Raw genomic sequence first — 72,089 nt, 5'->3', positions numbered from 1 at the left:
TTGTTATTACAACCCATACGTCATAAGCAAAATGTCCCGGCATTAAGCAAATTGAATAGGGTTTACCACAGTCCATCAACGTTCCAATTTTTGCCATGTATCTAGCATCAGCAAATGCCACGAAAGCTAAAGCGAATACAGTCAAATGTTTCATCTTTGATTCTTTCCAATTCCTGAAAGCTAGACTGAGGATTGACAAGCTTCAATCCTTTTTAAACTATCAGAATTCAAAACAAATTTCTTATCAAAGAAACCTTGAACTTCTGGAAATTTGCAAGTAAATTTCAATATCATGGTCAAGGATATACACTTTGGAACATTGGGACATCAATTATTGAAAAGATAAAGATTCTTTTTCTTTGTTAAACATACGATAAATCACTTGACAACAAGGTAATTTTTCATATTGGATAATTATTTCGATAAGTTCGAGGCAATGAAGTCCAGTAAAGAGCGAACCGAGTCAAAAGTAGCCGAGACTCTAACGAACGTTTGGTAATATTATATATATATAAAAAAATCAGTTTTTGCTGATTCCAAATATGTGAAATCTTTCGAGTTTAATGCTACCCATTCAAAGATTCTACTATATATAAATTAGCATAATTTCTGAAAAAAAAGGAGAAATATTCTACGAAGTTGATCCAGGAATAAAGAAATTGCACCAGGTTTTGATTCCTAACGACACTTTAGCATGATTTTTATGCTCCTAAGCACAAAAATACAAACTTTTATAGGTGTTTTAATTGTTTTGATTTTTTAAGAACGGTTTTATTCCAACCCAAATTGAAAGTTCTGACGCACTTTTCAATGCCAAAATGATTGAAGGACAAATAAGCTAAATATGTAGGACTAGTATGACTATTGTGACCAAAAATGGTGTCAAACCAAAACATCAATATATTCATTTTCGTATCAAATTAAATTTTTCAAAAGCAAGTTTTTTCAACTGAAAGTAAGGAGCAACATTAAAATTAAAAGAAGCAGGAATTATTACGTGTATGAGGGGAAGTTGCCCCCTCCTCAACACTTTGCTCTTTATGCCAAAGTTTTTTAGTACTTTTGAAAAAGCTTCTTAATGTTTTAATTAATCGAGCCTTGTGTTTCCAGACTCGTTCTGAAAGAATTGGAACACAATTTAAACTTTACCATAAAGAGCGAGACGTTTATGTTTGGTGTTTTCCTCCTCATCTACGCAATAATAACTGTTAAGTTTTAATGTTGTTCCTTCCTTACAGTTGAACAAACTTGCATTTTGAATTAATTTTCTGATCGTTATTTTAAATAATACCAGGAAATCTTGCTCCACTTCCACGTAAATATCCCTCCTCCCCACGGTATATCCTCTAGACAATTCAATCGTGATGAAAATTTACCCCGAACAATCTCCACTCGTGAAATTGAGTCGGCAAAGAGAGAGCAAGACATAGGAAGAACTTTGTATAGGAATTATGGTTAATTCCTTAAATGTAAAATTCCCCGGAAAAATTCTCCCCCTGGAAACTTCTGTCCCCATGGAAAACTGACCCTGTGGAAAATCTTCCCAGCAGAAAATTTGTCCCCCCTACCTGAAAAATGGATCCATGCTTCCCAATAACAAATACTACACAGAAGCAATGGGCAAATTTTATAACTTGATGACCTTTCCTCAGGAGCTCCGCGGGTCATATTATCTCGAAAGACATAGTTATTCGGCTTTTCAACTATGCTGAACGTAATGGCTATCTTGAAATTTTGATCACGCGATTTTGAGAAAATACTTGCCCTCCAATATTTTTGGTTACTTAGAAAGAGCACTAGAGCTTTTAATTTCCGTTTGAATGGGCCCTCTTCCAATATTCTAGGACCACTGCGGCGATAGAATCACTCCATGAAAACAAAACACAAAAAGAAACAAACAAATAAATACGTATCTGTGATCTCTTCGGGTAAAAAATACAAAATTCCACACTTTTGTAGATAGGAGCTTGAAACTTCTACAGTAGGCTTCTCTGATATACTGAATCTGATAGTGTGATTTTCATAAACCTCCATTGACTTTTAGGGGTTTGCCCCCTTTTTTTCGAAAATCAGCCAAATTTTCTCAGGCTCCTAGCCCTTGGTGCATAATACTAAACTTAATGAAATTTATATATTTTGAATCAACATAATAAGCCAATTCTTTTGATATATTGGTAAGTAAACTCCGTTTTTTAGAGTCTCGGCTACTATTAAGTCGGGTCGCTCCACGAATTGTTACCACGTTACCACCAACTGTTTGAAAGGCTTATATTTAATAACGAAAAAAAATTTTTTTCAAGATAATACGGCATTTGCATCTTCAGGTTAAGACCACTGTTTCGAAGTTCGTAATAGAAAGCTGTAAGTAAGCAGCCACTCGTTCTAACAACATATCTAACAGTTCATGGTAACGAGCTGTAAGCAAGTAGAGATGCGGCTCAATAGTGACCAAAACTCTAAGAAACGGAGTCTTGATAACAATAGATATATTAAAAGAATCGAATTTAGATGCTTTTTCAAATTATGTAAAATTCATCAAATTTAATGTTCCCGATTAAAAGTTACGAGCCTGAGAAAACTTGCCCAATTTTTGATAAAAGGAGGAATAACCCCCAAAACATCAAGTAATCTTGGAAATGACTACCGTCAGATTCAGCATACCGGAGAACCCTAAGAATTGATTTTCGTATTAAGTTGGAATTCTCAGAGAATGCTTAAAGGGGAAGATCAACTGACGAAAAGGCAATAAGTGCACACTACTACTAATACTGAAAAAATAAATTTTAAATATTTTCACTTTTATAACTTTAATAAATAAATATTATAGGAACAAATTTAGTTTGACTCGGTTATTTATTATAATTTACGTTCGTTTGGATTTCATTTATTTATCGATGCTGATTTTTGGTAGTTTTACGCTTGGTAAATTATATGATTCTTTTTTTGCTCATTTTTGGTTTAATGGATTTCTTTGCTCTTCTTTGAAAAACTTATTTTATGGAAATAGTTTTCTTTTTTAATTAATTCTCCTTAAGAGCCAACATTTTGGCTTGCTATTTATATTCTGGACAAAACTTGTAAAAAAATTTGTAGCATAAAATTTGAGATAAATGGGTAGGGAGAATATTATTCAAATAAATAGGCTGAAAATCAGCATAGTTTGTGGGCTTGTATACTACTGAAGAAATTCTGACTCTCATTATGGTACAACCTTGATAGATAATCATCGAAAATTTAATTAGAAGATTTTTTTTGTTACTCGATATATACTTGATTTTGCACTTGTTATTTTAGCTTGATGCCCCTAGCTGCTCCTGGGATATTACTGATATACCATTTTCACAACCTTGATGCACTTGATTTTTTCTTTGTTTAATCTGATACCCCCTTTAACATTGCCTGAAAATGTCAATTTCATACCTTTAAATATTCCTTAGATATGACAAATGTGTTTTTTTGACGACTTGGATTTATATAGTACAATTTGCTTTTGCTCAACAACTTCCACACTATCCCCAGGAAGTTTTAATCTAATACATTTAGCTGCTGATGATATACTGTAGACGTGCTGTTTTGACTACCTAGATGCATAAAGTGCTTTTTGAATCAGTTCAACATCCTTTAAAGCATTCCCAGACAGTGTCAACTTAATACCCTTAGCCTTTTGTCAGGTATTGCAGATGCGCCCTTTTGACATCCTGGATGCACATAGTGTTGATTGATTTAGCAGAAGCTATCCTAAACGTTCACTAAAAGCTTCAAATTGAAACCCTTAGTTGTTCATGAGGTTCTGTCAGCACCGGATGCAGGTGGGGAGCATCCCCCTAACGTAGCGGCCGATTTGGGGTTGGGGTGTATTAGCAAGACGACGGCAAATGGCTTGATACAACTTATCGCTGAAGAAACTTTAAGTACTGTAAAGACAAGAATCTACGAAGCTGAATTTTACATTGTGATATTTGACGAAACCACAGATGCGTCACACACCTCACAACTTAGTCTTTCTCTGTACTATGTTTATGATAGCAGTATTGTAGAAGACTTTCTTGGATTTATGGACCTTCCCGAAACGAACTATAAGGTTATAACTAAACATGAACCAAAAATTACAGGTGAAATTTTAGGCAAGTCTGTACTCAAGCTAATGGAAGACATTGGATTAATCGTTGACCATTGTATTGGCATAAGTTGCGCTGCATGCAGTGTCAACAAAGCTATCGTTTGATTCATTGACAAAGCAAGTGCAATTACAGCCAATATGTAAAGAATGCTGTAAGTGGTACTAAAGAAGTTGCAAGCTTTTTCAGTAAATCGGCAAAACGAAATTCTGTCGTTAAAAATATTTTAGGTCATCCTGTAAAAGATTGCTCATGAGGTTGGACATCACTAAAGTATATTATGATTCAGAGATGATATGCCCAAAATAGTTCAAGCACTTAGAATGTATTTTCATGGCGTGATAATTTTTCATTGACAAAGCAAGTTGCTTACTGTGCGAAATTTTAACCTGTTATTTTATTCAGTGATTTAACAGACACAACTCTTGTAATAAGCAGATTACTTTAGACTGAAACATTAGATTTATTTCAACCACAGAATAAATGCCTAAAATCTAAAGCATTTCAATAAAAAGAGGGAGAAGTATGAGGTTTTATAGATTATCTTTGAAAGTGCAGAGAAAGCTATTGAAGCTATGGTCGTGAAAAAAAAGACTTATGAATCAAATCACCTCACTGTCTCAGAAAACGACCAAGACAATGTCCACCTTTATTGAAAAAGAGCTGTTTATAGTCCAATGCTAGATTACATTAATAAGTGGTATAAGCAGATTATTTCTGCTTATACCACTTTATCCTCAAATTTACGTTTCTCAATATGTAAAACGTGCCAAAACCGTTCTAAGGGTTTTAATGGACTCGTTACTTGATTCAGGTTTGAACGATATGTCAGCCTTCAGGTTTTGAACAGGAACGAAACTCGTTCTTGATATAACAAGAGCTAACTGCTCGTATGGCACTTGTGACGAGGTCGGAAGAGCTAAGAGCCAAAAGCTCATATGGCACACGCTTTAGCAAAATTCTAAGAATCATAGATTTATTTGAAAGGAAAATCAGAGGCTTAGTGCGGGTCGGGATTTAAAATAAGAGCTTTGAGACACGGGGTCCTTCTAAATATCAAAACTCATTAAAATCCGATCATCCGCTCGTAAGTTAAAAATACCTCATTTTTTTCTATATGTTCCTCTCCCTTCAGCCCCCTAGATGGTCGAATCGGGGAAAATGACTATATCAAGTCAATTTATGCAGGTCCCTGATACACCTATTAATTTTCATCGTCCTAGCACGCCCAGAAGCACCGAACTTGCCAAAGCACTGCCCCCCTAACTCCCTCGAATAGAGTGGATCCAGTTCGGTTATGTCAATCACGTATCTACATTTGCTTATTTTACCCACCAAGTTTCTTCCTGATCTCTCCACTCTAAGCGTTTTCCAAGATTTCTGGTTTCCCCCTCCAACTTTCCCCAATGTAACCACATCTTGTCGAAATTTAAAATAAGATCTCTGAGACATGAGTTCCTTCTAAATATCAAATTTCATTAATATCCGACAACCCATTCTTAAGTTAAAAATAACTCAATTTTTTTAATTTTTCCGAATTAACACCCCCCCCCAACTCCCCTAAAGAGAGCAGATTCAGTCCGGTTATGTAAATCACGTATCTAGGACTAGTTCATATTCTTTCCACCAAGTTTCATCTCGATCTCCCCGCTCTAAGTGTTTTGCCAGATTTACCGTTTCCCCATGCAACTCCCTCAAAATCATCAGATACGGTCGGGATTTAAAACAAGAGCTTTGAGACACGAGTTCCTTCTGAATATCAAATTTCATTAAGATCTGATCACCCATTCGTAAGTAAAAATACCTCTTTTTTCAATTTTTCCTCTCCCTCCAGCCCCCCAGATGGTCAAATCGGGGAAACGACTATTATGAAGTCAATTTGAGCAGGTCCCTGACACGCCTACCAATTTTCATCGTCCTAGAACGTCCGGAAGCACTGAACTCACCAAAGCACTGGTAATCGCCCCAACTCCCCCAAAAGAGTGGACCCATTCCAATTATGTCAATCACATATTTAGAACTTGTGCTTATTCTTCCAACTAAGTTTCAGCCCGATCTCTCCACTCTAAGCGTTTTCCAAGATTTATTTTCCCCCCTCCAACTCCCTATGTCCCCACATCCGATTCAAATTGGAAATGGAGCATCTCATGCATAAGGTCTTTTTATATATCAAGTTTCATTCAGATCTAACCACCCATTCGTAAGATAAAGATACCTCAATTTTCGTGTTTTCCGAGATTTTTGATTTTCCCTTCCAACTCCCCCAATGCTACCGGATTTGGTCGTAATTTAAAAGGAGAGCTCTGAAGCACAAGATCCTTCTAAACATCGAATTTCATTAAGATCTGATCACCCGTTCGTAAATTACAGATACCTCATTTTTTCTAATTTTTCCGAATTACCCCTCCAACTCCCGCAAAGAGACCAAATCTGGTCCGGTTATGTGAGTCACGTATCTTGGACTTGTGCTTATTCTTCCCACCAAGTTTCATCCTGATCTCTCCAGTCTAAGCGTTTTCCAAGATTCCTGGTCCCCCTCCCAACTCCCCCCAATGACAATTTAAAATAAGATATTTGAGTTACGAGGTCCTTCTAAATATGAAATTTCATTAAGTCTTCTCAAGTTAAAAATACCTTTTTTCTAATTTTCAGAATTAACCCTTCGCCCCCCCCCAACTCCCCCAAAGAGAGCATATCCGTTCCAGTTATGTCAATCGCGTATCTAGGACCTGTGATTATTTTCCCACCAAGTTCCATCTCGATCCCTCCACTCTAAGCGTTTTCCAAGATTTAAGGTTTCCCCTCCAACTCCCCCAACGTCACCGGACCAGGTCGGAATTTTTGAAATAAGAGCTCTGAGACACAATATCCTTCTAAATATCAAATTTCATTAAGATCCGATCAGCTGTTCGTAAGTTAAAAATACCTCAGTTTTCATAATTTTTCCGAATTAACTATCCCCCCACTCCTCCCCTCCCAGATGGTCGAATCGGAGAAAAGACAGTTTCTAATTTAATCTCATCTGGTTCCTGATACGCCCGCCAAATTTCATCGTCCTAGCTTATCTGGAAGTGCCTAAACTAGCAAAACCGGGACCCGACAGACAGACAGATCGACCGAATTTGCGATCGCTGTAAGCCAATTGGAAAATACCAAGGGCCATAAAAATTGACGTCAACTTGTGGCCAGTCGTCAAAAAATGGCACCATGCCAAGGCCACCCCCGTTTTCCCTTAGGCTCAGCTATTCACTGCCGAAAATAAAGCCAGCGTTGTATTGGGGTCTACTTTTGGGTAGTTCAATATAACCCTTAACCTCTCTTGAAATTTTCAAATTAATATCCTTTACTCCTCCTGAGATATTGGTAGTACGCCTTTTAGACAACCTACATGCATATACTGCATTTAATTTAGTGCAAAATCCTCTTCAAAATTCCCTGGTGGCTTCATTTTAATAACATTAGCCTTTTGGGAGACCTGGGATCAAATGCATCTTCCTTTTCAAATAACAAAACCAACATGTGAACAATGGACAACTTGCATAGCCTACTGTCCGTGTCGTCCAAAAAAAAGGTTTGGGGGGAACTAGTTACCCTCCAATCTCTTTTTACTCTTAAAGAGAGGACTACCATGTCCAATTTACGATGTAATTAGCACCTTGCGAAGATTCTAGAATCACGTCTTCCACACGAGGAGGCACCGTGAAAAAAATACTTATTGAAGGCTTATGGCTCTTTGCTACAGATAATACTCGAGCGTTATCTCTGAAACTGAAACTGTGGGCTTGTTTTTTTCTATAAATGCAAAGCATACTAGGAGTGTATGTTGAAGTAGAGTTGCTTAAAACGAAAATCCTGTCTTTAACGCTTATCTTCAGTGTCACTAAGAGATCTAGAAAAACTAATTTGCATGTGTTGGGCTGTTCCAAGAAAGAGAAAATTTCAAACACGTCAAAGAATAATCACAAGTGCAAGAAGAACACAATCAAAAGAGCAAGAAAATACTGTAGTACAGCCAATTGGCCGAAACATCAAGAAAAAACTAAAAAAAGAAACAAATAGACAAATTGGATGCTGTTTCACCACTGAAACAGTTCGTCAGGTGAAGAGGATTTTCAGTCCCCAGCCAAAGAGGAACTAAATTCAAGCAGAATGTCAGACAACTAAACTGAAATCATTTCAAGTAAATATTTTGCAATGGAATATGGTATCTCTTAGCAATATGAAACTGGAAGAGATAACCACTTTTATTTTAAGACATGAAGTAGACATAATATGCCTACAGGAAATTAACCTTCATAATATGAGAAAAATCCAAATAAAAGGCTTTGAGACATACATACAGAAAAGACAGATCAACCGGAAGAAAAGGAGGTGGTGTAGCCCTGATGATAAGAAAAGGGATCCCACATTCTTTGGTAACCCCAAAGGTATATCCTAACTAAGTTGATACAATAGCAGTTGAAATCCTACAACATGATGGAAAACTTCTTAAAGTAGTCTCACTTTATAACCTAAATGGAAGAAATAATCTATTTGAAGTGATAAAAGAAGTAACTGGAGGACCATATAACCGTAGTTTTGGGAGGTTTTAATGCTCACAGCTATCTATGGGAAGATACTAAACAATCAAACTTGGCAAGGAATAGCGAAGAGAAATCAGTTCTAGCACTAAATTTGATTTTTATTACCCCACATGGTCTAAGAAAACACTACAAGCCAAAATAAAAAGGTTTGGAACAATAGATCTTCGAAAAGCCCCACCTGATTTTTGACAAATGCAAACATTAATCTCATCCCAGAGTTGCAAACAGACGACTGCGCCATTTTCGCTTCCATTGGAGATGTTTCATAAACTCAAACCCTAGTTACATAAAAATTCCAATATTGCAAAGCAGACTGGACAATCTTCAAACAATTTCTGGAAGAAGAAGACTACTCAAAATTAGAGAGGCTACCTAGCCGCTATGATAGGACCCAAGCCTTGACTAATAAAATCCTAGATGCAGTAGAGAAAGCAATTCCAAGAAAGTCATCTCAACCACCTTTGAGATCTTATTTTAGGAAACCAAAGATATGGCGGAATATTTCCACAAATGTTGCAGCAAAGAAAAAGAAAAAAAGAAACAAACCGTTTCAGTAGAACTGGGGCTCTGGAAGATTTTATGGAGATGAAAATAACTTTGGCAAAAGCCCATAAAGTCATAGAAATGGCGAAAAGACAAACAAGATCCACTTTTTTGGAAAAATGAGATGCAAATACCCCAATAGCCCAAGTACCTAGTTTCATTAACAGAATTGATGGCAAACAGGATTAGCTGGAAAAGTCCTAACATTTGAAATAGATGGCTCCTCAACTCAAGGTGACGAGCATAAGGCAGAAGTCCTTGTTGACTTGTGCCAAAAACACAAAGTCCAGACACCAATAGTCCACTAGTCTGAAATTATATGGCAAAACACAACACAAAGAGACACTGATTAGCCCTTTCTCAATGAATGAATCAAAGATGACCCTTGATACAGTAAATACAAAATCACCACCGGGCGAAGATGAAATAGGATATACTTGGGTAAAAGAAGCAAGGGAAAATTTCCACGAACTATGGCAGAAAGGGATTTCTAAGGGTTTGAAAACAAGCTACCAACAAGGAAAAAAGGTAAACCTCTAGAAAAACCCAATTCTTTCATACCTATATATCTGCTTCCAGTTCTTAGAAAAATAATGGAAAAGGTAACCCAAAAGAGACTGGAATGGTTTGCAGAAAAAAATAGCCTCCCTTCGCAATCACAGTCGGGCTTTAGAAAGGGAATATCAACACTTGACGGAATCATGTGTCTTGAAGAAGCCATCCAAGCAGCCTCAGAAAAAGGCAGAATTACACAAGTGTTATTGGTGGACTTCGAATATGCATACGGAAATGCAACTAAAGAGAAGTTATGTGTAATTCTTCTTTCAATGGACTTTCCTGAAACATTTACCCAGTTTGTTTGCAATTACCTAACCGACTGATCTCTAAGAGCTCTGGTAAATCAGTCACTCTCGTCAGTCAAAACGCTTGAGGTAGGACTACTCTAGGGATCTCCTTTCAGCCCTCTGCTTTTTCTGCTCATAATGTCAGAGTTTGAACTTTCAACCTCAGCAATATCCAAAAAGGAGTATGCGGATGATAATTGGAAATTCGGACGCTAAACTGAAGAATTGGAGACTAATCAACAAAAATCCATCCTTGAACTAAAAGCTTTCTCGGAAAAGATGTTCCTTCTAATATCAGCCTTTAAAATGAAAGCAGCAATCTTCCATAACAAACAAAATGTCTGAGCACCACAGCTTTACATGAAAGGCTCACTAATTCAGCTCTAAGCTAACACCGTGATTTTAGAATTAACTTTGGATCAAAGGCTTCCATGGAATGCTCAAGTCAAGGCTGTGAAGCGGTCTTACGTGAGAAGAATATCAATCCTTAGACGACTTGCTCCTTCTCATGCGCAAGTTCTCTCAAATTTCTGCTGGATCCTAATGAGAGATTTATTAGATCAAAAATTAGTTTTGGACTGATTGTGTACATCAATTGTAGCAAAATCACCATGGCAAAGCTAGAGACCCTGAGCTGCTTTAAAGCTTCAACACCACTCAGAGGGAGTAAAGGTTCATCAACTAGCTGTATTTTATTCGATAGCTGATCGGAGCCAAATGCTATTAGTAAAATATTTTACAAGGATTCGTGCACATGGCTTACACCACCCACTGTACCCGTTAAAGTTTGGAAAATGAGTGCTTAATCTCCAAGGAGAGTCGTGGCATGGGATACTTTTACTTTCAAGTGCCCAACCAGGCAAAATGACTATTTATCTTTCCCTTGTCTGCCTCTTTACTCCAGCTTGGAGGGTAACTCCTGCTAAAAAAAAGAAGAAAAATATTCCTGCGGTAATAACTCAAGCGGAATTCCAAAAAATTAGAGTAACAAAGTTCCATGAGCTAATGGAAATTTGTATAGACGGCTCCGTACAAGCAGGTAAAGCAGCTGCTTCAGTTATCTTCCCCCAGCTAAACTTTCACATTTCAAAACTGTTTCCCAACGGTTCCTCTGTCCTCACGGCTGAAATAGCTGCAACATACGAGCCTCTGAAGGCGATCCAAGCAAAACCTCCTCCCAGGAAAAAGTAGTTGTATTCTCAGATTCCCAATAATCTCTTCAAACTATCAAGAACACCCATTTTGAAGTTAATGACAGAGATGCCCATCGGTTACGAGAACTGATAATAGACCTAGCCAAGGAGAGGGTAGAACTAGCTTTTCAGCACATCCTCAGACAACAGGGAATATGTTTTAACGAGAAAGTTGACAAACTGGCAAACCAAGCAAGACAGAAGTCTTCTTGAATCGGCAAAAACTCAGTATCTATTACCCTTAAGGTAATAATAGAGGCTCATATTTAAAGACGGGAGGGATCTCCTCTGAGCTGAAAAGAACCCCAAGAAGTTGGGAATTCAGGAAAACATTAAGCTGTTGCTAGAAGGATATCTCCCAGCCCAGGAAGAGAGATGCATCTTCAAGAGGATTAAATAAAAAAACAAGTTTTTTGAAATGAAAGTAAGAAGCGACATTAAAACTTAAAACGAACAGAAATTACTCCGTACATGAAAGGGGCTTTTCCTCCTCGACACCCCGCTCTTTACGCTAAAGTTTTTTATTGTTTTAAAAAGTAGAGTTCCGAGAAAGAATCAAACTTTAGCGCAAGGAGCGGGGTGTCGAGGAGGAAAAGCCCCTTTCATATACGGAGTAATTTCTGTTCGTTTTAAGTTTTAATGTCGCTCCTTACTTTCATTTCAAAAAACTTGTTTTTTTTATTTAATTTCTGAAAGTTTTTGAATTAATGCATGTATGATTTTGGCTCTCCGTATATAAATTATTAAATAATGAAATTTGCAATATTAATTCTTTTTTTGGCTAAATGGCTTTCTCTTAGTTTTGATCAGACGATTTTGAGAAATAAGGGGTGGGGAAGGAGGGCTAGTTGCCCTCCAATTTTTCGGTTACTTAAAAAGGCAACTAGATCTTTTAATTTTTAACGAACGTTTTTGTTAGTAAAAAATATACGTAACTTAAGAATTAACTTACGTAACAAACTTTTATATTCTTATATTTTTGATTGTATATATGAGGGGGTTGGTCCCCTCGTTAATACCTCACTCTTCACACTAAATCTTGTTTTGTCCCAATTCTTTAAGAATGACCCCTGAATCAGAAAGGCCGTAGAATAAATAGTTGAAATTACTTAAAAAATTTTTGGCATAAAGAGCGAAGTATTTATCTCCTCCTAAATACCTCGTTCTTTATGCTAAAGTATTTTTAGAACCCCTCATATGCGTAATAATCTCTGTTCGTTTTAAGCTTTAATGACTTTGGGAAAAAAATGAGCGTGGGAGGGGGCCTAGGTGCCCTCCAATTTTTTTGGTCATTTAAAAAGGGCACTAGAACTTTTCATTTCCGTTAGAATGAGCCCTCTTGCAACACTCTAGGACCACTTGGTCGATACGATGACCCCTGGGAAAAAGAAAAAACAAACAAATAAACACGCACCCGTGATTTGTCTTCTGGCAAAAAATACGAAATTCCACATTTTTGTAGATTGGACCTTAAAATTTTTTCTATAGAGTTCTCTGATACGCTGAATGCGATGGTGTGATTTTCGTTAAGATCCTATGACTTTTGGGGGGTGTTACCCCCTATTTTCCAAAATAAGGCAAATTTTCTCAGGCTCGTAACTTTTGATGACAAAGACTAAATTTGATGAAACTTATATATTTAAAATCAGCATAAAAATACGATTCTTTTGATATATCTTTTAGTATCGAAATTCCGTTTTTTAGAGTTTCGTTTACTATTGAGCCGGGTCGCTCCTTACTACAGTTCGTTACCACGAACTGTTTGATCATTGATTTGTTCCGAAATATCGATATTTCATAAAAGAAATCCTGTAAATTGTAAGAAGAAGGGTTGACAAGCAGAAGAAGGGGTGGCTCCTGTCGAAAAAGCCGTTGGGGTACCTGCCTAGTTCACTCTTAAATGACAGAGAAGAGGTAGCAGGACCTTACGCTTCATTGTTTGGCCCTTATGATAAAGCCAAATTAGTTTTCTCTCCCACTTGGAAGAATATTAATTCAATGCCATGGAGGAGAATCAACCAACTTTGAAGCCAGAAGGACACCTATGATGGATCCGATGTTTTTGCTGAAGAAGTTAAATTTGCCAATATTCAAAATTAGGATTCATTATTAATGTTTGGGCTTTAGAAAGTGGATTTAACAAGGTTCCCAACGTTCTGGGCATCAACTAAAAGACATTTGGGCTGATAGCCGTTTTAAAACTTGGATTACAATCATCTTATAGGTTAGTCTTTTTTAATGTTAAGATGTTTAATTTTGCTAAAATTCTAGACAAGTGACTTTTTAGTATCTTGGAAAGTCAGGAGTAGGCTATAATAGCCTACTTTCATAAATTGGCCTAGGCACTGTCAAGATTTCCTCAGTGCCAAAATTATTTATAATAAGGTTAGGTCAAAAAGTGCTTAAATTTGAATTTACAATAGGCCTAGAATTGAATAATTCATAAAGACCATAAAAAAGACATCAAATGGTATTTTCACTTTATTGGTGAGTCAATAATATGAACTGTGATATATTTACCCATTAAACTTGCTAATTTGTCCCACATTAGCATTTATACAAATTGATACACATTTGAAGCCTTATCAACTAGTAAATTAGGGAGGCTATTTAATGACAAAATATACTATACTTCCCATTTCACCATGTTTGCTAAGTTGAAATTGTTTCCATGATGATGTAAGGGTCTTATACTTCCTAAAATCTATCAATTCAGCATAAGATTTTCTTGTTTTAAAACTTCCAAAAATAGATATGAATACATCCTCTACATCTGCAAACAGGATAGAAATGAAATCACTGAAAGGCAAGAAATCCTTCAAAACAACAAATCTCTTTTCATTGAAAAACATGAAAAGAAATTATCAAAAAAGAAAATAAAACTTTGTAGTTTTTATAATAATATTCATAGTGTAGCAAGATAGGTCAAATTGGTTTTAGTTTTGTCATAAAAGTTAGTAGAGGGGAGGGATCAACTCCAGCAATCATTTAATTGTTTTACTTCTTTACTTCCAATATCTGAATCAAAATTCCAATATAGCTCCATATTCTCTTAATTGTAATTGAAATGAATAGTGAGCACTGATAACAATCTAGGTAAAATTCTAGTTAATTGACTTCTTGCTATCTCAGAAAGGGTTTAGGTTAGGTAAATGAAACTTTCAGGGATGAATCTACAGACTAAAGTATGTCCCAAGAAGGTATTTTGAAGCAAGTACCTCCACTCCTTCTCCCTCTAGAGGGCCCTGACCTTTGATGACTTTAAAAATATTTCTGTTATAAAAGTGAAACCTTGCAAAATAGATCTTAGCCTATGCTTAATTGAAGTACAACAAAATTGTTTTCAGCTTCATAGCTTTGCCCAATTCCATTTTATAAGGTTTTAAAGATAGGTCTATGCAAATACATTTCCTAAATTTTGAAGGAAAACATTGATATGGCTCAAAATTCTACTCAAATAACAGAAGTTGCATTTTCATAACTAAAGGCATAGAAAAAGCAACTAGTAACTGAAAATTAAAGTAAAATGTTGTTTTGTCAAAATTTCAATAGGCAAATTTGTCATGATGGCAAATTTCAGAGCCCTCTAGAGGGAGAAGGAGTGGAGGTGGATACTTCAAAATTCCTTCCCAGGACATAGTTTAGCCTGTAGACCCATCCCTGAAAGTTTCATTATCCTAACCTGAACCCTTTCCAAGATAGCAAGAAGTCAATTAACTAGAATTTTACCACAATCTGTTCCTTGCATTTTGTATTTACATACTAACCCACAAATGCAGAGCTGCTTCTATATAAAATACTGTTCTGCCCTCTTGCTGTTTTTGCTTTTCTAAATATTTCTTTTAAACAGCTCCAAAAAATAATTGACATAAATATGTGGAGGATTATTGCTGTTATTAGTTGCATTTCAGGCAATGCTGGTGCTACTTGTATGACATTTATCTCATCATCAGTGTGCTGTACAAAATGTCTGCTGCAAGCAGGATAAAGTAAATCTAAACAGTATATGTATAATTTTCTCACAAATTAGAAATTGTATGCTCACAAATAAGTGGTACCAGCCTGTACTCTTTATCTATTGTTATCAGTTTTAATATACAGAACTAGGAGACCAAGCTTCATTCAGTGAAGGGAATTTTTGAAAAAATATTCAGGGCCTCTCTCCCCCTTCTGGAAATGTATATCTTCCATACTATGATTTACACAAAAAAAACTTTGTGTAATTTTTCTAGATTTCATTTTTTTTTGTAACAAACATTCAAAGGAGTAATTAAATTTTTTTTTAAAATATAAGTAATTTTCAAAATATAGGCATCAATTTTTTCCATCCAATTGGCATCCCTGGTAAGTCTTATTTAACATAAGGTTCCTACCACAGCTTATAAATGAGGCCTTAATTAGTTCTCTATGACCCTTGATAATTTACCCTTTCATAATTTTATTGTTGTTGTTTGTTTTCAGTTTTCTTTGTTATATTGATGCTAGAGTGTGAATTTGGCCCATTTGGGCTTGTGATAGCCCTTCTTCAGAAATAAATCTTATCTTATCTGTATGATGTCCATGTGTCTGGCCCAGTCTTTCTGCTCCAAAAATCTCACCCAAATTGCAATTTTAGTCCACTATGTTGCACCTATTGAGACCTTATTGAGTCTAGCCATATAAAAGAATGAGACATAAGATTTGTCTTTTATGACTTCTTAAACAGCTCTCTATGATACTCCAGTGCCTCAATAGCAACAAAGAAAAGTAAGAGGATATATCAGTACTGTCCATGTAAAAAAAAAGTGATATTTTAAGGTTTCAACAATGGTAATTTAAAGGGTGTACTTTTTGATTTGCTAAGATGCCATTGTCAAGTCACATGCAACTGAATGATGCAATGCATGGGGCTGCTGGAATAGTGCATAGTTCAACTGAAAGATTATGTCTCCAAATAGGGGTGGATGAGTTGAAGGAAGTGGAAGGGGAATATCCACTTTAATATTAATGTTAAAGCTGGGGCAAAGAATCTGGGCTTATTAAACTCACCATCACCCACCTGAAGTGTTTACAATATACTACTGTTGTCTACACCAACTCATTGCTGACAGCCTTAGTAGAAGCTGAGTCCACTATTTAATTTATGTGATACATATGCATTGTTTATTTATGTATTCTGTAATATTTTTGAATTTAACCAAGTATTGTCTTTGCTAAATAGTAACTTCTCTTTATTATCTGAAGGAAAATGTCTTTTTGAAGACTTAGTGAAGGAATATGCTATCTTTATTTTTCACTGCTTGGTACACCCCACCCCATTAGGTAGAAAAGTTCTCACTTGCTCCCAGGATAGAAAATTGAACTGATTCTTGTATGTTCAAGCAACCTGCAAGTCACAATGACATCTTCTGTATACCAAAGTAGTTGGTCTTAGGGACCTAACACACTCTTCATAAGGTTTTCTTGTAGGTGCAATACAAGCTTAGTTGCTAGACATTGAACATTCTCAAGTATCTTAGCATATATTTTACACTGGGGACCCAACAATATCAGACCAAACTCTATATGTAGGCAGACTAATGCTGTATAGAGTTTCCATAGTACACAGGTTTTCCTGGTGGTAAAAGTTCTCTTTATTAGCCCAAGGGCTCACTTTGTTTTTGCAGCTTGAGCATGTGTATGGCTATGGACCTTAAGCTCCCAGTCAATAATAATACTAAGTGTGTTTATTCAGTTACCATCTCAATTTGGTTGTTGTCAATGGTATATGATTGGTTGGGGTTATTTTAGCTAAGATGAAGAACATAAATTTGGGTGCATTGAACTGTAGGTTCCAGTCTTCAGAACATCTTGAAAGCTTGTTGAGGTCTTTCCAAACATTTTAGGGTTATTTGTTACATCTGACCATCTCTAATAGCTTACAGTTGTCTGCATATAATGTCAATGGATTCTTCAGGTATGTTGAGCAATCATTGATATACATACTAGAAAGTGTAGGCCCCAAATGGTTCTGTGCAGGGCACCATTGATAGCTATGGCTGACTCAGAGAAGATGGCATCATTTTCAGTATTTATGAGGACCTTTTGTGTACTATTTAACAAGAAAGCCTCAATCCAACCTATAACATCAACATGAACTCCATATTCATATAATTTTTGTATCTGGAGGTTGTGTTGCACTTTTTCAAAAGCTTTTATAGCAGAATGACATCTAGTGGAAAGTCCCTGTCAATAAATTTGTTTCAGTTAAGTGACCTTAGCAACACCCATGGTGACTTCTGCTTAGTAACTGGTTGTTATCTAGATGGTAAGCCAATGCAACGTTTAATATACTGTCCAGAACCTAGAAAAGTACCAAAGTATGGCTGATGTGGCAGTAATTGCTACCATGGTCTCTTTGTCCCCTCTTAAAAACATGGCTGATATGAGAAGTTTTCTGTCACTAGGAAGGACTTTTGAAGTCAATGTCATCTGGAATTGCTTAACAATAGGTTCTGCTATAAATTGGACTGTTTTTGTGATTAATTGTGGATAAATATTGTCTCGTCTAGTTGCTTTGTTCTCACCAAGCTTTGCAGGTGGATTTGACTATGACTTAGTCAAGAAATTTGTGCTGGAGCTATCATTCAGCATATCAGCAATGTCTTTTGGGTTAATTACTTTAGTGCTATCCTCTTTGTTGATATTAGGGATGCTCTGCCTTGAGAGGTTTGTAGAAGAGGCATAATGCAAAAAAACTTTTTAGGATTTATTTATGACTCAGCAGTAATTGACTCTTCATGTTCATTTACTAACTATTTTTGCACTCTCTTTGATTGTTATGATCACTATCATGTTTACATTTTTATACCTTCTCTATACTCTCTTTTTCTTCTAGATGCTTTGACTACATTGTGTGGCAAGTGGGTGGGGGTGGGTCTTAGGAACAACTGACCTATATTCTTTACTTCACCTCTTTTCTGCATCAATCAGATTAGCTTTGAAATTGTCCCAGTCCATTTCAATATTGTCAGCACTGGTAAGCACCTCCCAATCGACCTTTGCAAGGTTTTGGCAAATCATTTATTAATTTATAGAACTCTTTTTGATTTTAGTTTGAGATTGACTTATATTTCAGCTGAAATATAGGTATAATCACTACTACCAACTATAAGGAGGTAAGATGTTGAGAATATTTGGTCAGAGTTGCTAGCAATAATAAGGTCTAGCAATGATTGCTCCCATAAATGTCTAAAATGAATTGGCTGGTTTACAATCTTTGTTAGAAAATTGTCAGCAAGGGCACTGGCTGTGATACAACAAGGACTGTTCTATGGGGAAAACCCTAAGCCATCCACCCAACTAACCTCAGGCATGTTAAAGTCTCCTAAAAGGAACATGACAGAATATTTCCTACCATTTCCTTTGGAAATGATGTCACATACAGCAATGTGTGAAATAAATTGATCAGAGGCAAAGAGGTTACAACTTAAAACACCCAACATAAATGACTCAAGACCAAAATTAAGATTACATACACAATCTCAATCAAAGTGCTGCTAGAATGAACATAAATAAAATTACAGTTTCAGTTTTTAGTCCTAACTGAGTCATATTATTGAATAGAACGAGTCTACCATCCAAGCTGAGACTCCCCACTCCTTCAAGGCTGGAGTCGACAGGGACTGGGAGAGGGCTGAGTGGAGGCTGGACTGGGAAGCTAAGCCAACATAATTACATCACTCACCTCCAGCGAGAACTACAGGAGGATCTACCACCTTATCTCGCTGGCAAATGTGATTTAAGGTAATTTTAAGGTTTAAGGTTAAGAACAATGTCCTCAGTAGTGTTTCCACTCTGGCTTTTATTTGTACTGCTCTATTCTTCTGCACTACTTACTACTATCCCTTTATTTACACTATGTACTGGAAGAGGAATGGAATGTAAAACTCCATCCTGTTGACATGGGCAGTGGCTCCATGTTTAGGCCAGGTTTCTGCAACTATGAGTCTGCTTCTAATTCCTAAATTTTACTCACCAACAGTAGCTCTTTTCTAGATCTCTTCTACTAGCTCTTTTCTGTGTGGCCAGTCCTCTTTTGAGGTGTCAGTATAAAAATAAATGTGTCCCTTTTTGATTTGGGAGTGCTTTAGAATGTCAGTTTTCAGTTTATATGAACTGACTAAGAAGGGTAATGGATCAGACTGTACAAACTGGCAGCATTGGGGTAAAGGTGAGTACTTGGCAGCCATCACAAATTGGTTACTTTACCAACAATAATTTGGAATTCGTTTTCAGGAAATTCTGTATGAAATCTAAGTCACTGGTTTGAGGGAAGACCATATGCAATTACATTGAAGCAGCTTTTCTGTCTGTCCTGTTCCTCTTGCTACATCTTTTGAACTTCAGTTTCTGATTTATTAGCAATTGCTTGATTCAATACCCCTTCAATATTGACAACAGAGACTTAAGTTGAAATGAAGTTTTCTAAGCTCTGCATTTTAGCATTGGCACCTTCAAGAGCAGTATGTATATTATCTTGAAATGCAACATATCTATGTTTATTTCATCACAATGCTCATTCAGAGCTAACTTCATTAACTTGAGTAGGGCCTGCTGGGTTGAACCTCTAGATCTACTCATAGGGTATACCCAGGTACTACCAACCTGGTTTTCACAAAGATATCATTTTCAGTGGGGGACATCAATGTAGTCAACAGGTACTGATTAAATGTAATCACATTCAGTGACCTTAACAATTGGTAAATCTTTTAATAGGCTACTGTTCTTTTGGATAACATTTTGACAATGGAAAGTCTTTTTGTTTTTTTAGTCTTGTACAAACATATTATACAGCAGGGGTCGGCAATCTGTGAACTGGGGGGTCACCAAGTGACACATCTACTAGTTTCATTCAATTGGAATGTCTCTACCTGCTGAAGCTGATGAAGATTTATTCTCTAACCAAAAAAAAAAAATGCCTGCTATTTACCTGACTGATTATTTTTATGTTTTCTATCACTAACATATTTGATAGTTATAACTCATCCAGCAATATCTTCTTACCCTAGACACTACTTGACACTTGTTCAACAGCTACCAATGTGTGCAATATACAAAAACTTTGTTCTTTTCTCATGGCCTAATTCTAGTCCCTCCAGTGCTAACATGCTTGATAGTTTTGCATTTGTCTGGTAATATTTGTTTTAGTACAAAATAGCTTTCTACTCAATACTTTAGTAATTACTTAACATGCTTTTAATTCCTTCAACTTATTTCTGATTCTCGTGTAGTTAGTCTTTGTTTTATGACAGTGTCTTGAGCATGTTTCTGTAGTTGCCATGAACATTTCTCTAGTTGCCATATGTGTAGTTGCCCCCTCCCACCAGAAGCATTTGCTATGTATTATTTTCTAACAGTTCAACGCTTCTTTAATTTATTCAACTTGTTCTTGATTTCTTTACTCTTGTTTAGTTACATGACTAGTTTCAAGTTCCATCAGCGTTGTGGGAAACTGGTGACTGTGTTTGATGATGGTAGATGTGCTGCTAGAGGATGTCCAACACAGGAGTTTAATGAAGGAATAGTTTTCAGCAATACTTTACTCCCTGATGACAAAGTATTTGAAGTAAAAATTACAAAAATCATCAGCTCATGGACTGGGAGCATTAAGTTAGGAGTGACAGCAGTGGATCCCGAAAATGTCGAACCTGTTCCTCCAAGTTCACCAGAATTGCTTAATGATACATGGCTTTTATCTGGTGAGTTATTTTACTTACTTCCAGGAAATTCTCCTGTCCAGGACTTTGAATCCAAAATTATGTAAAGTTACTTTCTCACCTTTTACTTATATTAAATCACAATATCGTTCATTGCTAAAAAATGTAGAAGAGATCTTACGTCCAGCAGTGTCAAACATTCCACTAAGATTTAATTTGTTATGCAATAACAGGCACATCCATATTCATTTTTTTTTCTTTGATTTTAATTTAACACTTCCTACTCAAAGACTGTGCTCGAATATATACGAGCGAACTGAGACTCTCACAATTCCCTATTATTTATGTTATTGGGGAAAAAAAAATGCAATTTTGATGAAAAATAGTTCATTTAATTTTTGTAACTATAATAAATACAATTTTACAACTTTTTGTACTATTTTAAATTTTTGATTTTTGCATGTTTCTACATGAATTTTGAAACTATATATTTTTGTCTGTATATATGTATAGATAAGATTAGATTTATTGTAAAAAGTCTGCGGGTCATAGCAACACAGAATACAATCTACAAACAAAGCTCAGAAACAAGACACAACTTCAGAAAAAAAATGCCAAGGTTCCAAATATTAACCAACAAATCATAAAAACCCTTACAATCTATCCCCTCAAACATGATTACCTATGTTTAATCCCTAAACGAAGAAACTTGCACAATTGTTTAATAGCACATGCGTTCCTCTCAGCCATCTACTCGATTATCCAGCATTCCCTCCCAAGCACAGGTCCAAAACATTCATTCCGCAACTCAGACGGCTCTTCACACTCGAATACAAAATGAAATAAGTTTTCATTCACACATCCACACATAGGGCAAAAGTAGGGCCAGCCGCCTGCCTAAACTTTCCCTAAAATTTCCTTCTCTCACCTAAATTCAAACTATCCCCTCTTACCAACAACAAATTCTTCGAATCCTCTTTATTCAACCCAATAAATCTCCTCCCCTCAACAATCTTTAGCTCGGGAGTAGAACCTCAAAGACATAGATTGGTCCTTATGAGCTTGTCACTCTTGGATTTCTTGATCATTTAGGGTTCACTCGACTTCCTTCTATACTGAAACGCTTTCACCCATTGGGCATTTTCCTTCATTTCACATCTCCGAAAGGCCACAAAGGTCCAGTATTTTTTGACTTGATTTGGCCACGAATCACGTCCAACGTCCTTGAAGCTCTCCAAATAAGCTGCCTTAAGAAGCCGAACTCTAGGTAGCCTAATTATTTTTTCCCAGAGTTTCACCAATCTAATTTTCTAATTAATTTATCATTAAAAACATTTATTTGTCTTTCTTTTTTATTTATATGAGGTTGCCAGGAAACTCATAATCATAAATAGGGTCGTGAATGAAAAAAAGCTTAAGAAGCCCTGTTTAAAATCAATACGTTTTCAATAAGCTCAAAGAAAACACCAGTAGAAAAATCGATCAGCGTCTTTGTACAGATTGGATATACTTTGGGAATAAAAAAAGCGTTGTTCTCATTGGTTCTAATGTGGAATACATGGTTGGATCTTATTTGTCATATTTATAACCCTGTTGAAGTTTTTACATAAGATTTTTCAGTGAGGTGCAGCCACAGTTGTTAATCCCTTAACGTTCAATATAACTATTGATTTTGTTTTCTTTTCTTCTCTTGCATTTGTAACCTGTGCATGAGGAAGCAGAACAAATTAGTTTGGAAATTAATATTTGCATTACTTGAATCTTCTCTTATATTCCTGACTTGCTGATACAACCTACACAAGCATCATTGTTGTATTCTATAAAGCAAATCTAACTACGAACTAATTGTTTTAATGTTTGCTGTTCAGCACAAACAGAAAACTCTACATACTTGATTACAAAAATTTGAGAGTTAAAATTTAAAGTTTGATGAAAAACAGTAAAGTATATTCAATAAATTATTTAGTCAATTACATTGTATTCCAATTCTAATACTATACTGCTATTACTAACAACTCACTGCAACACCAAGCCGGCTAAGGTCAACACAGCTTTACATTCATTCTCCACCTCAATTATTCAAAGCTTCACTCTTTGACTGCTCCCATGAACTTTCTGTTTCCTTTAAATCCTTCCTTATGACCTTTTCCTACTACTTTCGAGGATGACCCGCTTTTTTGGCCCACATAGATGGCCAAAGGAGCCGAAACCTTTGGCATAATTTCATCCTTCGTCCGTGAAACTTGTCTTAGCCACCTCAACCTTTTTTCCTATAGCCCAGAAAGTGGGAATAAACCGCGTTTTTTGAACAGATTGTTGTTTGACATACAGTCAGTCAAAATGGGTACCTTAAACCATTCATGGAAATTTCCTCTGGAAAATATTTAATGAATATTTCTCTACCTTTCCAAGTACTCCAGTTTCAGAACTTGACCTCTGTCATTGCCGTAGCTTCCAAAACATAAGTGTTGGTTTTTAGACTTATCTTTCTATTCTTCAAAGCTTTTTTCGATCGAGAAAAACACCTTGGGTTTGCCTACTCTGCTTTTAACATCTTCACTGCATCTACCATCTTTACAAATAGTACTACCTAGGTAAGCCGAGCTATTCACTTGATCGATTTTCTTGTTAGCCTGTATCACCTTTTTATCTTCTTTATTCCCAGTTTAAGCGACTTATAATGCGTTCGAACATCCCAAGACTGCTTATTCGACATACCTGATGACTTATTTTTAGTGTTTCACAAGACGTAAATGACCTCAGAAGCTAGTAGGATTACTACTTGAAATGGTCTGGACTAGTTGTCAGATCAGTTACACATGATAACCCTAGAAAATGCAGGATAACTGAGAATAAGTAACGTCATGTATAAACAAAAGAATTCAATCTTTTCAAAATGGGGAAAATATGTAAAATTACTTGCAGAGAACAATAACGGATAGCAATTGTGAAATATGGCACACCTTCTGGGGGGTTTTAAATAAGCTATGTTTACAGTGGAATACACATGATTAATATTGTTAATCGCATAGTTGCCTATAGTGCTTCAGTTTGACAAGTTACCAGATAAGTATTTGTCATTATTTTTTGCCGGTTACATCCGGGGAGGTTACTATTAAGTGGATAAGCCAGACGAGGGATGCTCGAACGCACTCTTAGTCTTCTTCAAATTAATTTCCAAACCCATTCTTGCATCCTGAACTCTCAAAACCTTCAAAAACTCATTGAGACAAATGGAAGCTCCTTGATACGAAAAAAATATCCCACTCAGTTTTAGTTCGTATTGTTGCTTGTTTTGTACATGTTGTAGGTAGTTTGGATGCATAAAGTTTCCCTCTGATGCTACAAATTAGGGTCCGACCGATATGGATTATAGGGTCCCGATACCGATGTATCGGTAGCGTGCTGATACGATACGATATAATTTGCCGATAAATTCCCCTCAGGGAAAAAAATACACCCATTGTGGAGTAAAACACAGTGAATGAATGTCACAAATTTTGACATTTTTTTTTGTTCTTGCCACCTTTTATCCAAAAACGTATTCCCCTACCCCCACTCCACCATATTACTGTTTTGGTGTTCGCCCTCCCCGCCCGAAAAATTTTCAGCGTGCCCTTATGTTATGTTAATATAAATTAATTATTTCAGGCTCCTCTGTTCTCCATAATGGAAGACCGGTCTTACAATCATACGGGATTGATCTAGATAATCTAGAAGAAGGTGATAGGGTGGGAGTCATGCGTACCCGAGAAGGTGACCTTGTCTTCTACGTTAATAGCTGCTCACAAGGCGTTGCGGCTTCTAATATTCCAAGTAATCTCTACGTTGTACTTGATCTTTATGGTAAATGCTCTCAAATAGCCATAGTTACTGACAGGGAACAAGCAGGCTCATCTTTTTTTGCACCACCAAGCACAGATTCCAATCAAATACATGAAGCATCAACTAGTCAAGGACCAAGATTGAGGGATAAGTTAAGATTCCATACACGTTGCGGATCTCTTGTCAAGTTGTCTGCCAATAGAAGGACTGGTGAAAGGCTTAAACCATCGGATGAATTCAATAATGGAATTGTGATGACTCATCGCCCACTTAAGGATGATGAACTTTTTGAAATAAGGATTGATAGGCTGGTAAGTTGCTTTATTCTGACCTTTAGCTTACCATATTTTCAGTTTGTGGCGTTGTAATGGACATTTTTTTCTATTGGTGCTGTTCTAATTCGATTACGGTGTTGATCAAGATTCAGCTTTAGTAATATTATCTTGCAGTATCCATGGAGTTGTGTTTCATACTTCCAAATAAAGCCTGTAATGTCTGAATACAATCAGGAGATATCAATGTACAACAAAATTGTTCGTAATAATCGAGAGCTACTATTGACTGTTGTTCAGTTAGTGGCCAATGATCATATTACAATGCGACATGTGTTTTCTTTTATAAATTTTTTTGTTTGTCTTGAATTTGATTTTCAGTTTTGGGATTTCGCCTTTTCGTGGACTCTCATGGGAAGGTTTTTATTTTATTATGTTTTGTTTCTTCTCCTTTCGTAAATATTTTCTGTTTATGCAGTGTTATCCTCCAAAACTACTTGAGGTACGATCCCATGGTAAGCTAGACTCTGGGATATAAGAAAATGAATTAAGTAATTGGTGCTGGGACCTCAAGAGATGTTCCAACAGCTATGAGCCATGGGTCACAGTTGTAGAGCAAGACAAACGATAATGTCTATCGGATTGGATTTGAGCCCTCTGAAGATGTATATAATTTCTTAGACCCTGTCGTGTCATTTACTGAATCTAACAAGTGAAAATAGTGAGATACCGGGTGTAAAATTTAAAATAAACAGTGGACAAAATAAAATACAAAAAACGTAACGACCTTTAAATGATAAAGAAATGTGAATATTTTGACTTCACGTCTGGGAGCCTTTATCAACAGAAAAAAAATGAATGAAGCTAAATTAGACACAGTATATAAAGAAAAGGAAAACAAAAATAAAACTCACATCTTAATAACGTCCAATATCCAATATTGGAAGTTATTAAGAAATGAGTTTTATTTATTGCTTTGTTTTGTTTTTATTTTCCATTTTTCCTTTTCTTTGTATATTGTGTTTAATTTAGCTTGATTCATTTTGTTTTTCGTGTATAAAGGCTTCCGGATGTGAAGTTGAAATATTCGGATTTCTTTCTTATTTAGTCTGTTGCCTTTTTTGTCCACTGCTTCGTTTGAAATATTATACCCGTTTTCTCTATATTTTTGTTTGTTAAGTTCTAAAGGTGTTTCGAAGTCATAGCTGCTCATCTCTACCAAACTTAAAATAAATCCATTAGATTCTTTTATGGATGTGAATAACAAGAATGTAATCAGTCTCTCACAGAGGCTCGATTAGGCATATACACGCAAGACCATAGCTGTAACTTTTCACCGAATTATTATTGGATAAATTCTACTAGCCTGTCGAGTAATCAGGCGGATAAAAACTTATCTTGTCGAATAAAGTTAAATAAAGTGTAGACCATGAAATAGAAATTGTAAGCTTAGCTCTTTTCCCCTTCTTGACAGAGGTTGAAACGACCCTGGCTTCTGAAAAGGCATGTTGGGTCCTTAAAAGGGACACTAGAACGTCCAATTTATGACGACGCCTTCCGTATGAAGGATAGGAAAGAAAGGATAATGATTGAGAGGCACTTGGCTCTTTACTTAGCCAAGACTAGTTCGCTGCCTCTGAAAGCAGCACAATATGTTTCCATAAATATGCAGTCCTCCCCTTGAAGGCTCCGAGTGTTCCTAACAGTTTGCTTTGGTATTGAAGTTCTATTTAAAGTTATTTCTGCAAAGTCTGTAATTGTGAAGCAGAGATCTCTGGCATTGTCTGTTACTCCTTTGCCCGTGATTCCGGAATAGACCAATCAATTCGAGACCTGCCTTGAATATTGAACCAGGTTCTTTACATGTCGTCTTTACTTTTTCCAGTGAGCAAGGAGTTTGCAATTCCACGCCTATTTGGGAAGAACGTTTTCTGGCCTCCGACGAACATGGTCAAACTAAATCAGGCAATTTTTTTATATATGCACATTTGGTGACAGTGTAGTGGAATTCCGGTGTTACTGACTATATTTCCTCTACTTGAGACCTGTTGGTTAAATGTATTACTGCGATGTGTGACAATGTATTATGTCTAAAACGTAACCAAAATTTTTATTTTAGGGTTTATGCAACATTCTTGACAATAGCTTTCACCTTAGTTCACTTCAATAGTGTTGTTTTATCTTGTTTTCTTTTCTTCATAATAGAAAAATAATGGTTTGTTTTTTATATAAGCTTGGAGGTTTCCAAACGCGAAATATTTGGGGTACCGTCTTAATGTTGTTGTTTTACTGTTTTTTTTATTTACGTTTTTGTTTTACGCTGCAGGTTGACAAATGGTCAGGGAGTATCGAAGTTGGTGTGACGACACACGATCCTTCAACTCTCAGTTTTCCAGCTACAATGACGAACCTCCGGTCAGGGACTATAATGATGTCTGGCTGTGGCATTCTGACTAATGGACGCGGAATACGGCATGAATATGGTCAGATGAACTTGGATGAACTCAAGGAAGGGGATAGAATCGGTAATTGTTTTGTCTTCTGTCAATATAGATTAATGACATACCTTAAATTGCCTTTTTATTGTTTGTCCAAATATTATAGTAGGGACACCATTTTTATTATAGAAGCTTCCGTAATAACATATTCTTCAAGTAGTTATATCTAACGTGGTCAGGAGGCGTAGTGGTTAGAAGGAAATTTCAGAAAATGTTAAAATATAAACCATTGGTTGGATTTACAACGTTAGAGAACAGCACCAACGCAAAAATCTTTTAATGTGAGCAAACCAAACCCAGTGGTTGAGGGTCCTGATTCTGTCCCATATTATAAAGTCTGAAGGATTGTTAAAATTTGCGCTTCTGGGATACTGTGTGGCTAATTAATATATGTGTATTATCTTCTCACAACTGACCCCCTCTCAAATAAAAATCCATATGGAACAAAAATAATATTTAAAAATTTCATTATAAGTGTTTAGAGGAGCTCAAATATTACTCATTAGTGGTTTAATATGAGTTAAGAAAACTATTTATAAAAGGAAAAAACTATTTTCCTATTGAATGTCCTGACAAGGATAGACGGGGTATAAAAAGTTAGAGCTGTTTCGGTGCTGTGAGATGGATTAGGATCTCCGCTCCATCATAAAGCTCCTTTCTCCATTCCTATCCCTGACAGGGAAGTCCTACTTGCGTGGCCTCATAGTGGCATCAAGTTTGACCTTTCAAGAGTTTTTCCCAAGGGCTGCTGGGTGACCTTAAGGATTGGCGCCCCTCGGGAAAATTATTGCCTAGTACACGACAGAGCTTTTGCACTGGATTCTTCTGGGTTTGGTGTGTTTTGGTGGACTTCTTTGAGTTGAAGAATCTGTTCCTAGCTAAGTTACCTCTTGTGCGTTGCCTACCCGTAGTAGTATAATGTTTGTAAGCATGAATGTATAAATAGTTGGAGCTAATAGGCTTGAGATTGCTTGTGCAGGATTTAGATTCTTGTTAATAGAAGAGCATCAGCAAGTGTCGAAAACCATATTGTGACCAAGGTGGGCCTGGGATTGCACAAAGCCTCCATTTATCTGGAGGTCCCAGGGACTTCTTGCGTGCCGGTTCTAAACTGGGTTATGTGCTTCCTGTATACTTAAAAAGATGTGCTAGTCCCCATCCTGTATTGGTTCTGGGACCACTGCTTTTCCTGGGACCATAATAATTTCAATGATTTAAAGAATATGAAAATCGCAACTTGGAACATCACAACGTTAAAAAATAACTTTCATATCGATATTCTGACTGAAAAATTTAGACTTTTTGAACTGAACTTATTAGGAGTTTCAGAAAATCGCATCCCAAGGGCAGAATAAAATGGAATTACGTGATATATAATTTATTTACTAAGGTGGGAAAGATAGGGTGGTTAGGCAGGGAACAGGGCCCGTGATGAATAGAGAGCCTGCTAAGGCATATTTAGGGTTGGGAAGCATTAATGATAGAATCCTAGTTGCTCTTATTATGACTAAAAATTGCAGGGTATCAGTTATAGTAGTATATTCCCTTGTGGAACCGACTGATGGAAATAGTAGTAACTTAAATGCGTCTTACTTACAGATACAGGAAAAATATATAGGATCTTAGGTAGAAATAAGGTATTTTTACAAGGGGTTTTAATTCCCTGTTTGGTAGAAATAGGGAATGATAGTATCTTAACCTTGGTAAATGTTGGTATAGGAAAAGAAAACAGTAATGGTGACAGACTGTTGCCATTACTTTGTAAGTAAAACAATCTAGTTATAACTAATACTGTATTTGGTCATAAGTTACCATGGTATTCACATTATAGAAAGACAGCTAACCTTATTGATTGTTATTGTAAACCGAAGATTGGCTGGATCGATACAAGATACTAGGGTACATAGGAGTGTTGTTATTGATGTTAAAAGTAAAGATCACCATCTATTATTGTCTTCGGTTAATCTAAAGCTGTAATATAGGAAGTGTAATTACCTTCCAGGAACATTTACAGTTATTAGGCTGATAGGAACAGGTATGGGCTGATAGACTCCAAAATAAAAATTTAAAAGGAAATTTCCGGGAACCGTTAAAAACTAAACTGGACAGTCCAAAATTTGACAATGTAGAAGATGGGTGGAATAATTATAGGAAAATAGTTTGTGAAGTTACTGATATTGTCTTGTGGAAAAAAGCTAAAAACACAGTTATGAACATTAGTGAATCTGCTTTATGCTTAATAAAGAGGAAGAGGAGATTGTACAGGAATTATTTGACTGATAGATTATATGAAAATGAAATGAATGTAAAGGAAGTGTAGAAAGCCCAAAAATATGAATTAAGGAGCTGAGAAATGGAGGCTATGGATAAGATTGCTGAATATCTGGAAGATGCAGCCAGATGGCGTAATAGTAAAATATTGTACTGGCACGTTAATAAATTGAGAGGGAATAGTCAATCTGGACTTGTTGCAGTTAAATATTAAGAACGGAGCCACAATCAGTGATAAGGAAAGAGGAGGGATTTGTGACAGTACGCTATTATAAATATTAAAAAAAAAATTAAGGCCCAGGTAATGGTACTATGGTAAACCAGTTTTTTTTAAGTATGGTTGTTATGAAGTTAGAGATAAATTTCTGAAAATTATGAATATGATTTTTAAAAAAGGAGAAGTGCTTAGCTAATTAAGGAAAACTTTTTTTCAAAACCCACTATGAGAAAGATGGTAATAGTGATTGTGGTAGAGGTATTAGCTTAGTTTCTGTAGGAAGCAAATTTTCATAGTATGATGATACTTTTTAGACTTACAGAAGCTGTAAATAAAGTTTTAAGAAAATAACATTATGGTTTTAGGAAGGGAGAGGATGTGTCGATCAAATTTTCACTCTTAGATTGATAATTGATAATTGAGTGAGTCATCAAACCCCTTTGGTCCTCATTTTTATAGATTGTGAGCATGGGTTTAATCCAGCTAATAGAATAACTTTAAGCAAAGGTCTAATCTTTGCATAGTGTGCCAGATAAATAGATTGAAATGATTAGTTCTATGTACGAGAATAATATTACTGCAGTTATGGTAAGAAATGACTTTAGTAACTGGTTTCCTATTAAATCAGGATTTAAGTAGGGTTACATTCTGTCCCTGTTCATATGGATAATTTGGATGGACTTTGTCATAAGGAGCACAGCAAAGGCAGTGAGAGAACATGGAATCAATTGTGAAAGTAAAACCTTCCTAGACTTAGATTATGCTGATGATTTTAGCATACTAGATGAAGGTGTTTGCAAAAGAAATGAACTATTAGAGGTTTCGCAAGTTCAGGGTGCGAGAATATGTTTAAAAATTGATCATTAAGAAGACTAAGTTGCTATGACTTGGAATAAGTGAAGGTGAAAAGGTAATGCTGGAAAGCAAGAAGATTGATCTAATGGACAGCTTCACTTACCTAAGAAGTATTATTAGTAAAGACGGAGGGTGCAGTGAAGATGTTAAAAGTAGAATAGCCAAGGCCCAGGGTGTTTTTTCACAGTTGGAAAAGGTTTGGATGAATAGGAATTTAAGTCTTTCCAAAAAATTAGAGCTGCTATCGAGTCTAATTTTTCTAATTTTTTTTCATTTTTTAGTTCTAATTTTTGGATTTTGTGCAAATCGCGGATATTGGCGAATGACTTGCTTTATGGTTGTTAGGTATTTTGTTTTAATTCTGACAATTTTTGGTTGCTATTGAATTTTATTTATATTTTAATTTTTGGTTTTTCATTGGTTTCTTTTTTTCACATTGACTTTTCGCGTTTATTTTTTTTAGTTTTTTCTTCGGCATTTTCCATGAATATTTTTTTTTGGTCGCACTGATGAAGAGTGGCGGTTGTCCTCTCGAAATATTCGCTTAGTGTGTTTTTCAGTATTTTCGTTTGGCCTTAAAATCCCATTTTGATCGTTTTCTTTCTTTATATTGATGGTTAGCCTGGCATTTTCTGCATTATATGCATTTGCTTGAAACAGCTGCTGGTACCCTATGTTTAGGATCTTAAAGCCAGACTACGTCATCCATGAAATCTAAATCGAAAAGTTCCTTATTGCCTGCTTCTACGCCATATCCAGAGTTTTGTCTTAACATGTAGTCCATGATAGCTACAAAAAGAAATGGGGAAAGTACATATCCTTGAGGGACATCAGACCATATGCGCCCATAAACTAAATTTTAGAGGGGGGAGGGTTACCTGGTCTAATTGACACTTCCAATGCTGTATAATATAAATGTCAAAACTAAATATAAAAAAATGGCAGCATCATTCAATTAGGAGGGGTTGGTGCCCCCTCTTGTTCTCCCCCTTATGGGTGCCCATGCACCATACATTGTCTTGAAAAATCTGGTTGTGCCATTCTTGGTCTTAGCACAGTACTCAGCGTCTTCATACAGTGGTATAATCATGGTCACCAATTTTTCTGGCACGTCATAATGCTTGAAGACTCCGCAAGCATTCTCGGTCAACTGATTCAAATGCCTTTTTGATGTCAATAATTAGTAGATACAGCTTCTTGTTCCATTCCTTTGATTTTTCGACAAGCATTCTAATTACGAAAATTATATCAGAGCACGATCTATCGGCTTCAAAACTATGCTGCTCTTCTTGCAAATAGGTATCTAGTGCATCTTGTACCGGTGCCCTATAATAGAAGCCAATAGTTTGCACGGCACTGGCATAAGCTTTATACCTCTCAAACTATCACACAACATTGCGTCTTATAAAGGTGTTTCATTAAAGTTTTCCTAAAATTAGTAGATACTTCTCCTTTTCAGAAAGTCGTCTTCGACTGTATATTACCTCGAAGTTCGTAACTGCCATATTTCAAAATTCATTTACCATGCTATCAGCACTGGACCCATTAATATTCTTCAATCCTTTTGGTATCGTCACTAACTCTCTGCTTTTAAAATAAAATATTTCTTTGGATCTAAATTTTCGAAATTGTTTCTGTTCTTTTCTCATTCTTTCCTATATTTCATTAATGTTAAACCGATTTTCAAAAATTTTTCCCATCTCTCTGTAACACTTTCATTATCACTAATTGAACCTTCTTGATTTCCCTTCTTTGTTCTTATTTTCGTAAGAACTATCACTCAAAAATTTTATTACAAACCCCTTCTTTCTTCTACCAAATTTGAAGCAAATTTGCTAATATTTCTAGCATATATACACTCCTCGTTGCCATAATAGCACACAGCTATAAGCGGACGTCACACGGCAAGGAAATATAGGACATAAAAATGGAATTTAGGATCTTATCTAAGTTTCGTCTCTAAAATGTCTTCTGCTACTTTGCAAACAATTTTCCTAAAGTTATTCCATCCATCTTTTACGTTGTCAAGTTCTGGACTTTACAGTTTCATATCCAACTGTTGTTGAAGAGCTCCTACCAAATTATCATCTTGGAGTGTATGGAGTGTACCAACGTCATAAACACCAGGGAGGTAGTTACCATTCCTGTAGTTTACCTTGTAAGTATTCTAGACACTAGTAGATGCTGATCTTTACTTTTAGCATCACTAGCGGCTCTCCTATCCATCCTAGATTCTTTTATCGTTCGTACCTCTAAATATTGTACTACGGGGGAGAGGGAACCTATAATAATAAATAGCAGGGAAGAGTTTATCCATTCCTAAAAAACGAAAAAAATAGCAAAACACTGATGTGTTCTATGGATCAAAATCCCGTGCAATGTTGTGACGTCAAATGGCCATGATTCCCCAAGGGGTGCAACGTTTCAAGGCGAACTTGAAGCGTTGTTTGTAGTCACGGTTATGGTTAGGTAAAGTTGTGAAAGGTCCACCCCGATGCTACTATGAGACCACTTAAGAGCCTCAGCTTATCAAATCTATATGTGCTTGCTCGCCATATGGTAATTTGAGGGAGTGTTGATGATCTAGGAAGATGGTGTAGGTTGTTAAAAACTGAAATTTCGCCAGAATCAGGATGAGCAAGCGTTTATCATATTTCTGTAATCCTAAGTGTTGAAAGTATATCTTACTTTTTGAATTTTTCTTAACTTATTAATGGTGATGAATAATCGATCTTAATCCTCCATATAAAATATAAATCTGAACAAAGCTATGAAATCCTTCGCACATTTATCTCAACACCTTTGTTCACGTGTAATAATGGACTACTTAGTGCAGAATTGTATTTTAAGGAACTTCTTATTTTGGAAATGACCATTTCATAAGTCTATCCGTAAATAAATATCAGATTATGAAAGAGGGAGGGGCAGATCCCCCTACAGAAAAAATGGCTATTTTCTTGAAAATAAGCGTTTTGCCAATAGTAATCTCTTTGGTTTTTTCTTTATTCTAATTTTCCTGAGCACTTCTACATTTCAACTTCTATTTTTCAGGAATGATAAGAAAATCCAATGCTGAACTCCACTATTATATAAATGGTGTTGACCAAGGAGTTGCATCAAACAAGGTCCCTGCACGAGTGTGGGGTGTTGTCGATCTCTATGGTATGACAGTACGTGTCACGATTGTTGATCCGGATAACAGAGACGAGAAAAATATGTCCTTGAGAAGAAACACACCATTGGCTTTTTTGGATATGCAATCACCAATTACGGAGGGTATATATTTCTGATTTTTTTTATTTCGTTTATTTATTTATGAACAAACCTTTGCCTCCATTTACTTAAAAATAGATGCATGTAAGCCCATATTAATAGGGTAGTTGGGAGGGGTTCATGTGGGCCTACTTTGGGGAGGGGAAACCCTTGGCCCACTCCATCTCTTGGAAATAACGATTTTTCATTTTTGAAAAGTTATTGTTCTGTATAATGCAGCTCTTTCGGATGAACCTATAGTCCAAATTATGACCCTGGAAAGTTTATTCAGACTACCTTCAGTAGTTCCCTACTTAAAAGGCTTGACGGATTATGTACAAATCGATGCATTACCTGTTAAACTTGGTAAGTTTGAATCTAAACAATGTCAGAAGAAACTAACTTGTGAATTTTTTTTTTTTTAATTTATGAAAGGTCTTCATAAAATCCCTTACAATAAATCTTTTATAAGATCCCATTTTCTTACCGGGCGCCAAAGTTTTTATGTACCGGATATTATGCAGCATATAATCGACCAGTCTAAGAAGACAGTTTTGGCTGCACATATTTTATCTCATTTGCTCATGATATCCTCAACCAAAGTAAGACTACTGAGAGTATTTCTGAAATTTTTTCACGCTTATCTAATAAGTACTATAATCTCGGCTTAGAATTCAATTCAGAAAAAAACATAAATTTTCTTTTTATTTGCATTGCCGATTGTTTATCACAGGCTATATCCCTTGGTACCTCAATTAAAATGACCGTTGATGGCATCTCATACCTTAGCTACCCCTTCCCTATCGACACTTTTGTTTGCCAAACTCGCTGTTTTTTATCCTTCATATTTCTCGCCCAATATCTGCCCCCTATGCCTCAATTGTTTCCGTTTCGCTTCTAGTTTGAGCGATTTTGCTGGGTGATAATGATGCCGATTTCGGGTATGATAATAAGCGCATTTTCCTCTACCGATTGATATAAAAAAATGATCTTGTTTTTAAGTCATTTGTAAATCAATGTGTTAGACATTTCTTACACATGGAAATTACACCCCCTGGAAAATACCCCCCCCCCCCCCCCTCAGAAAATCCCTTCCGTTGTAAATACTCGCCCCTCCTTTGTGCAAAATAAGGCTTTCCAAATTTGAGAATTTTATTCGAGTTTTTTTATGTTTTTTTCCATAGGGCGAAGGAATTTTGTTACTTGTGTATTATACGCCACTCACTCAAGTTTACGCTGTGTAAAACTCGAGAACAAAGCGGTTTCTTTGTTAGTTTCTTTCAGTATAGCGCGGGACAAGACAAAGACAAGTGAAAGAATGGATTGGAACTATATAATTGGGGCTATATATTTGCACATAAGGGGGGGTGTGTGTAAAGTATTTGGACGGCTTGAAGTCAGAAAGCAATTTTACTTAATAATATGCAGAATTACTGTACCTAACACATTTTGCATGGAGACCCGCTATACATTATCCCCCCCCCTTAATGCGCAAATATATAGCCCAAATTTGTTTCTAAAGTAACGAAGAAACCGGTTTGTTCTCGAGTTTTACACATCGTAAACTTGAGTGGGTGACGTATGATATGCAAGTACCAGAATTTTTCATGGAGAGAGAGCTGGATTTCCGGTATTATTTAAAAACCATCAGAAATATAAATTAAAAAAAACAGTTTTTTTTAACTGAAAGTAAGGAGCAACGTCAAAGCTTAAAACGAACATAAATTATTACGTATATGAAAGGAGTTGCCCCTTTCATAAGACCTTGCTCTTTTCCCTAAAGTTTTGACCTTTTGTCCTAATTGTTTAAGAACGATTCCTGGAACACAATGGCCGTTTAATTAGAACAATAAGCTTTGTTATAAGGACAATAACAATAAGCGAGGTCTTGAGGAGGAGGTAACCCCTTTTATATACGTAATAATTTCTGTTCGTTTTAAGGTTTGAGGTTGCTCCTTATTTTCATTTGAAAAACTTGTTGTTGTTTTTTATTTAGTTACTTACAGATAGTATTTGTTAATGGGAAATATACGGAACTAGTTTTAAGAAAAGTAAAGAGCATCATTAAACCAAAAGGAACAGAAATAAAGTCAAAAAATCTACAAAATAAAAGTTTTGGAGTCTAATAGAAATAAAAGCAAGTATATATAAAATATTTTTTTCTATGGAAAAGATTATGTCAATAAAAAATGAACAGAAATTAATTAAAAAACTTTTTCTACCAATCAAGTTTGTCAAAGAATAGTAAAGAGCCTGGTTAAGCCAAAAATGTGTAGAAATAAATTCAGATAATTTTCTAAGCGTCACACTACCACAAATCACCATTAATAAATGAATTAAACCCAAAACAAACGGAAATTATAGTATTTGTTCTTTTTGTTAGTAAAGTGCAAATTTTGTTCTGGTCTTGAGAAGACATGGGTGTTGTCAGCAATACTCCTTTTAATTTTTGCTCGTTTCGAGTTTGACTTGGCTATTTATTGTAATTTCTGTTGGTTTTTGTTTTCATTTATAGGTTATCAATTTTATTTTCTTTTAGTTTTGGGTTTCATTTATATAGTAATGGTGATTTGTGGTAGTTTTACACTTGGAAGATAAGATAATGAAACTCGTAGGATTTGACAACGCTTTCGTCCGTAAAAACTTAAACAATAAGGATTTGTTGGTTCCCAAAGCCAACTATCCTTTCAAAGGATAGCTAAACCTTCTTAAACTGTTTGGTGCCATATGTTTTAGCTTCATTTCGATGATTGTTCGTCTACATTTTTTTTTCTTCTTCAATTTTTTTAATTTGGCGCCCAGTATTGCCAAAAATTGCAGAAGTTCATATGGAAGTCTTTCAACAAAAATGGATTTGCGGTTTTTTTCTAAGTTTTTAAGATACTTTTGGTTGATGAATTCCTCTTTTTCCCGTTCCTTAGTACTTTTCAAAAAACTTAAAAAAAGAAACTCAAGATGACCTAGTCAAACTCAACAAAAATTAAAAGGAGTATTCCTGACAACACCCATGTCTTCTCAAAGACCAAAACATAATTTGCACTTTACTTAAAAAAAAACAAAAAACATGTACTATCAGTTTGATATACATATTCTGATATTATTCCTAAAATACTTTTTTATTTGTTCAAGTCAAAAAAGTGAAAACATTTAAAATATATTTTGTTTTCAGTAAAGTGCAAATTATGTTCTGGCCTTGGGGAGGTGTGCGGGTTGTCAGTGCTACTCGTGTTAATCTTTGCTTGTGTTGAGTTTGAATCGGTTATTTAGTGTAATTTCTGTTCGTTTTGGGTTTAATTCATTTATTAATGGTGATTTGTGGTAGTTTTACGCTTGGAAAATTATTTGAATTTATTTCTACTCATTTTCGGCTTAATGAGGCTCTTTACTATTCTTTGACAAACTTGTTTTGTGGAATTTTTTTAATTAATTTCTGTTCATTTTTATTAAGATAGTCTTTTTCATAGAAAAAATATATTTCATATCTTTTTGTTTGTTTTTCTATCAGCCTCTATCGTTTTCACTTTGAAGGTTATTTAATTTATTTTTGCTCATTTTTGGTTTAATAAGACTCTTTACTTTTCTTTAAAAAACCTGTTCCGTATGTTTCTCATTAACAAATACTATCTGTAAGTAATTAAATAAAAAAAACAAGTTTTCAGCTAAAACTAAGGAGCAACATCAAACCTTAAAACGAACAGAAATTGTTACTTACATGAAAGTGCTTTTCTCCTCCTCAAGACTTCGCTCTTTACGCCAAAGTTCTTTTTTTTATAGAACTTCTATGTTAATTTTTGTAATATCTGTTCGTTTTGGGTTTAATTCATTTATTGATGGTGATTTGTTGTAGTTTTACGCTTGGAAAATTATTTGGATTTATTTCTACTCATTTTTGGCTTAATGAGGCTCTTTACTATTCTTTGACAAGCTTGTTTTGTGGATTTTTTTTAATTAATTTCTGCTCATTTTTTATTGACATAGTCTTTTTCATAGAAAAAAAAAAATATGTTTAATGAGACTCTATACTTTTCTTAAAACTAGTTCCGTATATTTCCCTTTAACAAACACTATCTGTAAGTAACTAAATAAATAAAAAAAACAAAAAAAAAACAGTTTTTCAACTGAGAGTAAGGAGCAACATCAAACCTAAAACCGAACAAAAATTATTACGTATATGAAAGGGATTGCCTTCTTCTCAAGACCTCGCTATTTACGCTTAAGTTTTTTCATAGATTTTTCAAACAAAGCTTATTGTTCTAATTAAACGGCCAGCCACCCATTTCTGTATATTGATTTCTATATTTATGAATAAGTGTCTTGGAATTTTGGATGTTTATCTTCGGGCCATAACCAGTAAGTCCATTTGTGGGGTAGACTGCGGATGGACTTTTCAGAACAGGTTTAGTATAAAAGGGCAACCCACTTAATCTTAGCCCGCTCGGTCGATTGGCTCAACCGGTTTAATTTAGTTCTCAAAGTCCTCAAACGTTTCTGGTTTTTACAACTTTGATCTTTAGTATTAACACTCCTCGCTTAATTTTGTATGTTTTGTCTCGTTTAGTTATTTATATCGACCAAGAAATTTCTTCTCTAAATTTTACTGTCGACTAACTTTCTGCGAAATCTATTAAGGAAGAAAAAGTAACTGAAACCGCGCAAATAAAATATAAAATGCTTGCTGTTTTTTTTTTTGTTTTTTTTTTAAATACTGTAAAATGAGGCAGATGCCAAGGTTTCTATAAAGAACACTTTTTTAAAAAGCTTTTTTTCTTTCTTTTTTCTTTTTTTCCTTTGGTGCAACCTTGCACGCATGCATCTACAGTAGAAAAGCAGGCGCATACTTGTGGCCTTTCTCGTTCTGGCTTTTTTGCCTCAATCTGGCCGTTTTTTATTGGCTCTCTGTTTCTATAATTTCAGAAGCTGAACTCGAGGAGTCTTTGCTGTTTCATACAACTTGCGGGCTCCATGCTGCTGTTGTAAATGGTGGGAAAACAGCGCATAGACCCTAGTAAGTATACATATACTACTTGGCTGTTAATTTGATAAAGTCTAGCTGTCTTCTATTTATATGAAATAAAAAAAACTAATTTTTTTTTTTAGCTGAAAGTAAGGAGCGACATTAAAACTTAAAACGAACAGAAATTACTCCGTATATGAAATGGGTTGTCCCCTCCGCAATCCCTCGCTCTTTACGCTAAAGCTTTTAATTGTTTTAAAAAGTAGAATTGTGGCAAAGAGTCAAACTTAGCGTAAAGAGCGAGGGATTGCGGAGGGGACAACCCATTTCATATACGGAGTAATTTCTGTTCGTTTTAAGTTTTAATGTCGCTCCTTACTTTCAGCTAAAAAAATTAGTTTTTTTTATTTAATTTCTGAACGTTTTTGAATTAATGCATGTTTGGTTTTGGCTCTCCGCACATAAATTATTAAAATGAAATTTGTATATTAATTCTTTTTTTGGCTAAATGGTATTCTCTTAGTTTTGATCAGACGATTTTGAGAAATAAGGGGTGGAGAAGGAGGTCTAGTTGCCCTCCAATTTTTCAGTTACTTAAAAAGGCAACTAGAACTTTTAATTTTTAATGAATGTTTTTATTAGTAAAAAATATACGTAACTTAAGAATTAACTTACGTAACAAACTTTCATAATCTTATATTTTTATTATGTATACGAGGGGGTTTGTACCCTCGTTAATACCTCGCTCTTTACACTAAATTGTAAGTTTTGTCCCAATTCTTTAAGAATGACCCCTGAATCAGAAAGGCCGTAGAATAAATAGTTGAAATTACTAAAAATACTTTAGCATAAAGAGCGAGGTATTTATCTCCTCCTAGGTACCTCGCTCTCGATGCTAAAGTATTTTTAGAACCCCTCATATGCGTAATAATCTCTGTTCGTTTTAAGTTTCAATGCTACTCCTTCCTTTAATTTGAAAAAACGTTTTCATGTTTATTTCTCATTGTTTTCTTATAGTAATGATAGAAAATCCTGCGCCCTTTTCATTGAACTTTTCTTCCCCCATGACAGATTCCTCCAAGGAAAGATCCTCCAACGTAGCCCCCTCCCCTCAGCCCCACCCCCAAACAAAATAAACTCCCCCCTGAAAACGTCTGTACACTTCCCAATAACCATTACTATATGTAAACACTGATCAAAATTTGTAACTTGCAGCCCCTCCCCCAGGGATTGTGGGGGAGTAAGTCATCCCAAAAGACATAGTTATTATGGTTTTCGACTATGCTGAACAAAATGGCTATCTCAAAATTTTGATCCGTTGACTTTGGGAAAAAAAATGAGCATGGTAGGGGGCCTAGATGCCCTCCAATTTATTTGGTCACTTAAAAAGGGCACTAGAACTTTTCATTTCCGTTAGTATGAGCCCTCTTGCGACATTCTAGGACCACTTGGTTGATACGATGACCCCTAGCGAAAAAACAAACAAACAAACAAACAAATAAATAAACACGCACCCGTGATTTGTCTTCTGGCAGGAGCTTGAAACTTCTACAGTGGGGTTCTCTGATACGCTGAATCTGATGGTGTCATTTTCGTTAAGATTCTCCGACTTTTAGGGGGTGTTTCCCCCTATTTTCTTAAATAATGTAAATTTTCTTTACTTTTGATGGGTAAGACTAAACTTGATGAAACTTATATATTTAAAATCAGCATTAAAATGCGATTCTTTTGATGTAGCTATTTATATCAAAATTCAATTTTTTAGAGTTTTGGTTACTATTTAGCCGGGTCGCTCCTTACTACAGTTCGTTACCACGAACTGTTTGATTTACCATAATTTAGTGAGATATTTAGGTTTTGAATCAATGGATAAAATCCTAATATAAAGTCTTACTGCCTTACCGGTCCATTGCTGTTTAAGTAAAATTGACTGTTGTCCATAACTGCTTTCTCTCGAAGCATGGAATTCCACCTCAGGATTCTTTAATAATTTTCTTAAAACAAAAATTTTTTTTTACAATTCTTTAATAAATTAATTTTTTTTATTGTTTTTAGTTATTTTTTTTAATTAATTCTTTAAATCGAATATAATTTTTCGTTCTGTTAAACTTTATTTATGAAAATTTGAAAAAGTTTTAATTTGTTTATTCGTTCTCTAATATTTAACAATTCGTGATAACGAAAAAGAATCGAATTTTATACTGATTTCAAATATACAAATTTCATTTAAGTTTAGTATTACCCATCAAAAGTTATAAGCCTGAAAAAATTTAGCTTATTTTCGAAAAAAAGGGGGGAGCACACCCTAAAAGTCATATAATCTATATGAACATCTACACCATCAGGTTCAGCGTCTCAGAGAACTTCATTGTAGAGGTTTCAAGCTTCTATCTGCAAAAATGTGGAATTCTGTATTTTTGTCAAAAAAAGATTACAGATGCGTGTTTTTTTTTATCGTTTTGAATATCGTAAGAGGGCTCATTCGAACGGAAATTAACAGTTCTAGCGTCCTTTTTAAGTGGTCAAAAAGATTAGAGGGCAACTTGCCCCCTCCCCCATCCATTTTTTCCCCGAAATCGTCCGATTCAAATTTCGAGATAGCCATTTTGTTCATCATAGTTGAAAAGCCCAGTAACTATGCCTTTAGATATAACTTGACCCCCCGTAGCCCCAGGGGAAACGAATTTTCTGCTGGGGTTTTTTCACGGGGGAACTTTTCATGGGGAGGGAAGTTTACAGGGGGTGAAATTGTCAGAGGAAATTGTACACTGGGGGAATTTTCCAGAATTCCTATACAAAATTATTTTTGTATTTCTTGCTTTCTCTTTTTTGTTTTAATTTTACGCGTGGACTTGTTAAGGATAATTGTTCTGGGTAAATTTTTCCGGGATTGAATTGTCTAGAGGATATATCCGTGGGGAGGGTATTTCTCCGTGGAGGTGGGACCAGATTTCCAGGGATTATTTAGAAAACGATCAGAAATTAAGTAAAAAAAAAAGTTTTTCAACTGAACGCAAGGAGCAACATTAAAACTTAAAACGAAAAGAAGTTATTACGTACATGAAGAGGGTTGCCTCCTCCTCAACACGTTGCTCTTTACGCTAAAGGGTGAATTATGTCCTAATTCCTTAAGAGCGACTTTTCAAACATAAAGGTCGTTTATTTCGAATAATAAGAAGCTCTTTCAAAAGTACTAAAAAGAAATTTAGCGTAAAAAAAGAGATATTGAGGAGGCAACCCCCTCCATATACATGATAATTGTTGTTCGGTTTAAGTTTTAATGTTGCTCCTTATTTTCAGTTAAGGAAACTTTTTTTAATTTAATATTTTAAAAGGCCGGCTTCGTCTATTTTCTAAAGAATAAAAAATAAAAATAAAATTCCCCAATTCCTTCTTTTCTTAAAAACAACAAAGAGAGTTAAAACTCAATGAAAAGACAACAAACAAGACTGCGGCCAGTTGAGAGAAAAGATGAAAGACTAAAACAAGCGCATATCTCGCCTGTATGCAAACTAGGCGTCCTCAGCACAAGAGAAACAAAGATATAAAAGAAAAAGCCTAAAAACAAACAAAATACCACCAATATTAATAAATACAATTGTCGCAACTGATCCACGTAGGGAAAACAAGCTATCAGAGTTACTTCAATGAGAACATCAAAGCAACTGAGGGAAAAATTGTAAAAATTGAAGCCAAGTTGATTTTTTTCCTAGTGCGCTCTATTGCTTCCATGAGCTGAAAAGTCTTCATCGTTTTTCCTATTGGCCCTCTGTTATTCCATAAGATATCTTGCCTCTAGAGATATTGAGAATGGTTGTTTTTATAAGTTGTATTCTATCCTCATTCCCCACCTTCTAATGTTTTCCTTTTATTATGTTCTTCTGTGTCAATGGTATGAACTTTTAGCGCATTTGAGGACTTTAATCATGGTGTAGTTCTAACTGAGCGGACATTAAGACCTGGTGAAGTCTTTGAAGTTGTTGTTGATCAAGTTGTCCCAAAGTGGGCTGGTTCTATTGAAATTGGTGTTACAACTCATTCTCCCCTAGATCTCGAATTTCCAGCTACCATGACCAATGTGAGGTTAGTCTTTTTTAAATATTTTATTGGACTAATTCTCAGTTAATTTGACTTCTCGATACCAATTTTTACCATTCAAATATGCATTTTAAGACTTGCGTATATATATTGAAGTTTGCTCATCCAAACATATGCAGGTGAGTTTTCAAAAACAAAAGAGATCGTCTCTAAAAAATCAATGTAACTGTTAAAATGCGTAAAATACAGCGTGTTGCAGGAGCTAAATTTTAGGCAGAACGAAAAATTTTCGGCTTCAAAAGTCTGCTCATCCAAAATTTGCATGTGAGTTTTCAACAATTAATGGGACTGTCAAAAAATACTATTGCAACAGTTAAGCTGTTAAAATACTACATGATGCGAGTGGTAAATTTAGGCATAGCGAAAAATATTTCAGTATCAAGTGTTTAATATTTTGTCTTCTATATTTGACTTTTTTCTGAAGAAGGGAGGAAAACTTGTTATCCCTCTTATTTTCTAGTGACATGATTGAATGCAGCATTTTTTCTTCTGTTGCTTCATGATGGGAACAGCAGAAATGCAAAAGTGCTTTCACCGACATAACAACTTATGTTGCTAGAAGGCAGTCTCCATGAAGCCTTTCTTTTTTTATGACCGCCGAGCAGAGCAACTCTTTTATTAATCCAAGTGAAATGCAACTCTACCTAAATGACCCATTTGAAGTTTCATAATTGTTGTTGGCGGGTATTCCACCTTGACTTGGCATTCCTTGTTTAACTTTTCTCAAATCTGAAGTCTCGATGTATTAGGCCTTAGACCTAGTAACATAAGATCATCCAATAAAAGTCAGTTTTTTTTTCAATCAAACTGTTTAAATGACCGGGTATTTTAAGAAATATTAAGTTCCAATATTCCATTTATGAAAAACTGTGCCTTTTCATGTTAAATCACATATTTTAGAAAAAAAGGCATATTAGGACTGAATTTTCACCAGGTCGCGTGAAGACTGGTCTTAAGAATTCACTCACGTCTTGGGGGAACATATTATCGCCTTGAGAGTAAATTAAGACATCAAAGTTCAAACGTACCACTGACCATATAACCTTTGGCCTCCAGTGTTTATATGGCACTCCAAAAAGTAGATGACAAAATAGTCTGTTTATATTATTAGACCAGAATACACTATCCAAAGATTCGGCTTCGCCAGCTCTTTATATTAAAAGAAAACGCTTCGTGGCTATTTTGTCGCCTCCCTCCGCTGGCTTTGCTCATTACTGTCCACAAACCCGACCGTCCTTGTGTGACATTTTTTTTTGTCATTTTCTACTTTTTGTGTAAAATCTTTGGATCTTTTAGCTGACAGCAGTGTCCTTGGTTTTAAGCAAGTTTAACAGAACGTTCCCGTTTCTAGCTTGAATATTCCAGCTATTAATTCACTTTTAGCCCAGTTAGAAACACGTTCGCACATAGTAAGGTCATTTTATTTATATAGATAGAAGAGTACATACCGTGAATGTCCAAAACTCCTTTTTCTCTACTTGATCCAATTAGCTTTGCGAGTCAGCTTTTTCAGTATTATGCAAGCTATGATGGTAAAAGTTAGGTTAGGTTAGATTATGTTAGTTTAAGTTAAATTTAATTATAAATATCAAAAATGGGATAAAAACCTAAGCTAACCTAACCCAGTCTAACCTAACCTGTCATCATCAAATCTTGCATTCAGTTGAAAAAGTTGGCCGGCAACGCTGACTAAATCCTAGGAGAACCAAAGGTATTTCGGACATTCACCGTTGAATGTCAACATTCAATATATATACGTTATATGTATATAACAAAGAAAGGAAAATTGCTAGAATAAACTTTTTCTCAGTAAAGAACAAAAGGCACAACAGCTGTTTCGATGATCTGAGGGGGGACACCACACTTGTTGGAGGTAATTTCTGTTCGTTTAAGTTTTGTCTTTGTTGTCCATTGTAATTTTTGTTCGTTTTAGGTTCCATTCTTTAATAATCCAATAAGTGAACGGACTTCACCAGCTTATATTCTGGATCTGAACCATATCCGTGCCAATTGTTCGAATTTCATGAATATTAATGCGAATTTTTCACCATAAATAAGAGTATAGTTTTATTTTAATTTTTGAGCTCAGGGAGGCAATTACTAATCTTGATTAGTTCAGAGTTCGTTTAGTTGGATATCCTATATTTAATATCACTTTAATTTTTTAATTCTTTACTTTTCGTTGCTTTTCGCAGAAAACTTTATATATTTAAGCCAATAATTATTAGCTGAAGCTAACTTTTTAAGCTTAGTTAACCTAAAAAAAATTAAATTTTTGAAGGACTTGAACTGTCAAGGCTCCGCCGTACTAAAATGATAATAGTAGTAGTTCATGGCAAAAAAATACTTAAACTATTGAAAAAAAAAAAAACATTAAAGACCTATCAAATACAAATTAATCCATTCTTAGACCATACCGAAACTGACAACTTACTATGGAAGTCTCATAATCTAAGCGGTCCCTCTTGCTAATCTCTGGAATATAGATCTAAATTGCGTGGTTATTAAATTAAGGAAGATATACTACACTCATGTAACCGTTAGCTTTCACTATCAGCTATTCGTGCAAATATTAATGGGGCTTTTCGTTTTATCTTAACTTCTCTCTGTTTGAATAAGAATTACAAGCAGGCGTATAGGCGTATCAAACCGTTCGTGGTAACAAACTGTAAGTAAGGAGTCAATGTGGCTCAATAGTAACCGAAAATCTAAGAAACAGAGTCTTGATAACAATGGATTCATCCAGGGAGTCGAATTTTGATGCTTATACAAAATGTAAAAATTCATCAAGCTTAATGTTACCCATCAAAAGTTACGAGCCTGAGAAAAATTTTGGGGGGAAGGAATTTTCCATGAAGGGGGAGCTGGATTTCTAAGCATTGCTTAAAAGCGATCAGAAATTAAATAAAAAAAAACTTTTAAACAATTTTTAAAAGTTTGTTCAACTGAAAGTAAGGACCAACATTAAAGCTTAAAACGAACATAAATTATTACGCATACGAGAAGGGTTGCCCCCTCCTCAATACCTCGCTCTTTACGCTAAAGCTTTTTTTAACTTTTAAAGAAGCTTATTATTCTAATTAAACAGCCCTTGTGTTTCAGGAATCATACTTAAATAATTTGAACCAAAAATCAAAGTTTAGCGTAAAGGGTGAGGTATTAAGGAGGGGCAACCTCCTTCATATATATCACAATTTCTTTTCGTCTTAAGTTTTAATATTGCTCCTTACTTTGAAAAAAAAATTATATTTAATAGCCTGTAAAAAATAGCCTAGGAGACTGCAATCTAAACTCAAACTCTGTATTTAATTATGGATTTTGTTTCAGTTTTTATGCAGTTCTACTGTTTTCTCTCTTTTGACGAACTTTCAACCCCCTCCCCTTTTCCACTCTTTATTTTACAAACGTACCTTATTGTGTGTTATATTACGAGAACTAATTTGCTACTGGTTCAGGAATACTTTGCTAATAGGACCTTTCTTTTAGATCTGGAACTTATATTATGACTGGGAATGGGGTAATGCATAATGGAACAACGATTGTTGATGACTATGGACAAAATTTGGATCAGCTAAAGGTATTTTTTTAGTTTATATATATAGAGGGGTCAGTTTTAAGACGCATCAACTCAATTTTTCGGACATTTTGCTCATGCTTTAACACAGCTTAAAAATATTATTTTTAAAGGCATTTTCGAACCAAATTTTGATTTTGTATTGACGGAGAAACTTTATTAATTGTTGAGGAACTTGAAAATGCTGAATAAACTACATTTAATTTTGGTGTCTTAAAATTCACTTTTTTTCGTGCCTTAATCCACCCTGTTTTATTTTATTTATTAGTTGAGTTGTTTGTTTCTATTACTAATTTCACGGTTATTGTTGCTTTGGGATCATAATATTATGTAGCTTAGTTGTGTGGTTAATTGTCTGGGCACAACATCCTCCAACCCCTTTTATCTTATATTTATTGTTATTATCATCGCCTTTGGTGAGCTGCCGATTGATTTTGTTTGTGGTTTTTATGGAAAAAAATATTACTACTACTTATACCGAAACCTTGCCTGAACACAAAGAGCCAGGATTAAAGATACCCTCTTAAGATTGATGTGGCTCCCAGAAGAAAATAAAAAATAACAGTATAAAAATATATCGCTATTCTTGTTTCCTCCTGCTCTAAAAGTTGTTTGAATCCGGATGAATCAAACTTACAGGACTTACAAAGCTTACGAAACCAAGAAAGTAGCATGTATTTTCTACTTCAAAGGCTGAATGGTGTTACGAGCTGCTTTAGAAGCCTTTACTCTGTAGTGTTCTGATATTACAATAAAAAAAATGATTTTTCAAAGATGGTCTTTTTGAGTATGGCGAATAAATACAGACTTGTTAAAGGACTCAATATTACAAGAACTCACTTTTGGAAAGTTGGGATACCCTCTTTTTGTTTAGATACTACAAAATCTGTGTATTAGGATTTTCACCAAAGCATCGTTGATTATTTACTTTTTTATTTCTTGTTTTCTTTCAAAAAAATGTCAACTTGATATTTTTGTTTGCCAATAAAAAAAGTTTTTTCTTTTTTTTAGAAAGGTGACAGAGTTGGAGTGATGAGGGCACATAGTGGTATGCTTCATTTCTACGTGAATGGAATTGATCAAGGTCCAGCAGCTTCTAACGTCCCGCCAAATGTGTATGGTGTCATTGACCTTTACGGTCAGGCTGCCGCTGCCACAATTGTTGACCGAAATATGGTCACAAATGGTCAAGAAGAATGTGGGACTCCAGGCTCAATGATGACATCAAGCCTTTCGGCAAGCACTATGTATCAGCCTTCCCCAGGAGATGTTGTAAATACGTATGTCTAACCTTACTTGAATTTAATTTCTTTTTTATTAGAATTACAAACAATGCCGAGCATTTGGTCTATTCATTAATAGACTACTTTTGTCAGGTGCGTATCGTCGGTAATTTTATAGTTTTGTTCTCTGGTGAAATATGGATGGTAGTTTAATGAGTAGATGGTGATTTTGTGCTTCCATCTATTTTCGGTTTTTTGAGTAAGATGCAGTTATGTAGATGGCGAAATGTATAGACATGCAGTTTGGGAGTGAAAAAAGATGTGTTGATGTTGTTGGGAGTGAAAAGTGAAAATATGTGTGAGCGCCTGATTTTTTCGATAGGTATCGGGAGGATTTCTCAGGCTTTACTTCTCCGGTAGATAGACCCAAAACCTTCTTCCAATAGCGACCGAATAAATGCTATGCGATACTTGATTAGAAGCTTTGTTTATCTCCACAATAGATCTGAGGCTTGCTGAGTTGTCTGTCCAAAAACTTTCCAGATTTCTTAGGGGTCCTAAAAATCCATGTTTTATGTTACCTTCATACATTATAAATATGCGTGTATATGTAATATGCGATCGATGCAATGGTATTTGAACAATGAATATATAAAAGATAAGAAGAAAACAAATGAAGAAAGAATTAGGCCTACTATTGGGATAGTTGAGGTTTAAATTTTTTTTTCTTCCTCGTGAAACATGCTGTCCGGTGAGGAAGCAACTTTCCACTAGGTCTCTGTAAGTCGAGGAAATTCTCTTTGTAGGTTTAGGAAATTAGAAAGAAAAGTTAAGTGAACCCTATGTGAAATAATTCTGGTTTTGAAAAACATGTAGCATTTCTATATAGACGGAGTTACGGATGTTTGCCATCCGTTTAGTCACACAGATTGTCGATTCTAGCATGGCTTCTCCATGCTGGTCACATTCAATATGTGACGGATCCTCCTGTCTACTTGCATCTCTGAAGATAGCTAAGGAGATGAAGGAATATATCTTTGAAAAGTGAGTGTGACTTTCAGGGATTCATCATATTCCAGGAGGATCCTGATTCGAATGAGTTATAAAATTCCTATATAGATGAAGTTGAAAAGGAAGGGCTCAGAAGAACTGGGAGCCTTCTAGCTATACAATTTTCAATCCTGTCATGACTTTGACTTCAAAAAATGTCCTTATTTTTCCTAAATGTATCTTTAAAGCCTCTGTTTTCAAATGGTTTGGTGACATAATCTGACATCCCTCTCAGATAGTGCATATCCTTTTGCATGAGATATATTTCTGAATATCTCCACTTTTCTGATTAATATGGAGTTTCGTAACCATTTAGTTCTACTTCTAAAGAATTTTAGGCATTTAGTTGGAAATATTAGTATCTTGCTTGCCTGGATGAATGAAAATAATGTGGAAAAATTGAGAGTTCTTTTAACTTCCTTAGGATAAAACTAGAATTAGGGGTAAAAAGGCAGACTCATGCAGTATGAATGTATAATATTATATGACGAGCCACTAGTATGAAGAAGAAATGCTTTCCCTTTTTCATTTGATTTTTTTTTTATTTGTAATAACAGTCCCTATAGAATTATTGAAACTCCCTGAAGTTTAAAGTCAACTTGAAATAATTCTATAATAAAAATTTCTATAATTTCATTTATTTAATTTTCTAGAGACTTGTGTTTTCATCAACTACATGGAAGAAAAGCTCGTATCACTAATAATGGTTTAACAGCTTGTCGCCCCCATGCCATTGGAGAATTCAATGATGCAATTGTTATAACAAATCGTCCACTACAGGATGGTGAAATTTTTGAAATAGCTCTCGAAAAAATGGTAGATAGGTGGTCCGGATCGATTGAAGCAGGTATAGCCACTTCTTTTTTTTCTCAGCATCAGTTTGTGGAAGTCTAGGTGTAAATGGTTCTATTTTTGTAGATATTTCTATTTTCTGTTTTTTTGTTTGTGATGTGATCCTGCTTTCTAAATGACGTAAATGTCAAACCTTTGACAAAGCTAAATCATACGAGCGTGGCTATAAAATAGTGAGACTGATGCCTCCAAAAAAGAATTGCGCATTCGTCAAAAGAGAACGACCGGAAGCTCGGTAGCGTGATGCCTTCTCTTTAGAGTGAGGTGCCTCCCGGGTTTGTAAACAAATTAGTCTGGCCGCGGCCTTCGTTTGTATAACAGCTGATGTTTTGTTTTACCAGAAAAATCATAAATTTAATAATAGAGCAGCAAATTGGCGTGAAGTTTCACTTGTGACTTGGAAAAAGCGCTACTAAAACTTATCTTTTATTAAAATAAGTGTATGGCAATGAAAGTTTACCACGTGCACGAGTTTTTAATGGCTTGAGCGTTTCCAGGATGACCGAGAAGACGTTGAAAATGATTCACTCTGGGTCACCCTTTTACATCAAAAGGGACGAAAATATTGAAAAATTCGGTTAACTGTTCGTGCGATTGTTGAAACTGTAAAAATTGACAAAGAATGTGTAACGCAAATTTTACATGGCAGTTTTAACATACAAAAAGTGTGTGCCAAAATGGTGCCTAAAACTCCCACGATTGAACAAAAAGAGGCTTGCAAAACAGTTTGCACTGACCCTTTGAATGCAATTGGAAATGACTCGAATGTCTTGCAAAGTGTGATATCATGTGACAAATCTTCACTTATAATCCTGAAACTAAGTGCCAATCCATGCACTGGAAGGGCCCAACTTTACTGAGAGCTATAAAACGACCGACTGAGCAAATCAAGGCTCAAAGTGATGATTACTTCTTTTTTTTCGATATTTATGGAATTATATACGTTCACTGGGCTTAAGAAGGTCAAAGTATTAGTCAACAGTACTACCTTGAGATTCGTGCTCAACTTCGCGAAACAATACGAAAAAAACTGTATTAGAAGGAACAAGATTTCACTCCATAGAAGCTGTGAAGGGAAAAGTGGCACGCGCCATTAAGGAGCTCACAGAAGAAGGCTTCTAGCACTGTTTCGAACAGTGTAAAATTTGCAAGGAGCGTTGTAGGGATAGAGGAGGGATGTATATTGAAGGTGATAATAACCAAATAGCATAAGTTCAAAATAAATTGTTTTGCAACAATGTTTTCATGTTTTTATAGCCACGCCTCGCCTTTTAATAAAGTTACTCATTTTCTTTGTGCTTATTCGAATGTTTGATTGTGTGTTTTTATCTTTACTTGCCTCAATTTTCAATGTAAATTTAGAAATAAAAAGAAAGACAGAAAAGACAACCCAATGACAGGACTAAGCCAGTAAAATAAAGAAAATAAAAGTTTTTAGCATAGTGTACAGCAGAAACGTTTTTCTTCTATGAATGTTTGATCTGTTTAAACTCGTCCTCTATTATCTATTTTTTTTTTTCTACAAAACTTTCCACTGCGTTGTTTCTATTTGGTTATTAATTCCGCTTTGTGTTTTCTTTTATGGCATCTGTATCAGTTTTTATGGCACTTGGCATTAACCAAGTGCCATATAGCGATCGCAAATTCTATCGGTCTGTTCGTCCCGGTTTTGCTACTTTAGGCACTTCCAGGTAAGCTAGGACGATGAAATTTTGCAGGCGTATCAGGGACCGGACCAGATTAAATTAGAAATATTTTTTTCCCGATTTGACCATCTGGGGGGGAGTGGGGGGCCCGTTAATTCGGAAAAAATAGAAAAAATGAAGTATTTTTAAATTACGAATGGGTGATGGGATCTTAATGAAATTTGAAGTTTGGAAGGATATTGTGTCTCAGAGCTGTTTTTTCAAATCCCGACCGGATCTGGTGTCACTGGGGGGGGGGGTGTGGTGGGAGGGGGAAACCTAAAATCTTGAAAAACACTTAGAGTGGAGGGATCGGGATGAAACTTATTACTCAATGAAACTTTTTACTTATTACTTATTACTCAATGAAACTTGATATTTAGAAAGATATTGTTTTTCAGAGCTCTTATTTTAAATCCCGAACAGATCGGGTGACATTGGGGGGGGAGTTGGGAGGGGGAGACCTAAAACTTATAAAACACTTAGAGTGGCGGGATCGGGATGAAACTTGGTGGGAAAAATAAGCACAAGTCCTAGATACATGATTGACATAACCGGAACAGATCCGCTCTCTTTGGGATAGTTGGGGGGGGGGGGGGGTAATTCTGAAAAACTAGAAAAAAATGAGGTATTTTTAACTTACGAACGGGTAATCGGATGTCAATGAAATTTGATATATAGAAAGATATCGTGTCTCAGAGCTCTTACTTTAAATCCCGACCGAGTCTGGTGACAATGGGGGGAGTTGGGAAGGGGAAACCTAAAACTTGGAAAACACTTAGAGTGGAGGGATCGGGATGAAACTTGGTGGGAAAAATAAGCACAAGTCCTAGATACATAATTGACATAACCGGAACGGATCCGCTCTCTTTGTGGTAGTTGGGGGGGGGGTAATTCTGAAAAATTAGAGAAAATGAGGTATTTTTAACTTACGAACGGGTGATCGGATCTCAATGAAATTTGATATTTAGAAGGATATCGTGTCTCAAAGCTCTTATTTTGAATCCCAACCGGATCTGGTGACATTGGGGGAGTTTGGGGTGGTGGAACCCAAAATCATGGAAAACGCTTAGATTGGAGGGATCAGGATGAAACTTGGTGGGAAAAATAAGCGGAAGTCTTAGATGCGTGATTCACATAATTGGAACGGATCCGCTCTATTGGGGGGGGGGGGGGGATAATTCTAAAAAATTAGAAAAAATGACGTATTTTTAACTTACGAAGGAGTGATCGGATCTTCATGAAACTTCACATTTAGAAGGACCTCGTGACTCAGATCTCTTATTTTAAATCTCAACCGGATCAAGCGTAATTGAGGGGGCAGTTTTGGGACCGGAAATCTTAGAAAATACTTAAAGCGGTGAGATCACGATGAAACTGGATGGGAAGAATAAAAACCTGTCTAAGATACGTGAATGACATAACCGGACCGGATTTGCTCTCTTTGGTGGAGTTGGGGGGGGGGTAATTTTGAAAATTGAGGTATTTTTTACTTACGAAAGGGTGACTAGATCTTAATGAAATTTGATATTTAGAAGGATCTTGCACTTTAAAGCTCTAATTTTAAATTCCGACCAGATCCTGTGACATTGGGGAGAGTTGGAGGGGGAAACCGGAATTCTTGGAAAACGTGAAAATTGGGGTATTTTTATCTTACGAATAGGTGATCGGATCTTAATGAAATTTGATATTTAGAAGGATTTCATGTCTCAGAGCTCTTATTTCAAATCCCGACCTGATCTTTTGACATTGAGGGGAGTTGAAGGGGGGGAATCTTGGAAAATACTTGGAGTGGAGGAATCAGGATGAAGCTTGGTGGATAGAATAAGCAAATGTCCTTAATACGTGATTGACGGAACCGTACTGGATTCGCTCTCTTTGGGGGAGTTGGGGGGAGGGGTTCAGTGATTTGGCGAGTTTGGTGCTTCTGGACGTGCTAGGACGATGAAAATTGGTAGGCGTGTCAGGGAGCTGTACAAATTGACTTGATAAAGTCGTTTTCCCAGATTCGACCATCTGGGGGGCTAAAGGGAGAGGAAAAATTAGAAAAATTAGGTATTTATAACATAGGAGTGCGTGATCGGATCTTAATGAATTTTGATATTTAGAAGGACATCGTGACTCACAGCTCTTATTTTAAATCCTGACCGGCATTAAGCCTCTTATTTTCCTTTTAAATCAATCTATTGATTCATAGAATTTTGCTAGAGCTCATACCATATGATCTCTTGGCTCTTAGCTCTTCTTGCCTCGTCACAAGTGCCATATGAGCTCTTAGCTCTTGTTCAACATGTTTTACTCTTGCTGTATGATAATTCTCTGTTGAACAAACAAATAAAATATTAGTGATGTTGTGTATTTCTGGATTCTAATAGTCTGAAGTTTCATCAATCTTTGTGGAAATTTAACTGTGTGAGACTGGGATATAGGGTGTTCTTTTTAACTAAAGTATTTTGACTGACAATGTGTTCTGTTGTCGTCTATAAACACTAGTAATAGGTTCAAGGGTATCATTATTGTTACCTGAAGTCTTTTGAAAATTCTTCAAAATTAAATCTGGATTTTTGAACATTTATTTTTAAGAATTATTTTAACATTTCGGTATCTCATAAAAATATGGCCGCAAAAATCGTATTTGGTGATTGTAGCTTTTGCTTTCAAGAACAGCATCACTGGTTTGTCTACCGCTTTTATAATATTTCTTTCCCCACCTCCTCTCCTGTGAGTGGTTTTAGCCTCTTTACTTTCTAAAATTAGCAACAACATGTCTATACATATTTTATGTTTTACAGGTGGTTTTAGGGAGCAAATGAAGTAGATGGAGAAAGAGAGAGGGATTGAGAGAGTCAGAGAGAGATTAACCTGTCATTAAATTTTATGTAATTAAAGATGGCATCTAAAATGCTGCTTTAATAATCAGTACAAGCAAAAATTCAAATAAACATGCAACTTTAACGGTTAAGTGGTTGTTATTGGTAAAATTAAATTTCCGGAATCTGGGTACATCGCTCTATTTTAAAAAGAATAAACATCATGACTTTGAAACATTAAACATTTTATTAAACTGGTTTACTCTGAAACCGAAAAGAACCTGAACCTGACTGACACCCTAAGGAAGGTTTCTAACGTAGCAAAATGTTCAAAAAGCGGAAGAAAATCGGTATAAGTACAAGATCTGGAATTTTATGCTGGAGTAAAGTGAAAATTTACATTGTATGGCCACTTTTTTTCCAGGGTTTCTTCGAATGAAGTTCAGAGTAGGGACTACTCCAATTTGGTCTAGAGGTGGTTGTGATGATAGTTTCAAAATAACACATTGATGGAAAGCATAAAAAATGTTTTATTTTTTAGGCGTTACCTTGATTCGTCCTGAAGAGCTAGATTTTCCAAGTACATTAACAGATATCGATTATGACACTTGGATGTTAAGTGGCTCATCCCTTATGAGGGACGGCGAACTAATTCGTAATGGTTACCCGTGCGATCTGGATTCTCTACCTGTTGGAACGCGTCTGGGAATGGCTCGACATGAAGAAGGTTCTCTTCATTATTACGTCAATGGAAGGGATCAAGGACCAGCTTTTAGCTATGTTCCTCCAGGTAAGTATTTTATTATTTTATCTTAATAAGCAAACTTGCACTTGAGATGCATTTCTATGCTAACTTTTGTGTTCTTGTGAAATTGTTGAAGCGCTCTTGGAAGAAAATCAAAAGTATGGTTTCTATAAACTTTAGTCTCTAGTTTCATTTATTGGTTGTGAATATGGGGTTATGTTTCTAACAACTCACTGCAGCACCAAGCCGCCTGAGGCCAACGCAGCTACGCACGCTCATCCTCCATCACAATCTATTCAAATCCTCCCTCTTTACACCCTTCCAAAAAGTTCCCATACCCCTTTAATCTTTCCTTGGGGTATCCTCCCGCCACATTTAGGGCTTACCTGTTTTTCACTTGGCCTGAGATTGTTGGCCGATAAGGACAATCTTTGGCAATCTTAAATAAAATAAATTGTAAGGTTTTTGTGCTTCACAATTGGACGAACAATATGGAAGTTCTAATCTGCAGGGAAATTTGAAGAGTTTTCTTATGGGGGAGGGAAGGGGGGGGGTGCTAACTTCGAAACCGAACTCTAAAGACAAGCAAATCATATAGAATATATAATACATTATAGAAAAAAATGTATGAACTTTTCGAGATATCATCGGGACACGGGTACAAAGCCCCTGCCCCTGTAGATGTTGATAATTCTTTGTCAGACGATTTTTGGAAATCGTGCGAGTTTTAAAAAATTCGGTTTTAGGATTTTTTATTTTTTTCAGAGTGGGTACAATTGACATTTTCAACAGGATTCATGGGGTATGTTTAGTTTTTCTCTGATAGCAATGCAAATATTTTGGTGTGAAATACTAAGCCTTTGAAAGTGGCTGAAATTCAGTACACTTTTTAACGCATATGTATTAATTGTGGTGCTAAGTTACTGTGGTCTTTGGGTCCCAGACTTTACATTTTGTAAAAATTGGATAGAACTGTATTCTTGTATCGCTGTTTTACTTCTTTTTTTAGGGAAGGGGTGGGGGCGTCTTAGGCCAATTTTGTGTGGTCTTGAATTTCCGTGTAGGTAGCCCCAAATGTATACCATTTTAATGCTATGTTCGACCACTCTTCAACTATCCTATTAAAAAATAGATATTATTTTACCTTTGAGTATATTTGAAATAATATATGATTAATCATTTTCGGGGTTGAATTTCAATATCCTGCACAGTCTATTTCCCTAGTAAGCTCAGATTTCAACCTGTACTTTTTCAAATAAATGATAGTGAAACCTAAATAGTTATTGCACAGGCATTCTCCAGATTGTCATATCAATTTATGGCTTGTAGGAAAGCTACTCAATTCTTCATATGCTATTAGCCCGGAAAACAAGAAATGATAGGAGTGAGAATTTTGGTCTGAGCAAAGTTTAGCGAGTAACTTGCTAAGTGAAATCAAACATGCGCCTTACATGTCGAAAAATGTGCTCTTTCCTGAATGGAAAAATTAAACTTCAAAGCTAGTTGTATTGATCACGAAAAGACGTTTAAGTGAGCGAGTCTTTGTGCCTGTGTGACTAGAATGCCAAAATTGCGTTAATTTTTGTATGTGTATTTTGACACATATAAATATGTGTATACACGAAATGTGTATTTTTGTATCATTAGTTATCATAAGGCACGTTTATCTTGTGCACAGACTGCCTTCAGCGTGTTATACACAAGTAAAAAGCCATACATACAGTTAGCTTCTTGTGTTTGGCTTTGAAACATTCTGTAAATTATATTTTCAAATGGGTAAGGGATTTCAACTAAAGAGTTCAGTATTGAAGTTGACCAAGTTCACTAGCTTACCAAGTTGACCAAGCTTAGTGTCTATCTCTCTTTCGCTTAAGCACTGCTCTTACCCTGCATTGTGGACGCAACAATCCAAAGCGTTCATATCGCATAGGAGATGCTCAGCTTGAGCCAGTCACTGAAAAGAATGACCTGGGGTTATTGCTGACAATGAGTTAAAATTTCACTGCCACACTGCCACATACAAGCTCAGGTTTCCAAAGTAAACCGCGCCCTTGGGCTCATAAAATAAACATTCACGACTAGGAAGCCATTTTTGATTATGAAACTATATAAAGCCATAGTCCGTCATCACCTAGAATTTGGCATGACCCTAGCTTCTCCCCACTGTTAGATGTATGTGAAGGTACCTGAGAGTGTTCCAAGAAGAGTGACAAAGCTTATCACTGCATTGCAAGTTGAACGTATCAACTCTTTCAACTCCATACTTTAGTATACCGTGGAAAAGTGGTATACGTGGTATAGTGGTATACGTAAAAGTGTATACGAAAAGTGGTAAAAAATTTAGTATACGTAGGAAAAGTGGAGACGTAATAAATACTCGTAATCTGCTAGAAAGTGACCTCATGTTTTTCTCCATCTCTGTCAACCAAGACAAGAGGACACCAAGGAGCTGTAGGCCACCTATTGCATCAAGCGAGAGCGCAAACAGTTCTACTCAGTCCGGTCTGTCCCACTCTGGAACAGCGTTTCTGGAGTCACTGTCCAGTCTCAAACCCTTGAAGCCTTCAAGAAAGGAGTCGACCAAGACTGGGCCAACGCTGAATGGAGACTGAGCTGGGATGTCAGATCATAACATAGAGACACCACCAGCATTGAAGGTAATTTTAGGTAAAGTTTTTTTTAAGGCCAATGGTGTTGGATTTAACGCCATTATTGCTAATTATGGCATTAATGGTGCTAATCACAACAACTGTGAAATTAGAGATATTTACTCATTTTTAGTTTATGTGTAATTTGGATAGAAATGCATAGAGTCAGTTTCTCTGTGTGAGACTGAGGTGTAATAATTTATTTTCTTTACCCAGGTGTATACGCTATCATTGATCTCTATGGACAGTGTGCACAAGTTTCACTTATACATAATCCAGTTCCACGTCAAGGAATCTCAGTATTAAAAGGAAGACCTGGATATGATTTAACTATGGATGTCGTCATTCCTCATACCTTTTCTACGTGTTGTGGACCAGGAATCATATTAAAAGGTATTTTTTTTTTCTTCTCAGCTTTTTCCTTAAGTTTTCTAGCAAAACCATAGAAAATTTAAGAAACAAGGAAACAACCAGAAATTTATCAAAAAAAAAATTGTACAAACTTGGTCGATTCCTCATCATGAAAAAAAGAAAATCCGCAGTTCCAAATGATTTTAAAATCTATAAACTTTTCGGAAAAAAAATTATGATTATGTTGTAAGTTCAATTATGTGAATTGTTGTAATAACAAATCATATAAAAAATTAAAGCTTTTTTCCAAAGCCTCTTTTCCTGTAGTAGATCTACATTTGATGTACATCTGTCATTCGCTGACAGATGTGATGTCATTCGCTTATATGATAGTACCTTGAGGCCTCAGTCACCAATACGCTACAAATCTTGAACGCTAGAAAAGCCTGCTGAATTAGAGCTGTTACATTTTCTTTTTATTGGGGAAAATATATTTCCGGCGTTATAAATATATGGCTTTATTTTTGTAGGAGAAAAGCATCAACAAAATGCTTACAATAAGGCGTGCAATTTCTGTATCTGGCCCTACGGACCAAGAAAACTTTTTTTGTTATGGAAGTGATTTAACGAATTCTTGGGGCCATGACGTGCATTGTTGTCTAAGGTTATTTGTTAGGATTGTCATTCTAGAGGCTTTTTGTCATTTCTTGAGTCTGGGAAGGGGGCATGCATCTCGACCTTTCTTGTTATGATTTCCATGCACCTTGGATCCCAATAATCCATAAGGACCAACTGGTGAGGGTTTTGGGTAAGAGGAGCCGCTGCTAGAGACGCTGACGTTCTTCAAAATAAAAGAAATTGAAAAAGCTCTGCAATAAACCATAAACATCGAAATTTAAAACTTTTAACTCAATCTTTAAAACTGTTAACTTCATTCATGAAAAATTCTTTGAGTATCTGTCCATTTAATTTTATCTTTTCTTTTTGTTGGTCAAAACTTCAAAAAGTGTTTTTTTTTTAATGAAGAGAAACTATTTAAATAATTGTTTGTGTTTATATATGTATTGCTGAAAACTCAGCTTTTTGAGAAGTTTTGTTTGTTGTATGCGACCTAGATCCACTATGATATCTACGGGGGCCCATCTGAACGCTAGACACCCTCCTTGACAAAGTTGGGGCGAGGGGCCTCGTTGATTTATTTTTTGTGAATTCGTACCGAATAATCAAAGTAAATACTTCCTACATAGTTTTTTATACCTATATTCACGGCGCCAGGTACTTAAAGGTATCTAGTATGCCGCCATTTCTTTACCTCGTACCTAAACCTCGAGGTTTTGAATATCCGCCATCTTTTGAAGGAGTAAACAGAGGAATTTGTAGGAATAATATCCCTAGGAAAGATCATCCTAGATAGAAGTGCTACGCCGGATGAACCTGTTCCTCAAGTGCTCGGTTCTTGACGTGTCCTCCCTTAGATAATTGTACCGAACTGTGTCCCTTCACGTCTGTCTTGTTGGTTGGAAAAAGGGGGAACAATGCGAGAAAGCTCCTCTGAATGAGGTTAATTCATGTAGCTATAGAAATAAGCCATCGACGCTACATCAAACCTTTTATTTAGAGGCTTGGGTAAGTAATGTGTAGAGGCGCAGACTGCCGCGTTGAGCATATTCTGAATCTTCGGGACTGGTGCCAACAGCGTTTTCTGGACCATCATATAGTGGGCATCCATGTTCAGCTGTGGGTCTGATGAAGGACTTGCAAAGTGGAATAATCGAGCTGGAAGGAAGAAGGTTTTTACAGCGAAGAGTGACCTCGGGATTTCTCGCGCAGGAGGTTCTCAGCCGATCAAGGTGGTTATTCCAAGAGAGATTGTTCGAGAAATGGATCCCCAGTAGACGAAGCTAGTCGACTCTCTTTATGATTTAATTTTTGAAAATGAAACTGGGGTGTTCTCGCGGTGCCTTTGATCGGGTAATATGAAGCTCCTTGTTTTTGATGCATTAAAGTTGATCATTTATGTATCAGACCGCTTTTCAACTTGAGGAAAATCCGTCTGTTGAGAAAGGGAGACTTGTGTTGGGTCTTCGTGTTTTGGGATGGCTGTGCGTGTCGTGGTATCGTCGGAAAAGTGACACAGAGGGCTTGCAAGGTTGTTCTCCATGTCATTTAATGTAGATAAGGAAGAGCGTTGGTCCTAAGACACTGCCTTGGGGAAACCCTGTTTTCAGTGAATATTCACAGGAAATAAACCCGTCGAGGACAACCTGTAGTGAACGATCTGAAAAAAAAGCTCTCAATCACTCTTAACAGACATCCACGAACACCGTACGCATGGCAATGTCAAATGACAATAGCCTGAGTTCTTACCTCGCTACCAAAGTTCGACCCACTCCTGATGCTAGGCGGCTAGGTAGTCTAATGTTGAGTGTTACCCCAGAATCCATATTTCCGGTATATTGAAAAGTGCAGAATGGCCCTTGTCTTGGGCTATATCTGTTCTAGTGCCGTTATCTAAAAAGGAGGATAGATTAGACCATGGGAATTATAGAGGTATAAGCCAAAGTAATGTGCTTAGTAAGGTTTTTGCTAAGATATTATGTTGTAGGATAGATAATTGGATAGACCAAAATGGAATTTTATCAGATTCGCAGACAGGTTAAAAAAAGGCTAAAGTCCTATAGATATAGATATAGTCCTAAAGATATATAGATATAGATATAGTTCTATAGATATAGTCCTATAGTCCTATAGATATAGTCCTATAGATTTTTATTTTATTAGGAATGATTAGGAAACAGATTAGGAGAAAAGAGGGCAGGCTCTTTGTTGCATTTTTGGATTTAAAGTGGCGTTTGATGGAGTGGATAGAAGTTTAATGATAGAGTTGTTGTTAGCACTAGGGCTACTAATCGCATTTGTCTTTGTATAATATAGTTAAGAATGTAGTACGGATAGGCAAGGATTTATCTAGGGTTATTAGGAGTAGACTTGGTGTTAAGCAGTGATGTACAATTTCCCCAAGGTTATTCTCATCGTATGTTAATGATTTTGAAGAATATTTGATAGACAGAGGCTCCCCAAAAATTAAGCTTTCAAGTGCAAGCGTTATGGCATTACTTTTTGAAGATGACATAGTATTAGTAGCGGAAATTAAAGAACATTTGCAACAACTGCTAGATCTAGTATCTTTTTATTTTAGGAATAAGAAACTAGTATTAAACATGCAGAAGTCGGTGGTAATGGTTCTTAGGAAAAGTGGAGAACAGATAGATTCGCTGTGTCAGTTTATGTATGAAGGTAGGACACTAGACTATATAGATGAATTTCAGTACTTAGGTTGTAGGGTTTCGTCAGATGGGAAATGGAAGAAACATCTCAAGATAGTAGAAAGTAAGGGAAAATGACTACTAGGATTGTTAAGTAAAAGTAGTATCAAGGAAACTAGAGATGTAGGACTGCTAAAGTATGTTTTTAATGCTAGGGTTAGATCGGCTTTGCATTACGGGGCGGAGCTTTGGGGGTTTAGTAAGGGGTTGAATTTAGAAAGAATGTAGTTGAGGTTTTCTAAGCGTATGTTAGGCCTTGTTAATAAGTTTAATGGGTTAGTACTAAGAGCGGATACGCTGATAAGTAGATTTTGGGAAGTAGGTGTTACTTAACTGTTAGTTTGGTTTTCTTAAGGAACGATCTGCAGAGATCCAACTGCTTTGTGCCACAGATGATCGGAAGAAAAACATCGACAAGGGGTTCCAGATTGATCTCATACTTGGATCTCAAGAAAGCCTTTGACAAAGTTCCCCATAAGCGTCTCGTCAAGAAGCTCAGGAAATACGGTCTCTCCTCATCCGGGTCCTCATTCAGTCTTCTTCAATGGATTACGGACTTCTTAACTGGCAGAAAGCAAGTTGTGTGCGTAGAAGGTTGTCTCAGCAATACCGAAGAAGAAGTTCTTAGCGGAGTACCCCAGGGGTCAATTCTCGGCCCCCTTCTGTTTAATCTCTACATCAACGACCTAGTTGAGGGCATCAAATGTGACATCCTTCTCTACGCGGACGACACAAAGCTCTATCGTGTCATCTCGTCATGTGAAGACATTCACCACCTGCAGGCGGATCTCCAACGAATCGATGACTGGATGAAGAAGTGGATCATGGAAATCAATACCCAGAAAAGTCATATCCTCACTCTGGGTCCACAAAACTTTTCGTCCTCATACTTTCTTGGTTCTGCTGCACTCACTCTTAGTAGAGAAGAAAGAGACCTAGGCATCTTAGTCGATTCTGAACTGAACTTCAGTAGCCACTATGAAGCTGTCGTCAAGAAGGCTTCCAAAGTTGCTGGTATGATCAAAAGAAACTTCTCGTGCGAGGACGACAAAATGCTTGCTACGCTCTATAAGTCCCTTGTCCGCCCGATTCTTGAGTATGGACATTGTTCTACAAGACCATGCTACAACAAGGACATAGATGCTCTCGAAAATGTTCAGAGGAGGATAACTAAATTCTCTCCCAGGTTAGGCTTCCTTCCTTACGAAGAGCGGCTTAGAAAGCTTGAAATCCCAACCCTCGCCTATAGATTCCATCGTGGTGATCTTATTGAAATGTACAAGCTCTGCAATGGAGCCTATGATAACGTACCAGCCCAGAGAATCGTGCAGTTCAATAAAAATCATATCCGAGGACATCAGTACAAAGTGAGTATGGAACGCTTTTACAAGGACATGGGCCGATGGACTTTCGGCAACCGAGTTGTTCAGCATTGGAACAACTTACCAGAAAGAGTAATCTGCTCCAAAAACCTACGGACATTCAAGAAGGAAGTTGATGAATATTATTCAAGTGACATTTTCTCCTTATGCAAATTTAGAAGAAATACAAATTAAGATTTTTGTTTTGTAGAGGCTTAACGGCCTGCCATCAAATTTGCGAATATATTTATTTATTTATTTATTTATTAAGTATAAATAATATTGGAAAGTTCGTTCGGGTAGGTATGAGGTATCGTGATTTTTTCTTAAATAATTAGTTTTAATGCCTTTTCAGTCTTTGTTTGTTGCTGTATTTTTTTACTTGTTTTGTGTATGTCGCCATGGCCCAATTGGGCTTTTCGTGTGAATAAATCTATTTATCTATCTATCTATCTATTAGCGATCGCCTAGAAGGTTGTTTGATTCTAGGAGCTGTTGAAATGCTTTATTGGAGACGCTCCCATAGACTGCCAACACAGGGGAGGAGGTTAATAGGCCTATAGAGGCCCATGATCGTTGGATCGCCATCTGGCTTTAAGGAAGGCATAACAAGGGCGGATATCCGTGTTTTTGGGAAGGCTCCGGAGCGTAAGGATATCCGGAAAAGCAATAACAATTGTTCAGCTAGTTCGGCGCTGCAAGATTTGAGGACAACATTTGGTATTTTGTCAGGATTTGTGGCTTTCGTCCCATCAAGATGTTGCAGAATCCGAAGGATTCACACGATTCAGGAAAGTGCATGTTCGATCTGAGAAATTTGGCACTTCTCTACCGTCTTCATCCAGAATCGAGAATTTGGTAAAAGCCTTAGCAAATGCTTTAGTCTTTTCCTGTGGATCTTGTACCAAAGGCCTGTTAATCTGTAGAGAAGGAATTGAAGTCCCCTTGGACGATGGTAAAGCCTTCTTGACAATTCTCCAGCAACTCTTTGCCGAAGCATGCTTAACCTCGGTGGCAAATTTCTCCTTATTCTTATCCCGGGACTGAATTTGGCAAAAGCCTTAGCAAATGCTTTAGTCTTTTCCTGTGGATCTTGTACCAAAAGCCTGTTAATCTGTAGAGAAGGAATTGAAGTCCCCTTGGACGATGGTAAAGCCTTCTTGACAATTCTCCAGCAACTCTTTGCCGAAGCATGCTTAACCTCGGTGGCAAATTTCTCCTTATTCTTATCCCGGGACTGCCGAACCGCATGAACTGCATCTTTGCACGTGTTGATGAATGTGATCCTGGTCTATTCGCTCTTTGAAAGCAGCTATCGCTTGTGTGACTTTTGCTTTGCTCCGATAGCCTTTTTACACCGGGCGTTGAACCAAGGTTTGTCCTTACTGGACACCTTGATCTGCTTTGAGGGGATATGTTTTTCAACAGAGTGAACTATGGCCTGCTGATACTTCTCTGCAGCTTTCTCTGGGCTTTCAAGAAGAAAGGGTCTCCACTGCTGAGAACAAATAGTGTTTTTTGAACCGTCCCAATCACCTCTTTTGTATAGCCAGATTGTCCGCTCATGCTTTATTGGAGGCGGAATACGAAAGTTTCCCCGTACAATGACGGCGACGTGGTCACTTGTGAAAGCATGAGTGTCTACTTTAAAGGAGCCAAGGTGATCTGTAAGAAAAAGGTCAAGGCGAAATGATTCGCTTGGGCCGTGATATGTGTCAAAATTGACAATTTGTTCCAGCCCCTATGAGAGAGATAGATCATGCAAGCCTGATCCTTCCTTATCAGTATTTTTGCTGCGCTGCCACATGACGTGATGATTTAGGGGAGGAGATTTACTGGCATTGCTTGCAAAACAATCAGAAATTAAATAAAAAAAATTGAACTGAAAGTAAGGAGCTACATTAAAACTCAAAACAAAAAGAAATTATTTCGTATATGAAGAGATTGACCCCTTCTTTATACCTTGCTCTTCACGCTAAAGTTTGACTGTTTGTCTCCATTTGTAAGAACGACTCCTGAAAGACAAGGACCGTTTAATTAGAATAAGAAGCTTTTTAAAAGTGCTAAAAATTTTAGCGTGATAAAGAGCAAGTTATTGACGATAGGGTTAAACACTTCGTTTACGGAATAATTTCTATTCGTTTTGAGTTTTAATGTTGCTCCTTAATTTCAGTTGAAAAACTCTTTTTTTTTTTATTTCATTGTTAGTGGTGAAATTCGTTTTTTAGGCATTAGTATGCAATATTTAAACTGTATCGTAAAGGTCATGGGGAGTCAGGGAGGGATCTCTCATCATATTTATATTACGCCAGATATAATATTGAAAATGAAAAGAAATATTTTTTTTTACAAGTTTTTTAAAATGTGAATTTTAAGAGTGACACTAAAACAAACTCACTGTTTGACTTTTATTCACCGATGCTTCAAGGACGAATGCTCTAGTAAAAGAGCAGTGTGATTAAAAGTTTTTTTTTTTACTGGGTATTGGAAATGGAATTGAAAATCATATAATCTCGAAAACGGCTCCAAATTTTTTTAGGGAATATTTTTTGGGCATTTTTTTTATATATTTTAGCCAGGGGTTACAACAATTTAAAAACCTTAAAAAAGAAAATGAAAAGTTTGAAGCTTAGTTGTTAGAAAAACATCATTACCGAATTTCTTTTGTTAAAATTACACGCAATGTCTTTTTAAGACATGGAAAAAAAGTTGAAAAAAATTTGAAGTTCAATTCAGAATCACTGAAGTTACTATGTAAACTGGAAAAATATTTATGGTGCTTGAGCAATAAATTTAATGTTTTAGTACAAACTAGAAAAATACCTGTAAATTTTTATAATAGTTTTTTTTTGATAAAATCAAAGTCGCTAAATGATTAAGCTTACAGGTCTGAACGCATCCAGTTATATAATGTTAGTAGGAAGGCCCAAAAAACAAAAATTTGCAATTATTACAAATTCAAAAACATTAAAAAGAAAACCAAAAGTTTGAAGCCTATTAGAAATCGTCGTTCGAAGTTGAACTTGATTCAATAATAAAATATCTTTGAAAAGACACATTGTGAAAAGACTTTAAATTGCTTAAAGAGTAGAAAACTGGTTATTGCAATAATATTTGTGTATATTTTAACAAGGGATTACAGCAATTCAAAAACCATAAAAAAATCCAAAAGTTTGAAGCATAGTAGAAATTGTTATTAGAAGTTGGGCTTGATTCAATAATCAAATATCTTGGAAAAACTTAGTATGAAAAGACAATAAATTGCGTAAATAGCAAAAAACGGGTAAAGCGCCAAGCTCTTTACGCTAAAATTTTTGTTGCTTTAAAAAGTAGAGTTGTGACAAAGAGTCAAACTTTAGCGTAAAGAGCGAGACTTTGAGGAGGGGACAGTTCTTTCATATACGGAATAATTTCTTTTAGTTTTAAGTTTTAATGTCGCTCCTTACTTTCAGTTCAAAAACTTGTTTTTATTATTTAATATCCTATAAGAAGACAGTCTTTTTCATCGGGACGTAAAATCTGAGTGCTGAAACTAAATTTTACTGTCATTAATCTGGCTTAGATGTTCTTGTATGTAGTCTGCGGCGGAGAGTGTCACCTATCAGAGCTTCTTTAGATCTAATACGGAAGAATTTACCACTCCTATAGGGATTACTCCTTAGTGATAGATACATGCCATTTATTTATTTTTCTATACCTTCGTGAATTTATCAAATTTGTCTGGTATTCTGAGGAAATATTAGGTCATTTAGTAGGAACCTTACTGAGAATAATATCGACAAATTTAATAGTCAAATTTATTTTCTATTACTTTTTTTCCTTTAGCTGAACCTCTTCAATATTTCCTACCAAAATGTTGGTGTCCAGTTCTTCTTTCCTATTCTTTTCATCTGATATAAAACAAGTGATTAATCCAGATTAAGACATTTTTTTTATTTGTTTCATAAAATCGAACAACTTCGTTTGTTATTTCTGCAGTCTGTATCTTCGAAATGTTGTTTGTATTATTGGGCCATATCATTTCTGTAAGCACCATTCGATACGTAGCCCCTTCTTTTACATTACAGTGCAGCAAAGTTGTGTGCTATAGATGAGCATCTAACTAGATTTAATCATATGCTTCGCTAAAACAAGTATATCGACGCTCATTTCTTCATACTTTTTCATTTCAGATGTGAATACAGTTGCAGTGAGAGGCGAGTACTCCCGTAATGCCCTTGTATGTGCGTCTCATCAACTAAACAGAGATGAAAATTTTGAAATTCGAGTAGAAAGCAGACATCCATTATTCGCTGGGAGTCTTAAATTTGGGTTCATAACTACAGATCCTCCGAGCGAAAACTTGGCAAATATAGTCGCCAGTCTCGATCGTTGGTTTATCAGTGGCTCCAGTCTGTATCACAATAGCAACAAAGAACAAAAATTTATGTCGTCATCCTTTGAACGGTTGGGACCTGACGACAGAGTGACTATGAAAAGGGGCAAAACTGGGGTGGTTGTATTTCAGGTTAATGGCTTAGATTTAGGCGTTGCTGCTCCTAATCATTATAATACAATATACCCTTTTGTTGAACTGGACGGGGCGGTTGACCGTGTTAGAATTGTCAGTAATGGGAATCCTGCATACCATCCTAGTTCACCTGGAGGCGAATCCTTGTCAATGGGCTCCTTAAGTGCAAATCTACCAGCTTCTCTTGTTCAGGACGTCAATATTGAAGCTGGGCCGTCAAAATCTATTGAAGAAGAGATAAAGTTTAGTGAGATTCATGGTAGAAATATTTGTCTTGTTAATAACGGTTTGAGTGCAAAGCGTACTGCTAGCTATAATCAAGGTATAGTTCTAAGCCGGATGCCAATTGTAAAAGGTCAGAAATGTGAAGTAAGGATTGAAAAGCTGACAAACAGATGGAACTCATCTCTAATGGTTGGGCTTGTTTGTCAACCAACTGAAAAAAATCCTCTTCCTGTAACCGCTTTAGGGTTTCGTCGAAGTGCGTGGGTGGTAAGTGCTGACACATTGTTCGTCAATGGTCAAAAAGCGAAAAGTCGTCTGCCATTTAATTTAGATAACATTGCTGTCCATTCTACAGTTGGGCTTTCCTTGTCTTTAGATGGAGATTTCCATATTCTAATTGATGGAAAAGATTTAGGAAAGGTAGCCTCTGGTATAAGTGATCCTTGTTACGCTGTCTTTGATCTTTACGGTCAATGTGAAGAAATCCAATTGATCAATCTAGAACTGATAGTTAGTGGCTACTATGAAAAGGCCGATTTCGACTGCTCTGTTAAGGAAAAAGAAAAGCAAAACGCAGCTATTGCCACAGGTATTGCTGGCTCGTTTAAGCACGGCTGCAACTATATTAATATATGCAAGCTGTTTAAGTCTTTCATTGGTATCCCTTCCTCGTATTTTGTTCCTGAAGTAACTTGTTACTGTGGCAGCTGTTCAAATGAATATAAATTCAGTGGATCTGAGAAAAATTCAAAGGACCATCACCTCATAGGCTGGTGTAGATTCCCCTTCTCATTGTCAAGGTTTCGTGAAAATACGCCAGTAAACGTTGAAGGTTCCGATAGATGGCCCTCTGCCTATTACCCAGCAGAAGTGTGTCACATAAGACAGCTTTTGGACGCTGGACAGCTTTATCCTTCTGACGGACTTGGATTGACAAAACCGAAAAATCCTGTCGAAACTGATTCAAAAACGGAAGAAGTAGAAAGTCCTCAGCTTGTTTTTTACCCTGTTTTACCAAATTCTTCTGGGAGAAATGCAGTACCTTTTCGCTACAAGAAGCAGCTATACTCATGTCAAGTAGCATTTCAGCTACTTGTTCAGCCCGGATCCTATAAAGTTTCAGAGAATAGAAAATTGGAGGCGTCGTCCTCGAGACGAAGTCCGACGAGTGAGCTTTCTGATATTGTAGAGTGGTCTACTAAAGAAAAAGGTGCCACGGTCTTTCAAGCTCTTCTAGTCAAACTCGAGGTCAATAGTCAGTAAATCAACATCCTTTCATCTTTAGCACATAATATAATTTTTTGCACGTACCTACACATTCTTTCTTTGGCTCTTGTTTTCTTATTTTTTCTTATTTCGATATTATTCAGTCGTGAAAGTATGAACTTGTCTCATACATGTTTGTCATCAAAAAGATGACATTATCTTTAAAATACTTTCTCATGAATTCAGCCATCCTGATTGAATTCAGCTTTCATAAATTAAACTTCCCAGTGCATCTAATAATTAACTTATGCGTCAGACTTACTTTATTTTCGTATTTGCGAACAGTTTAGCTGATACAGGGTTATAAATTATTTTGAGGAAATTGAACCTAGTAACAATTTTCAGTTGCATAATTATTTGCCGTATCCAACGGAAGGATTGGGTCTCCCTCCCTCTAAACCGTGAACAAAAACATGCGAAAGAGTTGGTACTCTGTTTTTGTTTTATTTAATGGCTGATATTTACCTTTTTTGAACCATTTGACATTTGCACTCTGTTTCAACCTGCATAAATGATTCCGCTAAATGAATAATACAATTTATTTTATGATGTTATCTCATGATGTATAGGCCGAAACGTGAAAGGTGGGAGGTTTTCAATAATATTAAAAATCAAATACTGTTACTATTTAATGCCCAAGACTTCTTTTTTTGCGACTAATCCTCCTCCTTAGTTATTCCTGGGTAGAGAAGTGGCACAACGGTATATTTGTCTTGTACACGGACCTCCTTCATCCTCGAAAACCCATTAATTCAGTATCTAGTTAGGCACTTGTGTTTGGCTTTAAGACATTCTGTTTTGGCATTTTCGGGTTGGAGGGAGGATTGCAAATCTACAGAATCTGGTATTGAATTTTACCAAATCCGGAAATGTAGCTTTAGAGATTCAGGCTCCAAGAGCTTAAAGTTTTGTAAGGCCAGTAAATAATTGCAAGATTAACTTAAAATAGATACCATGGTAAGCTTCTCGTAAATGTTGAGACAAATTGACCAAAACAGAGTCTAATGGATTCTCTTCATTTTTGCTTCGAGAGAAAATCAGGTAGTATTTATTGTAATTCCTAAGTTGTTCTAATGTTTTAGCTAATAAACGAATTGAACTTATTTTATAAGTGAAATCTGAAGCATTACCGGCTATTTTGAGATAATGATCACTTCAGAAATGTTAAAAATAGAAATTTTATGCCGTGCTATCCAAATGTTTCACTGTGGTCTACTTGTGACAATATATCTCTTTAACTTTGGGGGTGGGGGCTGGGTGGGGGAGGTTGCCTTGTTGTGAAAATAAACGCTATATTTTGTTCAATTTTTCTGTTACCAGAAGCATCACTAGTCGAAATTTTAGATGGGGCGGAGTAATCGGTTTTAGTGTGACTTTCTGATCAGTTTTACCGTGTGATATAGATGTTCTGATAAACATTGGCAAAACGTAACTAAAATTGTAGTTGCCAAAACAGACAAATACTGAATTAAAATTATTAAGAATGTTATAAAATAACAGTGTTTTCGTCGGCAATCTTACGATCTTCATATATACAAATTGGCTTAGGATTTAAGTTCTTATCATATCGAAATCTCATAATGTTATGCTTTTGGGTTTTATCAGGTACGGCCAAATAGGGCTGACTCATGTTGTTTGATTTATATATATATATATATATATATATATATATATATATATATATATATATATATATATATATATATATATATATATATATATATATATTATATATATACATATCTATATATATATATATATATTATATATATATATATATATTTTCTAAGTACCTTCAGTTAATTTTTGTTAATGTTGATGTTAAGAATTGAAGTTGAATGTTGACGCATTTTAATTTGAGTTGTTTAGGTCCAGTGTTCCAGCTAGAAATTTTCGTCTTGCTCAAGTCCTTGTTCCACAGGGAAGAGAAAAAGTATCATTCAGAATTAATTTTTAATTGACGATTGCTACTTTTTTTCGTCGTCTTTTATTAATATTTGGCAGCTGCTTAAAATTAGAAATTTTAGTTATTTATGAAAGAGAAAGGGTAAGTGATGAAGCAGTATCTAAAATTATACATAACTTTCTTTCTTTTTTTTTGCATTTCCAGTTGTGTGTCCTGTTTTACTATTTTACATGTGGCAAGTGATATTAAAATGTTACTAAATACAAGTCCTAAGAATTTGTGGATTTCGTGGAGATCATTAATAGTTGAAGTTGTTGCTCTTCGGAACTGTAGAAACCGGTCTTAACTGGTTTCCATATATATATATATATATATATATATATATATATATATATATATATATATATATATATATATATATATATATATATATATATATATATATATATATGGATTCTAGATAGTGTTGTAAATGGTCAAATTGGGTATTTCACGTATTTTGCCGTAATTTTATGGACCCCTTTAAAATTGGTGTTTTACGGTGTCAGGCTGGGAGAAACAGGTTTGGATATGATATTGTTATTGTGATTTTGACTGGATATACAGAAAGGGCGATAGAAAGCAATATAACTGTTAATTGCACTCATTCATTCCGTCGTGAAATCTTTATAATTGAGGGATAAATTGGTATTTGACTAATCCTTCTCTTACAGCATATCACTCAATTTGCATATGGTTATTCTCTTTTTTTAATGAACAGTTTATGTAACCTTTTTACCAAAAGTATTCAGAAAGCAATATCACTTGGCCTGTGGGCTTGTAGTAATGTTACCCAGTCTAGAGTCTAGAACACGCGTAGCTTTTCTCGTCACCGATATGGTTAATCGGTGCCGATTTCCTTCTCTTCAGCATGAAATGTCCAAATGTTGGAACGCTTCGTGAAATATAATTTTGTGTGCGGTTAAAGACTGTACAGTATAGATTAACTTTAACCGCACACAGAATTATATTTCAGGTAATATTTAGTATTTAAAAATTTTAACCATCTTTACTTTAATACATTAGAACGTCCTATGCTTTGTTAAGTCAGCCGACCTTTTAACCCCGAGACACAAAAGTCGTTTTTTTTTCAACTGTTTATTTTACTGAGCGTTTCTTAGTGGTGTTTAAGATAGTATTTAGACGGACACATTGAGTGGTAAAAAAAATAATAATAATAATAAAAAAAGGTAAAACAGACTTTGACGGCAGCAATGGAGCTGTCTATTGTCACTACAATAAACGATCGTTTATTTTAACGCCCACGCCGAGATGGAAGCGGAACGAAATGGAAGAGGACACACTCGGCCTTCTTTT

The 72,089-nt window shown here is 35.9% G+C and overlaps 2 protein-coding genes across 2 annotated transcripts in view; one reads left to right on the top strand and one right to left on the bottom strand.

Moving 5' to 3' along the window:
- LOC136032207 (uncharacterized) overlaps positions 1–219 on the bottom strand; it is a 17,541-nt gene extending 17,322 nt beyond the window's left edge. Inside the window, exon 1 of the mRNA XM_065712413.1 lies at positions 67–219. Within this exon, the coding sequence (XP_065568485.1) occupies positions 67–154 (88 nt within the window). The 5' untranslated portion in view covers positions 155–219. The remainder of the gene's footprint in view (positions 1–66) is intronic.
- Positions 220–13,157: 12,938 nt separating this feature from the next.
- LOC136032203 (neuralized-like protein 4) lies at positions 13,158–69,376 on the top strand. Its single transcript, XM_065712409.1, has 13 exons — positions 13,158–13,506; positions 20,715–21,001; positions 24,611–25,095; positions 27,383–27,581; positions 33,949–34,173; positions 39,064–39,154; positions 43,010–43,186; positions 46,688–46,778; positions 47,787–48,055; positions 49,702–49,895; positions 54,937–55,185; positions 58,005–58,181; positions 66,999–69,376. Exons 2-13 carry the CDS (start codon positions 20,719–20,721, stop codon positions 68,822–68,824), a joined length of 4,266 nt encoding a protein of 1,421 aa, XP_065568481.1. The 5' UTR covers positions 13,158–13,506; positions 20,715–20,718; the 3' UTR covers positions 68,825–69,376.
- The last annotated feature ends 2,713 nt before the right edge of the window (positions 69,377–72,089 follow it).

The sequence above is a fragment of the Artemia franciscana genome, chromosome 10 (genome assembly GCF_032884065.1).
Source record: "Artemia franciscana chromosome 10, ASM3288406v1, whole genome shotgun sequence".
NCBI classification, from domain to species: domain Eukaryota; kingdom Metazoa; phylum Arthropoda; class Branchiopoda; order Anostraca; family Artemiidae; genus Artemia; species Artemia franciscana.
This window is presented reverse-complemented; position numbering and strand designations above follow the sequence as displayed.

Bases quoted from the DNA above. Each gene is read 5' to 3' on its own strand.
- LOC136032203 (XM_065712409.1), top strand. From the start codon at position 20,719: ATGACTAGTTTCAAGTTCCATCAGCGTTGTGGGAAACTGGTGACTGTG. The intron at 25,096-27,382 runs GTAAGTTGCTTT...TTTACGCTGCAG, and splicing joins AAATAAGGATTGATAGGCTG to GTTGACAAATGGTCAGGGAG. The intron at 34,174-39,063 runs GTATATATTTCT...CTATAATTTCAG, and splicing joins GCAATCACCAATTACGGAGG to AAGCTGAACTCGAGGAGTCT.